The sequence below is a fragment of the Oreochromis aureus genome, linkage group 23, assembly GCF_013358895.1.
Source record: "Oreochromis aureus strain Israel breed Guangdong linkage group 23, ZZ_aureus, whole genome shotgun sequence".
Classification (NCBI taxonomy): Eukaryota; Metazoa; Chordata; class Actinopteri; order Cichliformes; family Cichlidae; genus Oreochromis; species Oreochromis aureus.
The window spans coordinates 17,733,464-17,804,832 of NC_052963.1; the positions used below are offsets into that span (position 1 = coordinate 17,733,464).

The 71,369-nt window shown below is 41.5% G+C and overlaps 3 protein-coding genes across 4 annotated transcripts in view; all 3 read right to left on the bottom strand.

The window, feature by feature from the left end:
• Positions 1–5,132: 5,132 nt before the first annotated feature.
• On the bottom strand, positions 5,133–31,745 carry LOC116312245 (sodium/potassium-transporting ATPase subunit alpha-1). Its single transcript, XM_031729616.2, has 23 exons — positions 31,494–31,745; positions 18,118–18,231; positions 17,396–17,455; positions 15,659–15,760; positions 15,434–15,535; positions 15,135–15,248; positions 14,710–14,844; positions 14,008–14,125; positions 13,665–13,933; positions 13,277–13,585; positions 11,208–11,342; positions 10,905–11,097; positions 10,646–10,821; positions 10,411–10,547; positions 9,784–9,934; positions 8,548–8,716; positions 8,298–8,452; positions 8,027–8,150; positions 7,034–7,179; positions 6,823–6,953; positions 6,029–6,130; positions 5,798–5,889; positions 5,133–5,523 (listed from the first exon to the last, which is right to left on the bottom strand). Exons 1-23 carry the CDS (start codon positions 31,503–31,505, stop codon positions 5,495–5,497), a joined length of 3,075 nt encoding a protein of 1,024 aa, XP_031585476.2. The 5' UTR covers positions 31,506–31,745; the 3' UTR covers positions 5,133–5,494.
• Positions 31,746–37,271: 5,526 nt separating this feature from the next.
• Positions 37,272–55,380, bottom strand: LOC116312264 (sodium/potassium-transporting ATPase subunit alpha-1). Its single transcript, XM_039607269.1, has 23 exons — positions 55,167–55,380; positions 54,735–54,845; positions 51,251–51,310; positions 49,914–50,015; positions 49,674–49,775; positions 49,478–49,591; positions 48,867–49,001; positions 48,319–48,436; positions 47,936–48,204; positions 47,535–47,843; positions 46,585–46,719; positions 44,237–44,429; positions 43,960–44,135; positions 43,739–43,875; positions 43,014–43,164; positions 42,762–42,930; positions 42,519–42,673; positions 42,301–42,424; positions 41,291–41,436; positions 41,067–41,197; positions 40,734–40,835; positions 39,519–39,610; positions 37,272–37,475 (listed from the first exon to the last, which is right to left on the bottom strand). The coding sequence occupies exons 1-23, from the start codon at positions 55,176–55,178 to the stop codon at positions 37,447–37,449; spliced, it is 3,072 nt and encodes a 1,023-aa protein (XP_039463203.1). The 5' UTR covers positions 55,179–55,380; the 3' UTR covers positions 37,272–37,446.
• Positions 55,381–56,815: 1,435 nt separating this feature from the next.
• LOC116312248 (sodium/potassium-transporting ATPase subunit alpha-1-like) overlaps positions 56,816–71,369 on the bottom strand; it is a 53,972-nt gene continuing 39,418 nt past the window's right edge. Inside the window, exons 1-23 of one of the 2 annotated variants that reach the window (XM_039607270.1) lie at positions 69,840–69,990; positions 69,209–69,319; positions 68,544–68,603; positions 66,552–66,653; positions 66,312–66,413; positions 66,105–66,218; positions 65,716–65,850; positions 65,361–65,478; positions 64,979–65,247; positions 64,579–64,887; positions 63,828–63,962; positions 62,926–63,118; positions 62,662–62,837; positions 62,439–62,575; positions 61,690–61,840; positions 61,438–61,606; positions 61,195–61,349; positions 60,969–61,092; positions 60,049–60,194; positions 59,785–59,915; positions 59,528–59,629; positions 58,432–58,523; positions 56,816–56,988 (exon numbers count right to left, since the gene is read on the bottom strand). In XM_039607270.1, coding sequence (XP_039463204.1) covers positions 56,960–56,988; positions 58,432–58,523; positions 59,528–59,629; positions 59,785–59,915; positions 60,049–60,194; positions 60,969–61,092; positions 61,195–61,349; positions 61,438–61,606; positions 61,690–61,840; positions 62,439–62,575; positions 62,662–62,837; positions 62,926–63,118; positions 63,828–63,962; positions 64,579–64,887; positions 64,979–65,247; positions 65,361–65,478; positions 65,716–65,850; positions 66,105–66,218; positions 66,312–66,413; positions 66,552–66,653; positions 68,544–68,603; positions 69,209–69,319; positions 69,840–69,851 — 3,072 coding nt within the window. In that variant the 5' untranslated portion in view covers positions 69,852–69,990 and the 3' untranslated portion in view covers positions 56,816–56,959. Of the gene's footprint in view, positions 56,989–58,431; positions 58,524–59,527; positions 59,630–59,784; positions 59,916–60,048; positions 60,195–60,968; positions 61,093–61,194; positions 61,350–61,437; positions 61,607–61,689; positions 61,841–62,438; positions 62,576–62,661; positions 62,838–62,925; positions 63,119–63,827; positions 63,963–64,578; positions 64,888–64,978; positions 65,248–65,360; positions 65,479–65,715; positions 65,851–66,104; positions 66,219–66,311; positions 66,414–66,551; positions 66,654–68,543; positions 68,604–69,208; positions 69,320–69,839; positions 69,991–71,369 lie in introns of those variants that run through there. The other variant, XM_039607271.1, reaches the window with a different exon arrangement.

A 71,369-nucleotide genomic window follows, 5' to 3' on the forward strand; every position in this document is an offset into this window, starting at 1 on the left:
TATTCTTTTCCCTGTATATGTAACTCTCTCACTCCTGCGACCTCGCCAGCTTATATGACATCTGTCACCACAAACTTGCCCTCTTTGAGCAAAGTGTATCCTCAGAGACAGAGTGGAGCGATGCGAGTTGAGTTAGCATTGTCAGCATGCAAGCACATGCTCTGTAGAGCACCGGGTTCATGCACACACACACACGCATACACTCTGGAGATCAGAGTGCCAGAGCTGTCACTGGGGTCAGTGGGGAGATGTGCGATATCTTGACAGAGCTGAAGTGCTCACTGACACACAAACACTGCAGAGCCTCACAGTCTGTCCTTGTCCCTTGGAGTGACCAAGAGAGTGTATGTGCGTATGGTGAGCATGTGTGTGTCCGCTGGCTGTTGTGTGCTTTTGGTATTAGCTTAAATTAGACTGATATTAACTCTTAGATGCACATACTGGGTTTTTTTCTGGCTATTTTTTTCCACAGAGAAATCTCGAGAGAAATCTCCTAAAATGTCATTTAGATTCAAAGACAATCTCTGAACAATCAGTGTAACATGTAAATATTCTGCATACTTTGGTTGTAACGAGTAGTAATTTGAGTTACTGTTGATTTCCTATCACTTTGAAGCAGTCTGGCCAATCTCTCTGCCCTGGATATTTTCTTTTTCAGACCATTGTTTATAAACCATAGAGATGGTTGTGTGGGAAAATCTCAGTCGGGCAGCAGTTTCTAAGATACTCAGACCATCTGGAACCATTAACCGTGCCGCATTCAAAGTCATTTATATGATCTTTCTTCAACATTCTGATGCTCAGTTTGAATTTCAGCAGACTGATTTGATCACGTAGAAATGATTAAATATGTGAGGTAACGAACTGTTAAACAACTGTACCTAATGAAGTGGTCAGTGAGTGATTTGGTTTCTCTGTCATCCAGCCATTACACTGGATGGAGACTGGAACAGCCAGAGACCAAACTACCAACCTTCCAGTTAGTACATGACCTGTTCTACCACCTGAGCTACAGCTACGGACAAGACAAAGATTGAGCTATTTAACCAGAATGACAAGACGTATGTTTTGAGTAGTAACGGTGAGGCCTTTTAAACTTAAGAGAACTACCTGCCACACTGGAAAAAGAACAGTTCAAAGAAATCATTAAAAGCCCAAAGATTACCCCGACATTCATGTTCATAATGAGTGGACGTAAACTTCTGATCAGTGCTGTAGCTACATTAGATGGACATTTGGCTATCCCATGCCAAACACAGTCATAAACAATCAATACATGTTCTACTCTTTAAGTAACCAGTGCATCTAAGAGTTCTCTTTCACACCAATCACTTTGATATGAAATAGCAGGTAAACACAGCTATTACTAATCACATTAATTAAGGCTTTTTAGCTTTAAAAACAACAACCTAACCCTTGATTAACGTCAACATCAACACCTGTGTCTGCTGTGAACAGGGTCTACAGAAACAAGCTAATTAGTTACACGTGTTTTTTCATTTATTTATTAGCAGTCTGTAAATATACTCAACAAGCAAATACTCACTTGTATTCTACTTGATTATATATATAGTATATATATTTATATTTAGCTAGCCCACTTAACGCTTACAGAACAATACTCACAATATGTACTTGTGACCTTATAAACAATAAAAATGTGAGAATATTTTTGAGTGTGCATGTTTTACCAGTAATTTTGACCAAATCTACACTTGCCACTTAGCAGTCTTCAAAGCTTGCTCACCTTTCGTTTTATTTGTTAGTAATCATCATATCCTCCTGCAAACATTAGCTTCCAACCTGTGCAGGTGCGGACTAAACCAGTGGCTCCAGGCTGAGGGGGTCCGGGACAAAACAATTAAGTCCCAGTAACCTAGTGAAAATGGAAGAGGTGCTTATTTCTTCTCTATTTAATTGGCTTACAGTAAATTAATTAATAAATTAATTACTTCACAGCAGTGGTGGTGTTGGCAGTAGCAGCTTTTCTTACAGTTATGTAACACAGAAGTCCTGACAATATGCCATAAAAAGCACGCAAAGTTGAAATGATGACTGTAAGCTGCTTTTGCTTCACCTGTTGGTAACCAGCTACATATCTGGGCAGGACCATTCAGGTCTCCTCTTACTTTTTATTGCCATCCATCAGAGAGCTGTAACTGTGCTTTTGGAGGATGCTGAGCTGCTGAGTTTGTGCTCTTTGCTTCTTAAAGTCTTAAAAAGTCTCCTTTTCTGTGTGGGGGGTTCTGTGTGTGTGTGTGTGTGTGTGTGTGTGTGTGTGTGTGTGTGTGTGTGTGTGTGTGTGTGTGCTTGTCAAGACTCAGCAAGCAGTGAGTGGGAGGACTGAGACCACATACAGTAGATGCCTGAAACATAATGGAAATCGGATTTGGCACGCCGGTCCATCTTGGTGAACTCAAACACCCACCATGGCCTTAAACAACTCAGAGACAGTGCTGCTGCTTTAAAGGTCACGCAAAGTTAGAAATCTCTTTATTTTAAACAAACTTCTGGCTCTTGAGCCAAAATGAAAGGGCTTCAGCGCAGAAGAAACACTTGCAGCTGCAAATGCATCTTTGAATGGTGTAAACTGTGTTTTGTTTTGTTTTGTTTTTTAAAAAGGGTAGCATCATCTGGAAGGTGGATGCATGCTGTGGTTAATTGTGAGATATTCTTGTTGGGGCTGTCTTGCAAAGATGGTTGGACCTCCTGGGTGATTTCTGAACAGCAAAAAGCAGATACAGTACACTCTGAAAGACTTTTGGGTAATCTCATTAAAGCATCAAAGTGGTCTGATGTGAGCATTCCTTGATTCACTCCTGAAAAGTGTTTCAGTAGCGCAGCAGTAAGCACACACTGCATGTAGACAGGGAATGAGATCAGTAACCAGCTGGGAGCAGCTGGTTGATAAGTCTTCCCCTTGGCTGCTCACTATTTGACCCACGGGTTAACACTGCCAAGATAGCAATAAGGTAATAAGGCAACAAAAAACGGAGGCTTTTAGGTTTTCAATTTATGAATGATTTGCTGCATATAAGAAGAGCAGGGATTTACACGGTAAGAAATCACTCTATCTACCATTAGCCTGCTAGGAAATAAGTTACTCTAATCCACTTCATCAAGGTCACTTCATTAAAGCCTGTTCAGATATTCTGTGACAAACCTTGAGTTTAAAAGCATAAAAGACATTATTTCAAGATTATATTTGCACAAACTCAAAAGATTTTTTATTAAAAAAATGAGGGCGTTACCAACAGCATTATTTACACACAATTCAGGTTTAGTGCATGCACTGTGATTGCAGTGGAGTTTCTCGTGGACATGTGTTGATGCTTTGCGGTGGCTGTGGGTGCAAGATGCCTTTGTATTTCTGTAGGATTGTTTTCATTAGGCCTGGATTTTACCTCTATATTTAACTCTAATTAAGGTCACCTGATGTGCAGGGAAGAAATGTGAGGAAAACAAACCATAGCAGCTATTTTGTGTTGAGCAAAAAAATAAATGAATAAAGTCGATGTTATTGTGTTTCTATCTATGTGATTTACATTTCAAAGAGAACAAGTAACAGAGTTCCCATCTAGCCATCTTTATGAGTGGGTAATCTCTTAAATGGTAACAGTACATCAGTGTGTGTGATGCTGTTTTGTTTTGTTTTTTTAAATATACACTCCTGCTTCTGAAAAAGATGGGATGCTGTGTAAAATTAAAACACAAAATTGCAGTGATTTGCAAATCTCAAAACACAAATTTTATTCACAACAGAACAAAGAAAACATACATTTTCACTGTTTAAACGAATAGTGTCATTTTGAATTTGATGGCAGCGACACATCTTAAAACAGTTGGGACAGGGCAACGTTTGCCACAGTGTAGCATCCTCTCTTACTTTAACAGTCTGTAATTGTTGTGGAGCTGAAGGAGAGCAGCTGCTGGACTGTTGGGAGGAAATTGGTGTCCCATTCACATCTTTTCCCACTCAAGATGCTCCAAATGATTTCAGTTGGTGAAGGTCAAGACTGCTGGCCAGTTCAGCATCAGGACTCTTTTACTGTGAAGCACTGTCTTGCTCAAACATGCAAGACCTGTTAAAGAGCTTTGTTGCTCTAAAACCTGTATTTACCTTTCAGCACTGATGGAGCCTTTCCAGATGTGCAAGCTGCCATTTCCATAGACACTGATACAGGCTTTTGAACAGAGCGCTGACAACAAGCCGGATAACCCCCCTCCTCGTCAGTCCAGAGGACATGACATCCATCTTTTCCAAAAAGAACTCCATCATTTGATTTCTGTGGCCACAGAACTGTTTCCCACTTTGCTTCAGTCCATTTTAAATGAGCTTTGGCTGGATCATGATCATGTTCACACATGGCTTCTTTGCATGATGGAGATTTCACCTGCATTTGTGGACGGCATACTTCCTGAGCTCATGCAATCTTTGAATCATGCCTGTTAATGATGAAGTGCCGCCTGAGGACCCGAAGTTCACATGCATTTTGTTTCCCCATCCTTGTCCCTTGCGCACAGAGATTTCTCCAGATACCCTGAATCATTTGATATTAAAACTGTAGACGAGTTTTCATAATTTCACATTCACGAACATTATTCTGAAACTGTTCAACAACTTATAGATGCCGTTTTTTTTGCAGATTGAACCTCTGCCTCTCCAAGATGCTCTTTTTATACCCAATCATGTTACTGACCTGTTGCCAATGAAACCAGTTAGTCGGAAAATCTTCCAGATGTTACCCTTTAGTATCACTTCTTCAGCCCTTTGTTACTCCAGCCCTGCCATCGAATTCCCCTTTAACAATTTCATTAAAAATTGTTTAAATACGAGTTTAAACATTTGATACATGTTCTATTAAGAATAAATAAAGGTTTACAAGATCATTCCATTTTTTTAACATTTACATTTTACACAACATTCCAACTTTTTTTTTTTTTTTTTAAGATTTACCGTTGCATTTCAAAAAAAAAAAAAAAAAGAAAAAAAAGAAAGAAAGAAAAAACAAACAAACAAACAAACAAGCAAAGAAGCAGCTCAGGCCATTTGCATTACATTTTCATGTATTCATTCAAAAAGGCTGGAGATTTCCCAGACAAGCACACACGATTAATGATGACAGGAAACATTTTTGGGACCTGACTCGAGCGCATTTTTATTTAACGTTCATAACTGTTAAAAACATGTATAAAATTGGTCCTGTTTCAGAAACAAGGCACGCATAGTCATGTCAATGTTCAGTGTTCATGTCATTATTAGCATTATCATTTATCAATATCATCATCAGCATCATCATCAGCATGTTCCATCTCAGTATTTGTCTAAGAGTAGTATCAAGCATTCCCTAATATAAAAACACGTTCCAATTTTTTATTTATTTTTTTTTCCACAGAGGTTAAAATTTTATTCCGAGCAGCAAGACAATATTCATGCAAAGACGGGAGTGGAGGAGAAGATGCGAGCTGACTGGACTGACAGGCTGACAGGTCTTTAGTAGTAGGTCTCCCGTTCCACCCAGCCTGGATACAAAAGGGAAGAGAAAAAACTCACTTGATTTAGAGGAAAACTCATTGGACACATTTCATTATACACTTTATTTTAAAGCACGGAAAGAGGCAGGAGGATGGCAGAAGATTTAAGAGATGCTAATTTTTCCATTTTAGCCACTAGCCTCAGGGAGCAAAGAAAGAAGAGAGGAATGGGTAGTAGAGAATGTAACACACACACACACACACACACACACACACACACACAGAATAAAAAGGATAATAAAGGCATGGATTCTGGACTCACCTCCTGGGCTGCGTCTGAGGATCAGCTTACGGATTTCATCATAGATAAAGATAAGCAGGGAATAGGGGAAGGCGCAGAACCACCAGTTGGGCCTGGAAACGCACACAAACACAAAAGAAGATGAGAAACTGATCCAGAGCCCCAGGTCTGGATGAACGACATGTGGTAGGTAAACCAGATTAGAGTCCGTAAAGTACTTATTGGTGGTTTCTGGGGGAGGGCTTTACTTACTTAAGAGGATACATTCTGAGGGCAACATCCATGCCTGGGCAGTAGGAGAGGAAGGCAGCCAGGGCGGTCTCCTCAAACAGTCCAAAGATCAGGATCTTGTTCCTGAAAGAGCAACAGAAATAAATCAGACTGAGTATTTCTAATTTTATATGGTTTTATTGTCTTTGTGCCGGGATGCTGCGGTGGATGCGCACATTAAATATGACCAGAGCTCCACAAGTTCTTAATATGGTTATGTCAGGCTCACAGACTTCAATTGTGACCATAGAACTGGTTTTAACTTTGTTTGTGGTGCAATCACAAGGAAGTTGACTGAAAAGTAAGGACTGCCTTTAAGACTGCTTGTTTTAGACAGTGGCTGACCTGAGACGCACCTTCATCCAGTCTATAATAATTTTTTTTTTTTTTTTTTTTTTAAAAAGGACTTTTGAACTGTGAAATGGGCTAAGCTACTCCAGTCAAGTCCATGAATAACAATGTGGCACTTGAAATGATGAGAATAGTTTCCCTTTAAACAACTGACACTGATCTGAGCGACCGATGCAAACCACAGCCCGAGTGCTTTTTAAATCAAGTATATCCTTCTTAGAGCCTAGAATATATGCAGAGGTTAGCTGGAGTTCTTCCCAGAGAAAGAGCACTGCTACTGCAATGTGGATAAATAAGCATGACATTAAAGGTGGCAGCTGTTTCAGGACCATTTCAGAATGAAATATCCATGGCTAAGTTCAAGCAGAGGTGACGGAGGACAGTGATGCACCTCCGCGTTCACAAACGGAGGGCGTTTTACTCACTTCATGCCCTGCTGGAAGACTGAGTTCCTCCTGGTCTTGCAGATGATCAGATCAGCCCACTGCACGATGACGATGCTGACAAAGAAGGCCGTGTGGCAGGTGAACTCCACGATCTTCCTCTGCTCGTAAGTCTGATGGAAAACACATCGTTTACATCAGCTGATGATGGAACAAACTTTTACTTGAGGTCTTCCTTACAAATGTTACTCACCCACTGCTGTCCGTAGCTGTCCTCCAGGTCATTGATGTACTTGTTATCCCAGGAAACTCTGATCCCCACCAGGGTGGCCGGCAGGAAGCCGTTTTCAGCCAAGATCACAAAGTAGGTGAAGAAGCCTGCCAGAGCCTGGATCATACCTGCAAGAGGGGATAATCATTATGTCAGACACTTCATAACATTCTGATGTTTTAATACTAAAATGATGAATACATGCAGTTAATTAGTGTGAAATTAAACTGGAGTCAATCATTTATTGATTAAACAGATCAGCTTTGTGCTCTTTCGGGAAAAACGAGACGAACAAGAACGTAGTCGTCTGAGTCGGTGAATATGATTATCCAGTCCTTTGGGTAATTTTCCGGCTCAAACCATTTGTCAATGGGTGAATAATTAAGTAAATAAATCTGATTAACCAGTCTTTGAGGCATTAACGACTTAGAATAAAAATTACAAGTCGACTAAATTTCATTTTAAAATCATTATCCATAAGATGAATAATCCATAAAAAGATGCTGTGATACTTTAGATGTCTGGCAAGATGCACTGATCATCATCAGATATTCAAAGCCTCCTTAATGCAAACCCCCCAAAACAGTTATATAATTTTTATTAAAACAGTAAGGAGGGTGAGAAAAAATGTGTCGCTTTGAGGAATTCGTTTGAGTCTGTCGTGCTCTTATAAGGAAGTTCAAAATGGTCAGAAGGGTCAGGTTTATTTCTGGCTTTATTACCGAAGAGGGAAACATCAAAAGCTCGAGGCAGTGCTCTGTCATCACTCAAACATACAACACGCGTACACTTCAACTCTCTATCACTGCAGGACTATTTATGGTGCATGCCTCTCTTCTTGTTATCTTGGACCACCCAGACACTGAGCTGCCCTCTTAGAAAGGAAAAAACATCTAGCAGAGATCCAGGTCTAGAAAATGTCATTTCAGTGGGCAATTTCCAAAATTCGCATTCAAGTTGAGGCTGTCTGTTTACCGATTTGTCCATAGGCTATGCTGATGAGCCTCTCGTTCACCAGCTTGTCTGTTTTGGGGTTTCTGGGCTGTCTCTTCATGATGTCGCTCTCAGCTGCTTCATAAGCCAGGGAGATGGCAGGGACCTGAGAGGCAGCACGCAGTACCAATCAACAAAACAAAAAGCACCAAAAAACATAAAAGTTCAAGTTCTTTGTTTTTCAAATAAGCTAAAAATCATACAACTGAGCAATGAATCCCTAACCGGCAGGAGAAAAGAAATAAAACACTACCATGTCAGTTCCCAGATCAATACAGAGGATGGTGACGGTTCCCAGGGGCAGAGGGATGTTGGCGATGATGAAGAGGAGGAAGGGGGTGATCTCGGGGATGTTGCTGGTCAGAGTGTAGGCAATGGACTTCTTCAAGTTGTCAAAGATCAGACGGCCTGATGAGACCAAGGCAAATTTGTTGTATTCATAGTTTAAATGCTCCTACTACTTACACACAAGTAAGCTAGTGTCAGTTTGTACAATCTGTTACCTTCTTCCACTCCAGTGACAATGGAGGCAAAGTTATCGTCCAGCAGGATCATGTCGGCGGCCTGCTTGGAGACGTCGGACCCGGCGATGCCCATGGCGACGCCAATGTCAGCTTTTTTCAGAGCTGGGGAGTCGTTCACACCATCACCTGTCACGGCCACAATGGCTCCCTGCACACAAGGTGGTGCCGAAGTCAAATTAAAAACAGAAGGGGAAAGGCAAAGCTCTTTCTTTTGAGTGACGTTACACCGTGTGACACAATAATCTCCTGCCTTGTGAAAGAAAAGCCTCAAAAGGTTTCAGGGAAACTCCTATTTTTGTATTTGACAGCTTTGACAGCTGTGATAAAAGTGAATAAGAGACATAAATGTGGGATCAGTGGAGGAAGAGTCCTATTCAGCGCTACAGTGTTACGTGTGACAAGGCTTTGGAAGTATTCAGTGGCTGTGCTGGATGCCAACAGAGGCAAAAAAAACAAACAAACAAAAGCCTGTGGGATTTCCTTCATTAAAAAAATAAATTAAAAAAGAAAAAAGGTGAGCGCTTCAATTATTTGTGACATTAGCTCCACACAGTGTTATTATTAGGCCTCCCACTCGAGCTAATGAACAGCGCACCAAGCATATTTTTGAGATTTATTAAATGGTGATGAAGAAAGAAGCCGACAGTTCAATTATTTATAGTCGAACGTGCATCAGTAAACTACCAGATCTACATTTCACTGCACCTGATGTGGCAAATACCGGCTGTTAAAGCGCGGAAATGAGAGACGTGTTTGAAATGTTACAGTCATAACAGTCTGCTAAACGCCGCCCTGCAAATAGCCGTGAAGAGTCTGTGACGCAGAGTTATTTACTGAAACCCTTGATCAGACATTATAAACAGGAATTATTTAAATAAATAACTCCACAGTCAGAATCCACGTAGACTTTGAGAGTTTTCCCCTGCTTACTGATGCGCTCATAGATATTCATGCGCACGGGTGAGCTCACAGCTTGACAGATGTTGGCGCTCGATTATTCAGCCAACTTGGTAAATCAGACCAAAGCAACAATCATAACCGAGCACTGGGAGAAATTCACAGATGCATTTACATGACAAAGCAAAGGCAGGTGCTGTGTTTGCCAAACTAAAAAACACGAGCACAAACGCTGCAGGTGTTTGTGCGAGCAGGACGGTCCGCTCCATAGCACAGGTGAAAGCACTGCGCCACATTTTCACATTTGTTTTGCTATACCTGTCTCTGGCAGCCCTCCACAATGATCAGCTTCTGTTGCGGCGAGGTTCTGGCGAAGACGATCTCCGTGTGGTACTTCAAGATGTCGTCGAGCTGCTCTGGGCTCAGATCCTTCAGGTCGCCACCGTGAACGACGCAGGCCTTGGCATCTCTGTGGGGAAAATGACATCCAGTAAGCAATCTGAACTCTTTCATACTTCATTTTCTGAGGGTGGAAATTATAATGCATAATGGATAATGGCCGAAACACCCGATGAATCCAAGGTCCACTACTGACGATGTGTCCCAAATCTTAACATGATAAGATGTGTCCCTGCAGGTTTTAGATGTGTCGTTGATCCGTCACAGCTGATTTAAATGGATAAATGACCTTCTCAACATGTCTTGAAGTTCTCCAGAGGCCTGGTAATGAACTAATCATGTGATTCAGGTGTGTTGACCCAGGGTGAGATCTAAAACCTGCAGGGACACCTGCCCTCGCAGACTGGGATTGGGGACCCCTGATTTAAAGCAATGCATTGTCAGGGACTACAACATCTAGTCCTTTTACTGAATGTAACAGCCACATTTAAAAAGAAAAAGGGACCAAGTATATGGCCATGAGGTAACTCCACAGAAAGTTGGTACCTTGGATTGACTTCGTTGATCGGGATGTTCAAACGTGCAGCAATGTCTTCAACAGTCTCGTTGCCCTCAGAGATGATACCCACACCTTTAGCGATGGCCTTGGCTGTGATTGGATGATCACCTGTTACCATAATCACCTAGAACGAGGGAAGTTTGTGCTGATAAGTATAATAAGTCAACACTCTCATTTATGAAGTCTAAATGTCTGTTTTGAATGTGATCTCCACATGCATACCTTGATTCCAGCACTCCTGCATTTACCCACGGCATCAGGCACAGCAGCACGAGGAGGGTCAATCATGGACATGAGGCCGATGAAGCACAAGTTCTCAGTGGGGAAGTTCACCTCGTCGGTATCAAAAGCAAAGTCCTCTGGGAACTGCTCATCAGGCAGGTGATAATGGCAGAAACCTAGATTGGACACGAGGTGGTCAGGTTTCAACTCAGTATTATGAATTCAGAAATTTAAACCCCCAGCAGCCACAGAGCCTCACCCAGCACTCTCTCTCCCAGACCTCCCAGCTCGAGGTACGCATTCTGGAAAGAGTCTTTCATCTCGTCATCCAGAGGCTGCTCTTTGCCCTGCATCATGATGGTGGAGCAGCGGTCCAGAATTCTCTCTGGAGCTCCTTTCATGACCAGCAGGTGCTTGGACTCTCCTTCGCTGGAATTCTTGTGGATGGAAAGCTATAAGCACAGAACAAAAAAAACAGGAACAAATTTTAAAAACTGTTGTTTTTATATTGTAGATTTCATGTAAATAACTATACATTATGCACTGCATACTTTTGCCATACCTGGTACTTGTTAGTGGAGTTGAAAGGGATCTCAGCAATTTTTGGGGTTTTCTCCCTCATTTCTTGGACTGAACCACAGCAGAGCTCAATGCACTTCAGCAGAGCTGACTCAGAGGCATCACCAGCCACATCTCTCTGGATGATGAAGATAAAATGGGGAAAACAATCTTAAGTAGATTATCCAACTATTCAACTGGGTTGCCAAATTACTGGACGGAGAGTTTGGAAAAATGTTCTCTGTTAAATTTACTTTGGAGAAAGGCATAGCACAAGAAACAAAATGCCCGTTATAATTTTTCTTCCCATTATAATGACAGGCCTTGATGAAAACCAACCCCATGTTTACCCTTGCCTCATTCTTGTAACAGTGACAGACAGGAAAATAATGAGCAGTGAAAGAACATGACTGATAATTATACAAGTGATACCAGCCAGATGCTTGCAGCTGATTAACACACACAGATACATGTGCACACTCAAGACACCCACACAGTAATGGGTTATGGACTCGCGGGGGAAAGTCTTGGAGCCAAGAGACCTACGTGCACCTGCGTGTGTGGGTGTGTGTGTGTGTGTGTTGTTGTGTGTTTTTGGGGAGGTGGGGTTCACAGTAATTATGTAGTTACGTGTGTGTGTGTGTGTTTATGTATATGTGAGCCACTCCAGTGGGAGTGATGTGAAGGAAAACAAGCCGGTCTGTCTAAGAGGAAAACATGTTAGCAGGGGTAAAACTAAATGAAAGCACAATAACAGAATTGGAAAATCATTCATAATACAGAATAATGTAGAGCTGGACAAGATATGATTTTTAAGACCGATAACTTGGTGATTTAAATGTTCAACATATCGGCCATTTTGTTTTTTGTTTTTTTCAACTTTGCCACACAACAAACAGATCTTCTCCAACTTTAGTTACGTTTACTTATATTGATGATAATGACAATGCAGTTCCATAATAATCTAGTTTTATTGTTACAACAAGGCAGTGATTATTTGTTCTTGCTCTGCTTGACTCTCCTCGGATCAGTTGGCAGATAAGCCAACGGGGAAGTTGCAGAGTCCCTTCTGGTAGACAAATGGCACCATATCAACACTGATAACGCCGTTTAAGGCCGTTTCTCCCTTCTCTTCTTGGAATTTTGATTTATTTGCCATTATAAACAGCAAATATCAGCCATCGACATACTGCCGCCAATATATCAGTTGGGCTTTAATTGCCATTGTGAGCATTGGGATAAAAGCATGATCATGACCGTCATGCTTTTGTAGCCATTGCCCAAATGGGCTGCCAGCTGTGTCTCATATCAGTCGGGCTCTACAAAAATAAAGGTTGTTTACCAGAGTAATCTGCAACCCCTCCCCCAACTGATGAATGCTGTTAAGTGTCATGTGGGCCTGTTTTTAAAAGGGGGCTTTTATCATAGGCTTTACAGGATTCTTTGGTCAGTAGCACGCCACAGAAATTATCAGTGGATCTCCCAGCTAAGTCAGCCCACTGGAAACGCCAACACAAAGTACTGAAGCTTTGACACTCTTGATAAATATGTCCTAAACTGCTTTATCATGAAATATACACAAAAGCTGGAGCATCATTACATTTCCTTTCATAGAACCGAGTTGGTCTCTTGTCCTTTGTTACAATATTTAGAGAGGCGTTCACGCAACCGAACAGGTGTTACAAACACTGGGAATGAAGTGAACAACATTAGAGGATAAAAACCAAACAATAGGGCTGAGGAACACTTGTGTTTTTCAAATTATTTGAAAAAAGGGCATATTCAAATTTAGATAATGAGTCAGCAGTACTGGAGTTTTAAATCCTGCCCACATAATGAGCACACAAACTAAAAGCCTACAACAACAGAAAAACGTTTCTTGCTGTTGAACAAAGGTTTTAAGAGCACACAGGCTTCTGTTTTTAGCTTTTAAAGCTAATAATTTCCTAAAATACACAAACACATACACAATTTATGCAGGGAAAAAAAATCCAGTGAATGATTCAATTTGATTTCAATTATCCAAATAAACAGAAGGACACAAACGGTTTCTGCAGCAGGTGAAAGGCCTACCTTTAGAATGGGAAGGTTGCTCTGCTCGGCCAGGAAGACGGCGCGGTTGCAGAGTCCAGCGATTCTAGCCAGAGAGGCCCAGGTGGCAGAGCTCCTGTCAAAAGAGGTACCGCTCTGGTTCTCAGTGGTGTCAGCCTCATGGATCTGGTTGTCAAACCACATGTGGGCCACGGTCATTCTGTTCTGGGTCAGGGTGCCGGTCTTGTCGGAGCAGATGGTGGAGGTGGAGCCCAGAGTCTCGACAGCTTCCAAGTTCTTTACCAGGCAGTTCTTCTTGGCCATACGCTTAGCAGTCAGGGTCAGACACACCTAGAGAGGAGAATGCTTGGGTCAGCCAAATGTTTGAGAACCATTGGATCTTTAAGACACATGAAACATCTGGACTCACAGTGACAGTAGCGAGGAGACCTTCTGGCACGTTGGCGACGATGATGCCAATGAGGAAGATGACGGCCTCGAGCCAGGTGTATCCAAGGATAAGGGAGAGGATGAAAAAGGACACGCCGAGGAAGACTGCCACGCCAGTGATGATGTGGATGAAGTGCTCAATCTCGATTGAGATCGGGGTGCGTCCAACTTCAAGTCCAGAAGCTAGCGTGGCGATACGACCCATGACGGTACGATCTCCGGTGCTGATCACGATACCACGGGCAGTTCCTATCGCAGAGATAAGATCATTAGATAAAAATCAATAAAACATTAGCTTCATTGTTCATCGTGTGTCATTATACCTTCAACACAGTTGGTCGAGAAGAAAGCGATGTTCCTCGTCTCCAGTGGGTTCTCGTTGGAGAAATCAGGAGTACGAGTCTGGGGCTCTGATTCACCAGTCAGAGATGAATTGTCCACCTGAGTGGAAACAACACAACAAACATATGGTAACATCTGCCTTTGGTTAAAATAAAATCACTGAAAGGTTCCTTGTGGCTCATGAAGAAGCTCTGCCTTAATTGAAGCATTTCTCTTGGGTCTTGACTTCAGGTTTGGGACCCAAAACGGGTCAGCGATTTGCTTTTTTGTTTTCCATAACAAAATCAGTGCCTGTTAATAAATGAGGCACAAGTCAAGTAACTAAAATAGTGACTTCAAAGGAAGAGTCAGAGAGGGTAATTAGGTTCTTCATGCTCCACTTCACAATCACATGGCAGCCTGATAATGAAGTGTTAAAAATACGAACAAAGAGTGCATGACATTGTTTGAAATCCACAATAAAAACAGAATTAATTGGTCACAGCGAGCCTGGATTTTATGAAAGGAAGCACTATTTTTAGAGAGACACTTCAGGAGCTTCGAATCACTAACAAGCACTGAACTGAAGGATTAAAAGGTTTGCCCTGGATGATACTGATGAGAAATTGTTTGCAGGCATAAAATCTAAAAAAATTAAAAATGAAATAGAGGCAAATATAAATAACTTATTTTGGAGCGCCCACCTTGCAGCCGTGGGCGGAGATGATTCTCAGGTCGGCAGGGATCCTGTCACCACCTTTCACCTCCACTAAATCACCAACCACCACCTCCTCAGCGTTGATGCTCTTCTTCTCACCGCCACGAACAACCAGGGCTTGCTATGAGAGAAGAGAAGCGAGAGAAACAGATGCTGATGTGAGACAAAACGAGTCGGGGGGAACGTCCGAGTCCGTCTCAGCTGATTTCAGAAAGCACTGTGTGATTTAACAGGCATGAGACTGAGACAACAAGAGCAATTAATTGTTAATTCCCTCTCTGCTGCTCAAAAATAATAAACACAATAATAATCACTGTCACAACACTGCTTTCAGTGTAATGTAATCAGCCAGCAGGGGTCTCATTAGAATAGCAAGAAAAAAAAAAAAAAAGACTCAAATGTAACAGGCACCTGTGGGACCAGGTTCTTGAAGGAGTCCATGATCTTGGAGCTCTTGGCTTCTTGGTAGTAGGAGAAGCAACCAGTGATGATGACGACAGCAGAAAGCACAACACCCAGGTATAACTGAATGGCAAAAACAGCAAGTTCAGACTTTTTCCCAGCAGTTCCTTTCTTATCCAACTTAGCTGCCTTTATTCTGTTAAGCTTCTGAAGGTAAAACCTATTAGGAACAAGTGTCTAGCATTGCCTGCTTTATGATGTCAAACTGGCTGAAATCATTTTCCACACAGTTAAGGATTATATCTTACATTATCATTCGCAGGTTCCTCCTCCATTGCAGCCTGGATACTATAGGCCAGGAAACAGAGGATGGCACCAGTCCACAGAAGCATGGAGAAACCACCAAACATCTGAAGGAAAAACGAGAACAGGACTTGCCTGTTAACTCACGAACTTTATGAAACTCGTGTCACAACTTAACTTCGACGTCGAACCCCCCGACAACCTCCAAACGAGGAAGATTTTGAAGTTACCTGTTTGCAGAATTTGACCCACTCTGGGGTGGTTGGAGGGGGAGTGAGGGCGTTGGGTCCATCACGGGCCAGGATCTCAGCAGCCTTCTCACTGGTCAACCCCTGACATGAGAAAATACAGAAACAGGATGTTATAAAAGTGCACCAAGCTGACACGCAAGAGAACTTGGACAACAATGTCTGCCTTGCAATGTCTTCATCACCATCTCCCAACCAGGGATGCATACACACACTGCCGTGTGTATGGGGGGGGCAGTAGGTGCTACTAGTTGCCTGGAAACACATCATCAACAGGAAAAAAATAACAACAGGAGTGCCATCTACTTCATCAGCAGGTAGGAGGAAGATGAAGAAGTGAAGATGAGAGAGGAGAGAAACATGAGGCAAATGGGATCATATGAAATCAGGGCAGAGGGGCGTCTGTGGCTAATAAATTATTCACGGCTGCTTTAGACGCATGCATGCGCACGCATGCATAGCTCGGAGACCCCACTTAGAGGGACTGATTAACTATTCTCCTTGATCCCTCCTGCATGACCAGGAGCACATTTGCATGAGGAGACGGGGGCTGTTTGGAGCGTGCGACTGAGATGGCAGTGGCTGGAGACTGGGGAAGTGTCTTTAAGACAGGAGTGTGCATTATAGTTCATGCATTAAAGCCAGTGTATGAATTATACAATACAGTCGTCTTGCCACTGGGCTAATACCAAGAAAGTTAAGTGCATTTCCTTTTACACAGTGGCATGTGAGGTTCTGCTCTGCAGGGTCTGTCACAATAAAAACAACTTACTGCATGTATAAAAACTTAGACTTACAGTTATAACAAGCTAGGAACATACCTGAACTCTGCTTCCTCCAAATGATCGACAGCAAAGATTTTAAATTTGATTCAACTCTCTGTGCCTCCTCTCTTTGTCTCATTTCCATTTCTACTCCTCTTTGTCCCACTGTTTCTCAGTTAAAAGGTTTTAGCTTAACGCACTCGTCTTAAAAGTGAGGTCTAGGAAGCCGAGGGCCGCAAAATATTTTCTCTAAAAATCATAATATTCTGTTCTAAAGAGTCCTCTTTATAGATGGGGGTCATTTATACCAGTAAAACAAGCATATTGCGACCATCACTGCCTCCCACGTTATTTTTGGACCTGCATAATCTTCATCAATCTGTCATGAACAGCAAACTATCCCTGCTACTGCATAGCTTGGCTAATCCAGCTAGCCAGCTGGCGAGCACAGGCAAATATTTTAGCCAGTCCACAGCATGAAGTGACACAGCTAAAAACTGGTGTTAGGATTATGAGGGGGGGGGGGGCTCTCTCCCCTGGAAGTGTTCCCTGGGCCCCCAGAAGTCTGAAGGTGCAGTAGCAGCCTCGACAACCCTTCGTCACGCGAGCACAGATCGCTCCCCTCTTTAAACAAAGTCTCGTGTTTAATTCATCCGAGCACCATTAATCATTCATGTGCCGAATGTCAGCTGTCAGACCAAAGAGGAAAAAAAAAAAAGAAAAAAAAAAGGGAGTTAAAGGCAAACAGCAGCCAGTTTGCAGCTGGTATTGCAGCTTGTTTTATCTAATCTCCGTGATAGATGGAGACACTTTGATGGAAATACTCTCCCCCAAAAAATTACATTACGATGCCAGAGTCTGGAGACGAGGACAGCGGCTGGCAAAAGTTAGACTGTTTAAGGTTTTTAAAGCAGACAGAGAGCCAGAGGGCAGCACATTTTCAGCTTTCACTCACATTGGTGAGGTCCGTTCCGTATTTGCGGTTGAGCTCATCCAGGGTTAGCTTGTGATCATCCTGCAGGGACACAGAGACAAAGTGGCATCAGACCAGAGTTCATGTAATCCAAGTGTGTGTGGGCTCGATGTGCTGAAAACCAGTGATATTTACTTTCATTTTACAATGACTTCCTCATATAAGATGAATAAATGAATGGAAACATAATGAGCCAACAGAAGACAGAGAGAGGAGGCGGTGAAAGAAGAGGTGAAAAATGAGAAGGGGAAAGATAAATGTAAAGTAAGTAGGAGGATGAACTGAAGGAAGGCAGCAAGCAAAACAGGAGCATGAAATGAGGAAGCAGGAAAAAAAAATGGAGAAAAACAACAATTAGGCAGTGGCAGGATGAAAAATTATGTTTTTTTATTCGGAATTTAATGAGAAATTAACATGTGATTGGTAAAATAAGGTATGATAGATAAATGAAACTTTTTTACTTTGACAGCTTTGTGAATATATTGACATCAGACACCAATTTGATGCTCTTTAGTACTGGCTGCATTTTGGTATTCCTTGTGGAGAGGTATATATGAAGGAAGCAGCGGTAGAAGATGAACACAATAGAGAGGACAGAGTGTTCAAATGAAAGGTGGGGGACTGGACAATCACAGGAAAAGGTCCTGAGGTGAACAAACGTAGCAAAAAAAACAAAAAACAAAAGTGACCATTGACACACTCACCATGTCCACTTCCTTCTTTAGTTCATCCATATCCTTTTCTTTCTTCTTACCCTTGCCCTTCTTCTTGCCGCCCTGCTCCGAGGTCGCAGCGAGCTCATACTGCTCTCGTCCTTCCTGGAAACACAAGGCAGATGGGGGTTAAAAAAAAAAAACCCAAAAACTCCAAAAAGCTAAAAAAAACTGAAAATGAGATACTGTTTAGTTACAGAAATAACTTTAGAAGCTCTGGTTGATTCGTGAATGATACCAATAATGCATAAGTTGACAGTCAAAAAGGTACAAAGTATAGTGTTAATAATGAGACACCACTGAAACGGTTTTGCTTTAATGACGAAACAACCTTAAGCTTATTGTTCTCTCGAGTCACAGAACTTTGGGTTCAGATGTCCCAAACTTGGCAGACGAAGAAAAAGCAGAAATTATAATATTCTATAAAAGTAAATTGACTGGTAGTTATATAGTACTTTTCTACTGCAAGCTAATTGAGTGCTTTCTTACTACAAGCCATATTCACCCAGTCTCACACACACATTCATACAAGTGTTTTTGTCTATACCTAAATGCTTTCAACCTAACAGTCACACTGAGATGGATGCATCGGGGGTGCAGTATCTGGCCTGAGAATACTTTGACATCCACACTGGAAGAGCAAGGGATCTAAACCTTATAACTCAATTTCCCAAAGCAATTTACATTTTTCCAGTATTTTTTTTCTCTTTTTACACATCCCCCATAATTTTTTTTGATGCGAGTGCATCTTCCTTTTTGCTGCTCATACCGAGGCTGCTCGCGGCGGCTCAGAATTCCGGATAGATAGAGGTGGTTTTCCTATGTTAGCTTCTTTAAAACGTGCATGTTCAGCTGGGTGAGGGTGATTAAAGTGCCACCCCCCACCCCGACTCACATTTAAGAACTCGCCGACGACCGCGGTCACTTTGCTAACAATGCATGCGAACTGCCGCTTTGCTAAATGACCTATGTATGAACGATTCGTCAACCAAAAATTTTGATGATGACTAATAATGATTTTCCTCATAAAGCCATTGTCAACTTTTGTTATGGATGAGTTTTATTGGTTTCCTAATGAGATCTGACATTAAATCAAGACATTAAACCAACCGTTCAGTCTCGGAGTATAAACACAAAGGACATTTTTTTTTAAAAAAACAAAAAGATTTCCAAGTGTCCAAAAACCTTACTGACCTTCATATGGCCGTTTTTTGATGTGCCACCACTGGATAACATACCAGCACAGATAAAAAGAAACCGATACATGTGAGGCATTTAATTCTGAGGGATTGGACAATTCTGAATTCATTCTGGGTTTATATCCACATGCCTATAATACAATTTCTACCATGTAGTTATAAAGCCATATAAGATCAAATCTTCGAGCCTAACAGTGAGTAGGTTCCCTCCTGTGATGCCAAACCAGCTTTGACCCTTTGGGGCAAGGACATAAAACCTCTGGGAGTATCCTGTGGTTTCTAACACTGAGACTTTGACCCCGGATTCTTTGGGTCATATGGGTCATGTGGGTTTGCGGTATGGGGCGCATTCTAGAGAGGCCAGAGGAATGCTTGTTTCAATCTATTTGGTAAATGTAGTCCTTTAATAGCAGTTTTTTGCTGCATGGCATGGTGCATTTCCTTGCTGGGGGAAGACTGTTGCCATTGGTAACTGCCATGGCCCTTACAGTGGGGTGCCTTTTCTGCATTGGTATTTGGGTGGATGGTTTGATCAAAGTGACATCCACATGACATTCAGAACCCAAGTTTTGTTTTTTAGCACAACATAGCAACAACATGATGGATGTTATTCATTCCACCTGTCAGTGGTTTAAATGTTGGGGCCAGTGAATATTAATCACTGCATGACACTTTAAGTGGAGGTGCGTGCCACTGATTTAAATGGACTGCAACCACTTGATGGCACACATATGCTAAATAATAATATGTTACAACTTGAAGGTGAAACTTCATGTTCCAAACCTTTTCTGTGCAGAAACAGACAAAATCATGCATAAGTAACACGATGACTACTGCCGAGGTGCATCTGATGTCTCATGACTCAAAATGCCAGAAGACATTTTGCCATACTGCGTCTCTTTAAGCCTCCATGTGGGTCAGTGCACTTAAAACCAGATACAAAAATAACAAACATGGCCTTGTCTAAACCTCAGAAAACTTTGACCTAAATTGGTGAGACAAACTGCCACAAACTTCAGCCGACAGTCCAAAGAAAGAATCGTCACCTCTTAACTTGTCACATACATGTGGACGCCAGCTGTCACTGCAAACAGCTTTTTTTTTTGCAGTAAACTTCTAAAAGCCTCTTCTTTTTTAAAAATAATAATCCATCTGTAAAATTGAGTTTCAGCAACTGACAATTTTGAAAATGTAAGTCAATTAAGCTTTCAAAGGATCAGTCGAGCTCTAGAGGCACATCTTTATCTGCCAGCATCAATAGTCTCACTTCGGGGAGGAGCAAGCGTTCCCGGTCAGTTGCGAGATAAGACTTTCTCTGTGGTGAGCCAGATTACGGTGCTGGGTGAAACCAGTTTCATTTGTTGAAAACACCCACGTTTGCAGAAAAAGGTGTCACTGTTGCAAGCAAACGCATGCACACACAAAGCACTTTATTCACTCGCCAGTTTTCTAAACGCAACGTGAACAGTTATGCACCTCAGCCAAACGCCAGAGTGGAACAATAAACCACACTAGTCATTTACTGGTAGTCACACTTATATATATCACACTATTTGTTGATTTTAAACTCCAACTGGGACACAAATTATCTTGCTGTAGGCAAGTAAACAGAATATCTCCAAATCTGGATCTTGCAGTGTCCACATAGAATCACTCATAGTAGTGAAAGCAGGTTTAAATGTTATCAAGTAAGGAAACGCCTCTGATTTTACATTTCACGACAGAGCAACAGACGGCTGCACAAAGACTGCGCAAAGACCGTCTTCTAAATGGCCAAGCTAGAGAGACGGTGAGACAGAGTGGGAAAGTGGAAGAAAGAAAGTCACAGGAAACAGCTAGGGGTAGAAGCTGCGTTATTTTTAAAGCCCAAAACGCACAGCTCTGAAGCAGCACTTATGAACTCCTTTCTTCAACAGTGAGAAACATCGCAAGGCAACTCCATGCGCTGCTGAACACCTTTATCCTGTCCAGGGTTTTAAATGAGGTGAATAATGAGCCTACAGTTTATTGACACCATAACCAGATGGCCAACATAACCACTCCTTATATATGAGGACATGAACATCCTGCTTTCAGACTGTCCAAACTCCCAGTGGTTATTATGATACTCCTAAAAGACTAAAGTTATAGCCTCTATATAAAGACTTGGTGATATGATGAAACAATCTGGCAATAATAGGAAATTATACAATTTTACTTTCATTCAGATTTGCAGGGTGTCTGAATCAATGCAACTGATGTGCTTTTTAAAGCTTTTTACCACCGATCAATTATTATTTAGTCACATTTACAATGTTGAATTCTCAAAGGAAGATAACCAAAATTCTCAAATTGATATTTTATTCCAACTGTCCAATTTAACAGATCAGCCAAAAGCTGATATCCACTTAAGCCCAAAATGAAATATTTCAACAATTATTTTGTACATGGCCACTTGACTAAGTGCAGACATTAAAATTCCTGTTCTTCGTCGAGGCCCACCATGAGACTGAACGCTTCAGCTGCCTTTAGCCTTAATGTGGCACATTAACAGGCTACATAAAGACTCTGACTGTGATTAGGAATACTGATAAACATCACCATATTTTCTACAGTCGATACTGATATTTGGAGAATTGAAAAATCCTACATATCGGCCGTTTGCTTTTTTTCCCCTTCTGAAACAAACACATTTGTAACATGGAGGGATTTATGAATCCTCACTAGTTTAAAAATGATTGTTTTATTGCAGACTGATCTCAGTCAACCAACCAACTCTGATCAAGTCAGCTGGTTGTTATTTGTTCCAATTCAAATACAGGGGAGTTCCCTCTGGTAGTCAGCCTATGCAGCAGCAACACTCATACCATGTTCAAGTGTCTTTTTCCCATTAATTCATTTATTGGTTGTTATCAATGACACTACCAATATACCGGCAAATACCCAATAGTTCAGCTCATATATCACAGATATATCAAGCAGGCTGTAATTGTCTCATAGTAACGGGATGTAGGTTTTTATATACTCAAGTAAGATCATGTTGATATAACCTGGACAATTAGATAACTCTGGTTTTAGTAGCTAGTGCCCAAATGGGCCATTAGCTGTGTGTCTTAACAGGTTAAACACATGTTTGATTCTCAGGGTTTGTGCTACGAGGGAGAGAAAGCTAAGCTAGTGTGTGCTTCACGTATGTAACAGAAGACAGCAACTCTAGAAGCAGACATCGATCAGTGGTTAAGTCCCATCAATAATTCAGCGCTGTACAAGGTACAGCACTTTAAAGGTGTTAACATGTTAGCAGAGAAGGAGGCTGTCCAACACCAAGTGACTACCAATTTGCCTCATTCTTTAGGTGGTGATATTTTGGACCCAGAATGACTATAAATGGACATCCTGACGACAGTCCCAGTCATGGAAACATGCTAACTAATATTGTTTTTCTACCACATTAGCCCTTAAAGTTTCCCAGAGAGCCACCAGAGCACTGTGTGATCCCAAGCACATGTTGTTATTGTTGCTTGAGCCCCCTGGCCAGCTAAGCTGGGAAAACACCAAGCCTGGTTCTCGCTCTTAGCCTCTGGAGCCTCAGGGGGCCCTCAGGGGCCATCTGGCTTTAGTGAGAACACTCATGAAGAGAGGACCAGATCCCAAAGTTGGACACACATTTGTTTCCAACAGAGATGACACCAATTTGAAGAGTCTGTAAAGCCCAGTACTCCATGTATAAAAGTTCACATCCTGAACAATGTTTTATTGATAAAAATTCATTCACCTCTAGCATTTTGGATATGAAGAATACCAGGCTTGTGTATACCATCCCTTCTAATCAATAAATCATGCATTTGTCTTTGATAGCTTGTGATTATGATTTGATCATTTATCATCCACGACTGGATGCACTTCTCAGCTGAATGGCCTCAGGAACGTATCACCTAACTGACGCATGTCAAATATATCATTAGACTGTGTGCAAACATTAATCGTCCTCAGAAAAAGAAGTTGAACTGCAACCATTTTAATTTTGACTGTCCAACTTAAATAATTAAATATCCATTAGCTTAAATAATTACAGTTTTGGTTCTTTAATTACTGAATAGTAGTAGTTACATTAATTATCCTATTTAAGGTCAGACTGACACAGGATTTTTAAGATGAATACTCATGTTCAGTGATTGAAAAATCTTATATATTAGCTGATCTTTTCAGGCACACAAACCAGTTTTTTCATACATTTGTTATGTGTAGCTACTAATTAGGTTTTAGGATAATGACAATTTTATATACATATTTGTATTGTTGACACTTGTTTGTCTGTCTGTGTTTGTCTGTATTTGCCACTGACATAGTGGCAAATACCCAGCATTAGTCAACTGTAATGGTTGGGCTCTAGTCCTAATAGGAAAGATAAGTTTATAATTGAAGTATCCAGAAATGACATTAATAAGTCATTAGTATTTTATGTCACAGCAACAGTGTATTTATGAATATGAATGATACATAAAAGATGCCAAAACAATGCAGAGAAACCCCAACTTGGACTGGTGATCTGTGAGATTTTAAACACCTGCTATTTCAAGTCTTTCACTTCAAGTAAATGATCAGAGTCTGAGAAGATGCCAGAATAGAAACACTAACCCGCTACAGAGCACAAAGTCCCTGATGGCAGACTCAAAAAAGAAAGCAGCTGACAAGCAACAGTCAAGCCGGAGCTGCTGCAACGCTCCCCTAAGTCTGCTCTTGACATTTCTTTTAAAAGACCGAGTAGATTGAAAAGTAAAGTTCTCTGTGTCTCGCACCTCAGTCAGTTGATTTGTCATTGTGCGCCTCAGCCAAAACACTTTTTTTTTTTAAAAGCACTATCTACTCCCTCCCAGCCTTGAACTGGAACCTAAGTTTATTCTTAATCAAGTGACACTCAGATTATTTGTAATCACACAGCATTTCATTCAACTCATTGCTACTGATAGCATTCAGCCTCTAAAGGCATTTGCCTTGACTATAAAGACAAAACAGTGTTAACGATCCCTCTGTAGCTCACTGCCAACACGTGGCCTTAAAGTCAGCCACACTTGTGTGCCATTTCTTTGTTCGGTCTTTGATGCATTACCATCGAAGCACCTGCCTCTGTGTGGGGAAAGCCCCATTTCATCAGTTTTAAACCCAGTGAACCTACTCTGGTCCTGTCAGATAAGGGTGACACATAACTAAGTCCCATCAGGGATTTTACCCACCCTCCCCCAGTCTTACTTGCACTGTACAGAAATGACTGCATCCCCCGTGACGGCGCTGCACCTGTCACTTTACTAACTGCTACTCAGACATCATAAATTAACACGCAGAGGTGCTGCACCTGCACTTACTCCACAGTCACATGTTGACAGCTCATCTTCCTGGTCTCAGAAGAGGCAACAGAGAGTCAGGTGACTCTGAAGCTTTCGCGGTCTTTTTTCGCTCGCAAGACGACAAATCAAAGCACAGAGTCAGAGAGATCAACTAGATTAAGGATATCGCACAAGACATCGCTGTCTGCATATTTCCTGATGCTGATTTAGCTCGAAGCACAGCTGCAAACAAATACTACTACTTTGAGGATTCTGGGGTCCAGTGCACTTAGACTGAGAGGCTTCTCATAACCTTGAAGAGCAGCATTCAAGGTCAGGGAACTCCTTACAGCAGCAAGGTGGTTAAGATTAGAAAGAAAATGCAAAGATGAAAGTGGGGAAGGAGGTGGTATAAAGAGAATACACCGACAGATGATGAGCAAGGGAAAAAAATGAGAGGGAAGGATCTGCTCTGAAAAAGCAAACGTCATAATAAACTGGTATGAATTCTCCCTGAACAATGGCCTTTCGTACTACCCTCACAAAATCTGCATCAAACACACAAACAGCAGCCTCACAGAATCGTTTCATGTGCTTGGTAAGACCACAGGCATGTGGGCCATGTTATCCGTTATGATGCTGACTAGTGCTCATTGTTTTTTCTTGCAGCCTTTTTTTTGGGAGATTTTTGGGAATTTCAAAACAGGCTGGAACCATGCTCTATTTTGTTTGTCTGCAAAAAGGCTACACAGTCCAGGAACTGTCAGAAAGATTTCACAACATTACAGACGGATATCAGTGACATTTTTATTAGCGATTGAATCCCGTGAGAACTAACCGGTAAGAAGAAGGCTTGAGATTGAAAAAGAAGCATGACAAAATTGGGGAAAACAGCGAAGGTTTGCATCTCTGAGCAGGAGCAACTTCGCTGACCCCACTCCCTACTCCCAGCCTCCCGACTTTTGCTCCTCAAATGGGAGAACAACATCCTCGGGGCTCAAGTGGACATCAGAAGAAAGCGGTCGAGCAGCCACATATTTTAAAGTGTTCGAAAATGTTTTACAGGCAGAATTCCTGTGAGCGAGTCCACCCTGGTGCCAGGGTCTCTTGCCAGATACAAAAGCTGCTCATTCAACTGTGCCCCCACAAACACACACACAAACACACAGACTGTCCTGGGACTTTGCCCGGTTGCCACCAGCGACTGTTGCCACACCTCTGGAGATATGTGAATGGACAAAGTCACGTGTCACAGCCCCTCCTCCTCCTCCCCCTTTCTTCCCATGCCCCCTCCTCCTCCTCCTTTATCCTTTCATTTCCTCCAACTACCCTTTTTTTCTGTTTAAACACTGAAAAGAAAGTGTGTTAATTTACATGGGGGCATCGTGTTTAAAACTCCCTCCACGTCCCTGTGACTCTCAGCTTTTCTTTTTTTTCCCCCCACAAAAAAAAGAACAAAAGTGAGTGAATGAATGAATGAATGTCCGGCTTTGCTGGAAACTCAGTGTTTCCTGAAGAATTCAAACTGCAATCTTATGTCATAATCGCACGAGCCAACAGCTCAGTGATTCAGCCTGCAGATCCTGGATCTGGATTTTAACATGGCGTGGAAAATTCCCATATTTCCTCATGCAGGAAGGGAGCACAAAAGACAGCCACCCATGTGTTCTCTGCAGGTTTTTGGTTTTTATGTCCATGTTCCACATTTACTCAGCTACAGGCTCGCAGGGAAAGTTCAAAGAGCTGCCACGGAAAACAAATCACACGGCTCAAGCTTCTTAGCAAAACAGAGGGGAAGGCTCAGGGAGGGATGGCATGTGGAAGAATTGAAGGGAGGGAATTAAAAATAAAAACGAGGAAAGCCAGAAAGAATGGCAAAGCAGGAAAGAAAGAGAGGAGCTAAAGACGGGAAACAGATTGATGGAATGTAGCAAACACAACGGGTAAAGATTGACTGAGCGTAGGAAAAAGAAGCAGAGAGGAGGGGGTACGCGGTGTTCGGAAACAGACAAGGGGTACTGTGTGACAAAAGTCCCAGTTAATACACAGTGACTGCCAAGCGGAAAGAATGTTAAATCCCCAGTAAAGAGAGGGAGCAGGACAGGAGCAGAAGGAAAACAGGTACAAACAGAGAACAAGGGGGAAACGAACTGTAAGGAATGGATGTGAAGGTGTAGATTAAAAGTGGGCGGGGACTAGCATGCCAAGTCAGCTTATGGTGGGAAGATGAGGGAGAAAAGTCTTTGATCTGAGTGATGGGAGTGCCATCCAGAAACAGCAATATTAGCCTCCTTTCATTGCTTATAGCATGTACACTTCAATATTTTAACTACACTCGCATAGTCATATTTTCCATGTAAAACTGCAAGCTCAAGATCAGAAAATCCTCAGCTGTGTCCTTAACCAGTACTTCCACAGAGCCAATCTGCCTGTCCATAGATTTCAGATAAGACAAATTCAAGGAAAAACTTAACATCGGGTGTTTCAGTAAAGTACCGCAGCTACACGTTCCTCTACACCTACTTTGGTCATCCTTTGTATTAATTTGCCAAGTTTCTAGAACTTCATTAGGGTCCTCATTTGGCATTCCTAAGGACGGTGGTGGAACTCCCCAACATGTCCGTCCTAAAACTTTCTACTAGGACTGACTGCACCCTCTTCAAATAGTTATCATTAGTGACTGTATTGCCTCCTCTACTAGCACCTACTCCCTACTCATTTGACTGAACTCAGTTTTTAAGATTTCCCATTAGGTGGTAGTGCCTGGTCTACTGGGCTGGGGTCAACAGACTTCATGCCACTGATTGGCTAGGGAGTGCTGTCATCTTCACAAAAATCTAACCCCTCCATTTTTTAAACATGGAGATGAGGGAAGTGGATGCACACAAACCAAGACCGTAGTCCAAAGACTAGGTGCAGACATTTACCATCAGCTTAGCAGCAGGTATACCGTTGCCTCTCTGTTTTCCATTGCTGTGTTGCGTTTATGTCACATGCAAATGTTGTCACAGGATCTTTGGGCCACATTGCTATAAGGACCCCACCCACAGTGAGTGGTAATTGAAAGGGGAAAAGGCTGAAACTGAGCCAAGTCGAATCCAGTACAGTTGAGTTGGTGCTAGTGGAAAAGAGGCATGTGTGTCCTACAAAGAGGGCATTATCATTCTGAAGAAGCTTACTCCCACCAGAATGAAAATGACCAGCAGTCACATTGTAACAATATGACGTAAGCTTTGGTTGAAAGGTCAAAACTCAACCCTCATAAACCCAAGTCAAATTTTGCCATATTTAGCACTAAAGAAAAGAAAACCCCAGAAGGGTGGGAGCCAAAACACTGAGGCTTTCCAATGCAGAGTCTAGAAACTGATGGGAGATGTCACAGAGGCTATGGCAGCTATGGACATTTCCACCAGTTAGAAAGACCCCTTGTTGCATTTGAGTGATGCACTTTCAGCTTGTTGGAAGGCTGATTTTGAATCCCCCCAAAAAACGGAGTTCAGGAGGCAGAGAGCCACCTGAACAAAAACCAACACAAAACCAGTGGACCTAGGGCTGTGCGATATGACCAAAATCTCATATCCCGATATTAAGACATCTATTGTCCGATAACGATATAAATCACGAAAATGTAACATTTTCTGTAAATTCTGTGAACCTCGGGCAGCTCGACTTGCGTGAAGTGTTTCCAGCTGGGCGTCGCGTACCTGGAGTCGAGTGTTTTAACTGATGCATGAAACGATACATTTTTAGACATAGGTTGTAACGGCCGCCGTTTTCTTTGTGAGTATTTATTACACAGCGTGCTGCGGGGAAAAGCCTGTTCTAACGTTTGAGTCTAAGGTTTATTTTTTAGCACCTGACGGCTCTTTTTTGCTTCTCATCCGTAAATACTCTGCATCTTTCACGTGATTCAGTTTATTTTGAAAAGTCTCAACAGGATCTTGAGCTTTATTGTGAAAGGTTTATGTGGAAAATAAACAAGCGGACACGAGGTGGTTTTACCGTCGTTGTTGCTAACGACAACGCATACAAACAAGCACTTGTCCATCTGTAGTGTGGTTGTATTAAATATAAGAGAAAGAGAGAACTTTAGGAAATTAATATAGCCACTACAGTGACCATCAAAATAATGAAAAAATATTGCCGTAAACAGTTTATTTTGCGACACCACGAAACAAACGATAGCGTAAAATGAAACGATAGACGTTTTTCTATCGTCATCCGATATATATCGTTATATCGAACAGCCCTAAGTGGACCCAAACCATGCCAGCTCAAAGCCACCGGATCCCCCTACCACACAGGTCAAAATATTCCTCTTCAATGTGTCATCCATCCAAGTATGATTAAGACAACTGGGCAGTTTAACTCCCTATGAGTGCAGAACGTATGCTGCACGAAAACAAACAAATTCAACTTGATAACCCAATATTCATGCAACTGTGACCACTTCACCCTAACCACCCATTTAAAAGAACAGGATAATTGTTGTTTGGTGAAAGGAAACCGCTATAGCTAAACTAAAGCGTTTGAATTGGTGGTAAAAAGGGATGATTTTAAGGACCTGAAACTTCTTAATAATTCAGCCAACTGAGGAGAAAAAGATCTTAAAGGTTGAGTTAGGTAAGATTATGAAATATTTAGTCTGCTTCGCCCCCATTACTCCCCTGAAAGCTTTGACAGCTGTCTCTGCGTTCAGATCCCCCACTCCGCAGTGCTCGCCTAGTTAAAGTGCAGAAGCTGCAGTTTAAACAGGTGAGGTAACCCTTCTTCTTCTGCACTTCAAATTTAAACAAAAGCAAAAACAAGTAAATATAGATAAGCTTCAGCTACCTGCTCCTCTTTACTAAAGAGCTTTTAATCCATGAATGGATCATTCAGGTTAAGAGAGTGCACTGCACAGAAATGTCCGCACCTCCTCCATTATGTCTGGAAGTTGTTCGGCAGTGGCAATGCGGCAACTGGTGCCTCTTGGCTCCCCCCCTGATGTGCCCCCACCTCCCTCTTTTCAAGCAATCAATCCACCCTCTAGCTAGCTCACTTTGCTTTTGTCTCTTTATTGCACTGTGCTGTTGATGTGGTGAGGAAAAAATTAAAAAAGGGCGAAAGAGTAATGTCATCCTCATATTATGAGAGGAGCGAGTGGGAGGCACACTTCCCCCCCAAAAAATAATCTTCCCGTACCTGTGCTCACTCTCTGCCCCACTTCTTCTCCATTGCAACTTAACCCCCCCTCTCTCCCACCCTCTCCAGGAAGGCTCTATGGTGGCCATCATCTCTTCCAAGTCTAGCTATTTGTCCGTGCCAGCACTGAATGTATTTGAGAAGAGGAGAGAAGAGGAGAGGGGATGGGGGGAAGGAAAGAAGGGGGAGACACTGTGGGGGAAGCGGAGGCTCGAATGGGGGCAGGGCATGGCTTTCATCACATATGGGAAGGAGAAAAAAGAAGCGGTGGCCAAGAAGCTGAGAGAGGGTGAGGAGAAAAAAAAAGATTTTCAGAGTGATAAATGAACTCTGCGGAGACAGAAGGAGGAAAAAAATGAAAGAGGAACAGACTGAATGAGGCGTTCTGCTTCACATCTCCCGCCAGATCTCTCTCGGCCCATCTTCCCTCTCCCCTTCATCCCACCTCTCCATCCCTTGCAGGCTGAATCTGTAATGAGTGCTTCCCCTGCGCAGAATGGCAGGGTGTGGCGACTGCTGACATTACATGCAACTGGCTTCAGTTTCATCCCCTACAATTCAAGCCGGGGAGGGGGGAGATGATATCAGCCATACCAAGAAGCAACAGAAGAACAATAACAGACTGAATCTTTCGCTGTAAAAAACCTTGACACTAATATATAATGAAAAAGACAAGGAGGCGTGGGAATTTTAAATCACATCAGAAAAAGGGCTTAAACTGTCCTCTCTTTTTTTTTTCCTCTTAACAATGCTTGCAAGCAGCTTATAGCAATTTTAATCTATCAGTGATGGATTGCTGCCACCATGGTGCACAATTACCCTTTCTTCCATTATATTCCTGCAGTTAAAGTTACAATAGCGAACCCGCATGACACAAAACTACCCAGCAAGCAGTCGAAGAAATTCTCCCTAAAAGGAGGTACGGCTGACTTCAGATAAGTTTAAGATAGCTGCTCGCAGTTGCAGGCAGAGAAAAATGGGTCGGGCTGCTAACATATCCCTCCCACTGCCAGGCTGTTATTCCCAGAATAAAAACGCCTGGTGCTAAAATAAAATAAATAAATAAATAAAAGTAGCGAGAAAGAAAAGCCACAGTTCTTCTCTAAAGGCGTACATTTCCGTGCTATGTGCTGCTCACGAAGAGCTTTCCCACTCGAATTGAAGCTTAAAGTGGCTCTGAAGTCAGTAAAGTAAGCACACCGTTACTTTCTCGAGCGGGTTTATTTCCACAGCTGCACCGTCGCAGCTGGAAAACTGGAAAACTTTTGACAGCTCAGGCGGTTCAGAACATCTCGTTACGTAACGGGACGCCGCTCAAAAGCATCTCTGTGAGCGATGGAAACTTACTTCACAGCGGTCTTTATCCTTGACGGGCTCAAGTCAATGACAAAATACATAAATAACAGAAGAAGAAGAACAAGAAAAGGGGGGAGTCTCTACTCTCTGAGGGTTCGAAACACGGAAGTACCCCTCAAGAGGCGTTTGAGGAGAAGGCATTTTGAAGCGTTTTGAGCAAATCGTAACACATGGTATAGCATCAGCGTCGACTAAATCGAACCACTTGTTTGAATGGCGAACTTTCAAATATCTCCTTTTGCCCACCGCTTATTCTCAGCGGGAGCAAATAAGAGCATTTGTGGAGTCGAACAAAGAGGTAAAATAAACATTTTTTTATACTCACTCCTCGTCCCATGGTTGCCCAAATGCGGGGTTAATTCTTCCCAGTTCAAGTAAAAAAAAAAAGAGCAACGAAACTCCACCTTAAATTTATATACAGTTAAAAAAAACTAAACAAAAAACAAAGATAAAAAAATAAAGCTCCTGGATGTGCCTGTTATTATATATATATATATTTATTTATTTTTATTTATTTTTTGTAGTCAGCACGTGTCACTCCTCCGCAGCATACATCCGAGCTCGCGAGCCGTCGCGGCAGACCCTCCAATACTTATAGACGGCGTTTCTTCCATAGTGACGTCGACGCCATTTGCCATGGTAACCCCACGGATGGAGGCGGGGCATCCTCCATTATTGGGCGTTTTTTTTCTTTTTTCTTTTCTTTTTTTCTTTTTAAGCGCCACACACGAACACACACAATTCAACACTGATGGGCGCTAATCTACACCGAAAGTAGTCCAAAATAATAATAATAATAGTGATAATAATAATAATAATAATAATGATAATAACGATAATAATAATAATAATGATTAAAATATCACTGCAGCTGTTAATTTTCTATGTTAAATGTTATATATCTTTGCTCATTCACTGAATGAACTATTTGTTTTTGAGAAACATTGCTAGCTTACAAGGTCTATGACCCTGACCCCTTCCTTATTTCCTAGTCTTCTGCATATTTGTGACACTTACATGTTTTAGAAATTTTAATGTTAGACATAATTTGAATTAGAAATACAATTTTCTGTTTTTTAAATGATTATCCTTTCCTTTATTAATGGAATAAAAGCAATCCAAACATACCCTGTGCCCTGTGTGAAAAAGCAATTGCCCCTTAAAACCGCATACCCAATGGAACTGATTTGCAGCAACGTGGTGACCAGAGAATGTAGAAAGTGCATGATTTTTGGCGACTTCAAGCAACTACGGAAGTTAACTTTGGATGGAAAGTGTGATGATGAGAGTGAAGAATAATGTTGATTGACATGTGACCAACTGATAACTACATTAGCGGGTCATCTTGGGAACCCGAGCCTGTAATATCCAAAAGCAACCAGCTGGTGGCTTCAGAGCGATGCATGATGAGAATTCACTTCCACTGTGTGCAAAGCCTAAACCCTAATAACTGGTTGTGCCACTCTAGTCAGCAATAACTGCAGTCAAGTGTTTGTGATAACAGCGAATCAGTCTTTCACATCACTGTGGAAGAATTTTGTCCCAGAATTTTATTTCAGGCACATTGACACAATGTCCTCTGACGCAACATTTAAAGTTCTGTCAGAGCATCTCAATCTGATGTAAGTCCAGACTTTGACTGGGGCACTCCAAAATATTCATTTTATTTTTTTTAACCAGTCTGAGGTTGACTTACTGGTGTGTTTCGCATCATCGTCCTGCTGCATAACGCAAGTGCTCGAGAGCTTCACGGCATTAAGTAATGGTTTTTCTGGTAGAGAACACAATTCATGGTTCCATCAATCACAGCAAGTTGTACTGAAGCAGCAGAGCAGCCCCAGACCATCACACTACCACCACAATGTTTGAATGTTAGTATTTTGATCCTTTTATGAAATTCTGTTTGATGTCTGATGTAACGAGACTCAAACTTTATAAAAGTTCCACATTTGTCACGTGAGTCCAGCGAATATTTTCCCAAAAGTCTCAGGTATCATCAAGATGTTTTTTTGGTCAGCAGTGGTTTTCTCCTTGGAAATGGATGCCATTTTTGTCCAGTCTCTTTCTTATTGTTGGATCATGAACTTAGACCTTAACTGAGGCAAGTGAGGCCTGCAGTTCGTTGGGTGTTTTTCTGGGTTCTTTTGTGATGTCCTGGATGAGTCGACGATGCACTCTTAGAGTACCTTTGGTATGTCGGCCACTCCTGAAGGTTCGTCGCTGTTCCATGTTTTTTCCACTTGTGGATAATGGCACTCACCGTGGTTCACTGGAGTCCCAAAGCCTTAGAAATGGTTGTGATAGGTGTCGTTGACTTTGATGCATTCATTTTTGAGAATCTGTAGCCTACTTCATTACCAGGTCTTATGTGAAATACTAACACTGGCACAGGCCCAGATAGGTGGATAACTTATTTTCCCTTAATAAATGAAATCAGCATTTAAAAACTGCATTTTGTGTTTACTCAGGTTATCTTGTAAATGTAACAAATATCCAAAAGAATAGGAAATCAATAAGAGGACAAATATGTTTTCAAGGTCCTATCTATTTGTAAATTAAATCGAAATGTGGTTAGCCTCTGTGACCAGCAATATCGGCACCTTCAAACCCTTTTATAGAAGAAACACTTAAAAATAAAGGCAACTGTCTAGATGAACTATACTCATATCATTTCTATACTTTTTAAATCCTCATTAAAGGACAGCTTAATGTGAGCTTAGAATCAAAGTACCAACCAAGAAAGACTGTTCACCAGAAATGTTGAACTATTGCTTTAAACTTCAGCTCTGCACAAAAGAGGCCCACCACTAACACCCCGCTGCTAGCAAACTACTACACACATGTGCACACACACTCCTGATTCATCTACACCTCTCCCGGCTTAACAGCTGGGTTCGCAGACACCTCCCTTCCCCTGCTGCTTTGACAAGGTTGTTGCGTGCTGATAGCGGGCAGCCAACTTTTGAAGCCCCTGCTTCTGAATCTCTAGCTGCAGAAAAAAGGCACACTCATGCTCGCAGTATCGTCTGACCAGGCTTGTCATGGGTTTTGAGGGTATAAGCAGACAAAAGCTTATAGAAGCTTATCTGTTTTGTTGGTTTATCATGTCAAAATTCATTAGCATGCCAGGCCTCCATTCTGCCCTAGGGCGCCTTGACACTTTTCTCTTCTTTCCCTCTGACCAGCCAGCCTATTGTTTCCTTTTTCTCCCCTGGTACTAGGCCACATATACTTTGAACATATACCAGCTCCAGAACACCGCCCAACCTCTGACCACCTCCTGCGGAGATTGGAAGGTAGAAGGAGAGGGATCTGTGCCGAGAGCCCACTGACTATCACACTGCAGCAAGATTTTGCCGTACACTACCCCAGCACCAGCAGCAGCAGCAGCACTCTTATGGCCATTTGCATCTGTTCCATGAGCTTTTAAACCCTTTCATCCCACAACACAAATGAGAGATTTAGTTTTTCATCCCTGCATCTAAGCTTGAAACCAGAAACAGTCAGCCACTTGCTGTCGTATATATATGGCCAGAGGGAAAAAAAGGAAAGTTACAGCCTTATGTTCATGAGCCAAAGCTCCACCAAGGGGTTCAGATTCTGTAAATCTCGAGGGCAAACCCACATTTATAATTCCCCCCTCATTGCTCTCCTGTCTCCTGTTGGCAGCTCGAACCAGTCGTATCAGAAGGCTGTGACAGATTACGCTTTGAGAGCGACCTTCTCAAGAATGAAGTAGACCGGGGCAGGGCAATATGAGCCTGCAGTTACGGAGTGCTATTGTGTCCCGATAGGTAAACGGTGTCACTCGCTGTCTGGATCCCTGTGTATTCTGACAGATTTTATCAGCTGGCCTGGAGAGCACTCTGCGGCAAGTGTCAAGATAAAGCTGAGATAGATCAAACAGGCGACGGGAAGATTTCAATGGCGGGCTTCAGCAAGGAGTTCAACAGACACACACACATTAACTCCACGGTTGCTTATCAGACCAGCTCTGCTCTGAAATATGATGCAAAGAGAAAAAAATACCCCAAAGCAGGGGTAAACAAACAAAACCCACAGGTGGACTTAATTCACAGATGGACGCACAGCAGCAAGCCTTGGCATAGAGGATGCGGGTGTTCACACAAGCCTATACGTCCTCGTGTGTATTACTGCACATGTGCAGTTGCCTGTTTACTGCATTTTTGTTTTGCATTCCCATTTGTGCGTGCACGATTAAATGTGGCTTGCATGTTGCTAGTGTTGTGCTATAAATAGCCTAGATTTTATTTAGATGTTAGAGAAAGAGAGAGAGCGAGTGAGAGAGAGAGGGCTCGCAAATGAGTTGCCATAGCAACAGGCACGTTCAGGGGCCCTGCTTGTGAAGGAGGGCAGGACTGGGGGTGGGGGAGTGGAGGGGGGGATGAAGACATGATAATGTTAGTCTGTCTGCAACCTCGTTTTCTCTCAAAGCAGTGAGCAGAAACCCGTAAACTAAGCTTCATAATGTCTGCCCCTAAAAACACAAATTAATGCATGCCTTTGTGTCTCATGCCCCAACTCTTTCCCTTCCTCGTCGTCACCCTGACTCACTTTTGTCGACCCCATTCTTTGTCCCTCTTTCCTCTACATCCCTCCATCCTTTTGTCTGCAGACTCTTGATGTGTGTCTTGCAGCAGCACCCTCTGCTGTGGAAGAAATCACCTGAAAGATTACTCTTTCGACTCAAGCGCTTTTCCCCAAGTGTGTGTGTGTGTGTGTGAAGCTGGCCATCTGTGACCAGGTTGGCATGATGATTAGATACTCACACACACACACACACACAGACACACACACACACACACAAGACAGGTTGAGGGGCGATCATAATGACCAGTGTAAACACAAAGTAGATAGCACTAGAGTGGTTTCAGTTCATTTTCACCGAGGCCCTCTTTGCATTAGCGGTCAACAGACCAATCCATTGCAAACACTGCTGTGACAGACGTGGCTCTTGAGATAATAGAGACACTTTTAAGCACGCGTGCACACACACACACACACACACACACACTGTTTCAGTGTGCTTGTTCCTCATTTCTGGTGTGCAACAAAATCCTGAGAAAACAATGATAAAAATAAGTGCAGTAGCTGAAATCTACGGAGGATCATACGTGCCAAATTTAAACAATTAAATAAATAACTCCAGAAATAAATAAGTGCCATTATTTGCACCAAGACATCAAAGTAAGATAACCGTTAATTGTATTTTTAAAATTTTTAAACTGCTTTAGTAATAACATTTGCATTTATTAACCTTCTCTCATTTTTTTCTGTTTGACCTATTATTGGCTAAATGTTATTGTTTTTATTAATGTATTGTACTGATCATCCTGTTTTCCCCACAAATGAACTATCTTTATGCATTTTCATTTTTTATGCATTTCTTCTTCCTCATGCAAATGAAGGGGCTCTCATTCAGTATTGTTCATGAGGTCTACTTTTCACATCTTTACTGAGTATGAAAGTATGAAAAGTGTGTATATCAATATAGAGTCCTGTGCAAAAGTCAGAGCCACCCCATTTTTGCGAGGAAAATACAGCTGTTTACTGAACATAAGTGCAAATACAGTATATGAGGCAAAAACAGAGTTTGTACAATTACTGAATTTGAAAGTCAATATTTGTTCTGACCATCGTTATTCTTCAATACTTCAATACAGTCTCAACTCTCCTAGTCTCCCTAATCAAAATAATATCCAAACTTCCCTCAGTTTTCAGTTGATTTTCAGATTTTTACAGTAGGATTTTGAAATTTCTTAGGATGTCACAAGCCAGCTGCTGGTTACTAATTACTACTAAGTTACTAATTGATGGTAAATGATGATCATGCTTTCCTGTGAAAATGACCTAAAATATCTCTCCTTCCCTGAGACATCTCGCTTGTTCCCTATTAAGCTCTTCATATTCAATTCCAGCAGTGAAGTTAAGGGACTGTTGAGGTGGATAATCCCACTGCACGGGTCAGTGCGCCTGACTCACAGGTACGTATCTGCTGAACCTCGGAACATCCTGAATCGAGTTCCTGAAACACGGTTTCCAGTCCAAAGGCATCAGAGAAACAAGCAATCATGCAAGCAGCCTCAGTGAACAGTGGAAATGTTTTATTGGGAAAGAAACACACATCAATATAATGTTAATCTATCCATGCTTTGTGGTGTTATTAATGGGGGGGGTCTAATATCTCAAACAAATATGTAACATGGCATTAAATAGTGATGAAGCACACGCTCCCTCCGTGTCTGTGTGGCGTTGGCTCAGTAGTATGTCTCTTTCTCCACCCAACCTAGAAAGCAAAGGAGACACAATTAGGGAGGTGTTTTTTTTTTTAAATCTTTCTCACAGTTTAGGGGTCAAATTTGTCTCGTTGTCTTTTACAGAGAATAACAAAGATGGAATACAACACGACAGCCACATCTAAAACGGCTTTGGCCTCAAACCTCGCGCTCAGAAAGATTTCACCCCTCATGCTGGCTGACAGTGATTCGAAGAAATAAGACTTGACTGGGCTTGGGCCGTGTGCGAGAGACTGCATGCTAAATTTAGGGAAAATGCGGCCATTAGAAGATGTACCCTGAAGGGACGGGAGAGGCTGTGTCATTTTTGTTTCATGGTTGCTTATGAGGTTACATCATCAGTGAGGCCATGAATAATCACCCTGGGATGAAATGACTAAAAGAATCACATGACATGACCCTGTAGCTCAAAAGCTAGATGTTTGGGTTTTATATCGTTAGATAGACATAAAATCCAGTAAAAATGAATGGCGAGAGTGGTCCCAATACTAAAATTGGAGGTGTCAAACATAAGGTGCCAGGACCAAAATCGGCCTGCCAAAGACTCCAATCCGGCCCGCTGAACATCTTTGGACAATGTGAAGGAGGGCATAAATCTTGGATTTTTAACTGTATTTTCATAAATCTTTCAGTTTTACCTACTGATAAAGACCACCCACTGCATATAGGTCCTAATCATACTACAGTGATAAAGTAAATAATAAAGTCATGTCATAGATGACCATCTACTATAGAAATGCCTCTGTTTTGGTTATTATTTCACTTCTTTTTCTTATATTATAGACATCACAGGGATTAAATCTGCACTTAAACTTTGGTACAACGACAGAAAGGGCCCAATTAAGGTCAAATTGGGCTGTATGTGGCCCATGATGTAAAATGAGCTTGACATCCCTGCTCTAAATGCTTGAATTATACCATTTAGCATGTTGGGTTTCTTTTGGGAAAAACTGTGAGTTAAAAAAGTAGTTTTAAAAAAGTTAAAAATAATCTAAGGGCAGTTAACTTTGGTCTATTTATGGAGTGGAAAAAGTATTTATTTGCTAGCACTTTCAAAAAAAAGAAAGAAAAGGAAAAAAAGCCAAAGTTGCTAGAAACCATGTCAGCTCAACTTGTTTTTTTCCTGTCTGAATGTAACACATTATTCACCATGGATGGGCAGTGGGATGTTCACTGATCTGTGCCGTGGGGCTCAGATGTAGCGCACACGCACTCTCACACAGCTGCATCAGAGCCAGCCCTGCATACAGGTTCTGTTCAGCTTTGTGGGTGGAATGATGCATTAACTACACCAGGGTTGGGGGTTCAAATCCCACCGGGCTCTGCCATCTGCCTCAGCTCACTGGTCAGTGTAGGGACGCAGTTGTGGCAGCGATACTGGGCACGAGAATCCACGAAAAATAGACTCGTGAGAGGCATACGCCACTTTTGCTGAGCGCGCGCACACACACACACACACACACACACCTGTGTCTCATTTTCACACAGTACAGTGGGCACCTTCACAAAGGTGCTCTGTGATGTCAGCCTCAATGAATCAATGAGACTGACATCAGCCGCTGGAGGGAGATTGTTTGTTTTTGTGTTTTTTTTAGAAGTTTCAACACCTTTTAAAGCCATCAATATTTCACTACTTTGCAGTCGTGTTTTCAATCCCGTGTGTTTGTCCAAATAGCTAAAAAGAAGGTCTCGCGTTCAGATGGGTTTTGTTTACACGGTTTAATTATGTTAAAGGGACACATTTTTCCTCTGCCTTCAGTGCTTTTCATGCATTGAGATTATTGCAATGTGTGGGGCGAATTTTGGAGAAAATCACCTCCAAAATATGCAAAAATACGATCCTCTTCTTTCCAAATGTCCAGAGAGCACATATTTTAAGCAACACAGCACATTTTTCTGCATCTGACTTTTTGTCAAGTAAAAATTCCCTCTGCGCCCCACTACCTTCAGATTACAATACTGAGAATACAGGCAAAAATGTGTCCTAGGTGCCTCAGATAGTTATATATGTCAAGAGTTAGTGAAGCTCTTACCTCCTGGGTTGCGTCTGAGAATATATCTTCTGGCTTCATCATAAAGGAAGATGAGGAGGGAGTAGGGGAAGGCACAGAACCACCACAATGGCCTAAAGGTAAGGATGGACAGACAGGTTGAATTATTAATGGGAACGTGACAAAAAAACCCAACACAAGCACACTCTTCTCTTTTGAACAGAAAAGCTTTGGGGGTGAGCATTAGGCTGTGGAGAACCGGCTATTAGAATGAATTCAGAAGCCGTTGAAACAAAATGAGGCAGAGAAATCTGACAACTGGGTTGAGGACATCTCCTGTTCATCTCTTTGAGAGTGCTCTCTGGCGACGCTAACAAGGCTGCTAAAAGCCCACTAATGCAAAGCCCTGAAAACAAATCCACAAAACTTCTAGAGGAGGTTTGTGTGATTCTATAAGTGTCCAAGAACTAGAGCAGGGGCCTACACCCCTGTCTTTACCCAATAAAATACCCAAAAGGGCATAGTGTCAGACAGATATGCTCAGCACCTTAAATCTGCATAAGATATTTACAGAGGTAAAGAGAGAAATAAATTAGAAAGAGCAAAACAGAAGCTAGAGTCTGGGACACACATGTAAGCACAGAGAATAAAAAGCTGGGGTTATTTAAACACCAGAAGATACCCAAAGAAACAGGTGAACGAAGAAGGTGAGAAAGGAGAGACAGAAGCATTGGAAACTGATGAATAAAGGTGACAAAGGAAAGTGGCGTGTGAATTCTTGAGCTAATGAGCCTCAGTGCTTTCTATTTTTCTCTTTTGGGCAAAGAAACTCATTAGTATAGCAGCTCTTGTGCTTCGCTCTGCCTCTGAAGTGGAAATTACCAGCGACACTAGATAATAGCCGTCTTATTTTCAACGAGATGATAAAGCTAAAGCATCACCAAACTGAAAACATCACGCTCTCAAAGGGCTGTCTGCACTGAGTGATGTACGAGAAACCTCCGGAAGGATCCAACAACCAGGGATGTCTGCAAATTTGCAGAAAGAAGGCTTTTCACACTTTAACAAGAGTTGCCTTGTGCTCAGCGAGGTCCTCGCATAAACTGGACAGACACGCAAAGTGGGATATCGACAAAAGCCAACAGTGAAAAAGGAAAATGAAACGTTCTGCATGATAATTGGAGCCTAAGAAATTATCTTGCAAGCTAATTTTAAAGTATGAGTCACAGAATGGTTGTGTCTGTGCACTTGACTCACTTCATAGGGTACATTCTGAGGGCAACGTCCATGCCCGGGCAGTATGAAAGGAAGGCAGCCAGAGCCGTCTCCTCAAAGAGCCCAAAGATGAGGATGCGGTTCCTGTGGGGATGAAAAAAAAAAAGGTACGGGTCAATAAAACAAAAGCTCCTACTCTTAAAATTACCTAACATATTGATGTTCTTGTCATAGGACAGCATGCAACACAGTAGCAAACTGTCATTGTGGCTTGAAGCCATCTCATCAGTAATGGCTTTGATTTTATTTACAATTACTCAAATATAAAGACCCAGTTGTCATTTGGAGATCTCAATCATATCTACGTGTACGTACGTCATTCCTTGCTGCACAATGGAGTTCCTCCTGGTCTTACAGATGATCAGATCGGCCCACTGCACGATCACAATACTGGCGAAGAAGGCTGTGTGGCAGCTGTACTCTACAATCTTTCTGCGCTCATATGTCTGGAACAGAATAAAATAAAAAGGAAAAGATCAGAGTGTTTTCCTTTTCCTGGACTGAAACTCCAATTAAATTTAAGCATAAGTGTGACTGACCCACTGCTGTCCATAGCTGTCTTCCAGGTCATTTACATATTTGTCATCCCACAGCACTCTCACTCCTATCAGGTCCATGGGGAGGAAACCATTTTCAGCCAGGATGACAAAATATGTGAAGAAGCCAGCTGTGGCCTGCATCATACCTAACAGGAGAAAAACATCAGGAAACTTCAGGAAATGCAAATCAGAAGCAGAGTTACAGTTTCTCTAGCTTTCATTAACAACTTTCATACTTGTCTCTGGTAATCAAGATGGAGATAAGACAACCAAATATAACATGTAAGTGGCATTCCCTGCAAAGCTAAGCCCCTGGAAAGACATAAAAGTAAGTAAATCAAGTAACATTTTATTTGTGTAAAAACTATATGCTTGAAATTGTGATGATATCCTTTAATTTGGTTTTCTTCTTTATGATGATTTTTAAAAACATGACTTTAAATGGATTTAGTCTCTAAAATGTGCTGAATTAAAGCTGGAAGTCTGTGCCACAATCTCATCTTGATCAGTTGATTTAAAATCCAATGTGATTTTGGTGCACAGAGACATTTCAAGCTTTAATTAGTGTAGTTAATTAATGGAAACATTGACTTTGTCACTGTAATAAGCATCATACAGATTGCTTCATAAGGTGAAATATAAAAAAGGAGAGATATGGGGGACAAAAAAGACTGACTTTGGAAACCGATTGTGTTGTATTTGATGCAGACTTTACCATGAAGTCAGGTATAAAAACATCAAAATCATCTGAAACAAAGCAATGATATTCACACCAGAAATGTATTGTAATAAGCAAAGATTTCCCCAGCAAAAAATAGCAACTCGCCACAACAAGGCAGCCATTTTGGATATGGGATTCAAAGTACAGTATGCAGACTGTCCACCAGGGGGCAGTAGAGAGCACACACTTCAGTTTGTGTTTTGTTTTGAGTTGGTAGGAGGAGCATCCACTAGTCACAAGTCATGTATTGATTATAAAAACTGAGATTTATGAATAAATAATGTGTTACCAATTTGTCCGTAGGCTATACTGATGAGCCTTTCATTCACTAGCTTGTCTGTTTTGGGGTTTCTGGGCTGTCTCTTCATGATGTCGCTCTCAGCTTTCTCATAAGCCAGGGAGATGGCAGGGACCTGCAAAACCATGAACAAATACATGAAATTTCCACCCATATTTGTGTTCATTTGAACCTCTCTATAGACCAGGATGAAGAGCCAAACAACTCACCATGTCAGTTCCCAGATCAATACAGAGGATGGTGACGGTTCCCAGGGGCAGAGGGATGTTGGCGATGATGAAGAGGAGGAAGGGTGAGATCTCGGGGATGTTGCTGGTCAGAGTGTAGGCGATGGACTTCTTCAAGTTGTCAAAGATCAGACGGCCTGAACAAAGTTATTTAGCAGATTCAGTCATGCTTCGTATTTTGTATTTCCAGATTTCTGCAGGTGTAGGTCTTGATGTAGATCTTACCTTCTTCCACTCCAGTGACAATGGAGGCAAAGTTATCGTCCAGCAGGATCATGTCAGCAGCCTGCTTGGAGACGTCAGATCCAGCGATACCCATGGCGACACCAATGTCAGCTTTCTTCAGAGCTGGAGAGTCGTTCACACCATCACCTGTCACGGCCACAATGGCTCCCTGGACAAGGAAGAACATGTTTTTACAAGTTCCAAACAAAACATTTGTCAAACTGTGTCTGTGAGAATCCCTTCGGTGTTCACCTGTCTCTGGCATCCTTCCACAATGATCAGTTTCTGTTGAGGGGAGGTCCTGGCAAATACAATTTCAGTGTGGTGCTTCAGCAAATCATCAAGCTCCTCCGAGGTCATGTCTTTAAGCTCGCTACCATGGACAACACAGGCCTTAGCATCCCTGAAGAAATTAAAAAAGCATTAGTACAACAGTAGGGTATCATCAGGAGATTAGAAGGAAAAAAATAAATAAAGATAATTTGACCAAAACAAAGACAGCATCACCCTTAGGAAAAACTAGGACTCCCAATTATAGACAATGAGCTCTAGCTCCTCAGCCACACCTACACTACAGTAACTGCTTTGTTCTAAGGTGGCTGTGGCTGAGGTAGAGCAGGTTGTCTACTAATTGGGAGTCCTCCATCTGCATCCAAGTATCCTTGGGCCAGTTACTGAACCCCGAGTTGCCACAAATCCAAAGTAAATGTAAGGTTAAAAATTAAAATGGAAAGGTTAAAATGGAGTAGAGGTAAGGTTAAAAACACCTTTGGCATAGAAAAGGGTGCTTGTGTGGCTGTGTGTTGAAGAGGTAATGAAGCTTGTAGTAAGAAAGTGCTTTAAGTGCTATGGTAGAGTACAAAAGCACTATTTAAGAACCAGTCCATTCACCAGCTAATGGCCACAGAACGATTTTTACCTGCTGCTCCTTACGCTTGAGAGATACTAGCACAGTGAATCTTTGAAAGAGAACTAACCTAGGGTTGACCTCTGAAACTGGAACATTCAGGCGGGCAGCAATGTCTTCAACAGTCTCATTGCCTTCGGAGATGATACCCACACCTTTAGCAATAGCTTTGGCTGTAATTGGATGGTCACCTGTGACCATGATGACCTGAGAGAGAAGAGATGAGAAAAAATTGAAGTACTTTGTGCAAACAAAAAACTAAATATCTGGTCATCCAAAAAGTTAGCATACCTTGATTCCAGCACTCCTGCATTTACCAACAGCATCAGGCACAGCAGCACGAGGAGGGTCAATCATGGCCATGAGTCCGACGAAGCACAGGTTCTCAGTGGGGAAGTTCACTTCATCAGTATCAAAAGCAAATCCCTCTGGGAACTCGTCATCAGGCAGGTGATAGTGGCAGAAACCTGAATAAGACACAAAGAAAATGCTTGTGAGGACTTTGCAGAACTTTGCCTTTCTTCCACTACGTAATAAAGGATGTAGCTATAGAAGGAATGTGCTGTACCCAAAACTCTCTCTCCAAGACCTCCCAACTCAACATAGGCATTCTGGAAAGCATCTTTCATCTCATCATCCAGAGCCTGCACTTTGCCCTGAAGCACAATGGAGGAACAGCGGTCCAAAATCCTCTCTGGAGCTCCTTTCATTACCAACAGATGCTTGGTTTCCCCAGGGGTGGTGTTTTTATGGATAGAGAGCTGTGGGAGAGCAGAAACGCCGGATTTAAATTCAGGTTTTATCTATACTATCAGCGGTTTATGAAATGAAAAACACTGGTTTACTCTAGACAGCTTTAATTAGAACTTTAGCCACAAACAGCTTATGATTAACCCAACCACTAGAGGGCACAAATCAGCATTTACTACTAAATACAGTGGCTTGTGAAAGTATTTGGCCCCCTTGAACTTTTCCACATTTTGTCAATAATAATAAAAATAACTGAAAAGTGGGGTGTGTGTAATTATTCAGCCCCCTGAGTCAATACTTTGTAGAACCACCTTTTGCTGCAATTACAGCTGCCAGTCTTTTAGGGTATGTCTCTACCAGCTTTGCACATCTAGAGACTGAAATCCTTGCCCATTCTTCTTTGAAAAACAGCTCCAGCTCAGTCAGATTAGATGGACAGCGTTTGTGAACAGCAGTTTTCAGATCTTGCCACAGATTCACTTTGCAGTTATTTATTTGTAAAAAATGTTTGGAATCATGTATGATTTTCGTTCCACTTCTCACATGTACACCACTTTGTATTGGTCTTTCACGTGGAATTCCAATAAAATTGATTCATGTTTGTGGCTGTAATGTGACAAAATGTGGAAAAGTTCAAGGGGGCCAAATACTTTTGCAAGCCACTGTATGATGTGCACCGAGACTATACATAACACCAATGTTCCCTCTAATTTTTCATGTGTCTGAGCGAACACACAAACTCCCTGAGCGATCCCTTGGACAACTGTGAGCAACAGCAGACGTGTGCACTGTGGTCACGCCAGCATCGAATCCATCCAAGTTACATGGTTTATTAAAATAATCAAATTACAGCATTTACAGTTATACAGGTATAGTTACTTCTTCAAAAAAGTAACTGAGTTTTGCAAACAACAATGTTTTTTGCAGCTGTTTACCTAAAAATGCAGCCAAGGCGTTTTTTTAAATAAACATTTCAAACTATTTACAGAACAATCAGCTGTTCTGTATCAAATTTGATGCCACACAAAAGCATAATTTCTGTCCACTATGAGATAAAGGAGAACAACAGCCTGATACCTGCAGGCCTGACAACAGGAGATGTATCACTCCTGTAACACCTGTAACATTCAGTAGTCGCCTCATTGTTCTGACACACACAGCAAAACTACTGACTACATTACACACTAACTACACAAGATTTGCGCTAAACGTTGCAAATCTCTCACATCTTAAAACACCGCCATCACTCCTAAAACTTCCCCCTTCCTAAACAACTAAATGCCATGTTGCCATATAACTTTTTGATTGGTCGACATGGTACATTTTTCCACCAATAGGAAAGGGTGGGGGTGTTTTTGCTCACAGGTGGAGAGTGCTTTCGAGCGTTTTCCTTATAAAACGCAGTTTTTACCGTTTCTTTCCTCATAGCCTGTCAACTATTAGCTGCATATATACGAATGTGAATCGCATTATTGGCTGGACTATGGGATAAGGTGGCATCGTTCTAATCCCATAGTCCAGCCAGTCACTTACTGACTAACACTGCAAAACAGAATTGTTAAAGTATTAATATTAATTTCAATTCAGGTTAGATTTTTTTTTCTGTGCGCAACGCAGATTTTCTGTGCGCAGAGACCGTGCCAGCAGTGCGCAATTGCGCAACCGCGCAGCTTAGAGGGAACATTGCATAACACACCAAGATAACCAAAGATTTAATTAAAAAGGGCATTCCAGAATGGCCTAAAACCTGCATGCTTTCTAATGTCCAGCAGGTCTGTTTGGATAAAGCAGTCTGTTTGTATTGATGACTGTATGATATCAAACCTGAGTAAATACTTTACTGATTAGTTTATTGTCTAAGTCTGTTCAATTTGCAGATGCTCAACTGGCAAACCACAGCGCAATTTATCTAAAATATATGATAAAGCAGGGTAGGGTTTAGGGGATCGCCAGTCTGTGATTGTCAAGCTGCCTTTGTATTTGGTTGTTGTGCTGTTTGTTTCACAGTCAGAGCCACAAGCCTTCTTGTTCAGGTTAAAAAAGAAGCAAGATGGAAACAGCCTAATGCTCAAATCAGTGATTTAAAACAACACTTGAGTGGCTAAACAATCTGTGAATCAGTTTTCTTTCATTTTTGAGCTTCATCACACTATCTGAATGGTTTACCTGGTATTTGTTTGTGGAATTGAAAGGGATCTCAGCAATTTTGGGGTATTTTTCTCTCATTTCATTGACAGATCCACAGCACAACTCAATACACTTCAGCAAGGCAGCTTCTGAGGCATCACCAGCGACATCTCTCTGTGGATTTTAGAAAAAGACAGTCATTAAAATTGGATCAACAATCACATCCTATGCCTTCTTTATTACAATATGTTGCAAATGTAGAGTGATGTATACAGAACTATATATAGATAATTTGTTGTTGAATTACATAAAATATACAGCACCTGGGTCTTAATGAATACCACTGCCTAAACTGGGTAGATGATTTTGAGGACTAGGATTCAGTTTTAATTTTATTCCACAATACAATATCACTTGTATCAAATGTTGATTCACTCTTACACTCTTATATAAGCTTATATAAACTCTAAAATAATTTGCCTACTATGCATTGCCTACATTTGATTCCCTCCATAATGAGCATTAGTAGCACACTTGCCAGGATTCAATATATATATTAACTTATGTTCTTTTTTTTGGCCCGCCATTGCTAAAGCACCAGCTGTATATTTAAAACAGCCTTTAATTATCTTGAGTGCTTTTCTAAAGATTTCTAGTGCTGATTTGCTGCATTTGTATTTGCTTGTATCCCAAAAGTTCAAAGCCAAGTCATAACACTGCAGCGCTTCACACATAGTCACTGCATCCCATGTCCACTGGGTATACTATCAAATTCCTTAAAATATTTAAAGGAAATAGGTCAATACACCACGAGGTAATAAGCTCTGTGCTTGTTTACAACCAGAGCTGTGAGGATTTGCTCCACTGAAACAAAGGTTCTTACAGTGGGGAATTATTTGGAGTGTTTCGTGATAGTCACGATGGATGAACTAGAGTACAATAGGCAGTGCTTAGGAAGCTGAGTAGTTTTACAGATGAAGATTTCTCACCTTCAGAATGGGAATGTTGCTCTGGTCAGCCAGGAAGACGGCACGGTTGCAGAGTCCAGCGATTCTGGACAGATTAGCCCAGGTGGCAGAGCTCCTGTCAAAAGAGGTACCGCTCTGGTTCTCAGTGGTGTCAGCCTCATGGATCTGGTTGTCAAACCACATGTGAGCCACAGTCATTCTGTTCTGGGTCAGGGTGCCGGTCTTGTCAGAACAGATGGTGGAGGTGGAGCCCAGAGTCTCGACAGCTTCCAAATTCTTCACCAGGCAGTTCTTCTTGGCCATACGCTTAGCAGTCAGGGTCAGACACACCTACAGACAATTTAGGTTTTTAGAACCACAGTCTTTTTGTATCAATAAATATAAGGTATTTAAAAGGAATGCCATTAGACACCAAAACTCACAGTGACAGTAGCCAAGAGACCTTCTGGCACGTTGGCGACAATGATACCAATGAGGAAGATGACAGCCTCCAGCCAGTTATATCCAAGGATGAGAGAGAGGATGAAGAAAGAAACACCCAGGAAGACGGCCACTCCAGTGATGATGTGGATAAAATGCTCGATCTCAATGGCAATGGGAGTTTTTCCGCCCTCTAGACTGGAAGCCAGGGTGGCGATACGGCCCATGACAGTACGGTCTCCAGTGTTGATGACGATTCCTCTGGCTGTGCCTGAAAAGAGAAGACAGACTGAGTCCATGGAAGCTTGGTGATGATTCATGATCTAATTCCTAATTAAAACCCTATATACATTTCTATGTCAACCACTAATTGTCCATGCTGTACCTTCAATACAGTTGGTGGAGAAGAAAGAAATATTCCTGGTTTCCAGTGGGTTTTCATTGGAGAAGTCTGGAGAACGAGTCTGGGGCTCTGATTCACCAGTCAGGGAGGAGTTGTCCACCTGAGAAATGAAAGCACAGAAGCAGGAATCAGTGACAAAAGACATCACGCTGATCAAGCCAGAAAAAGGATATATTGAGAAGCTGAGAAGTTGCCAAACAGCTTGCAGGTGAGCAACAAATGTATGTTGGGTAAAGAAACTCAAACACAGTCTAGATAAGATTCCTCATTAGGAAACATAGAAAGGTTTCTGATAAGCAATCATCCGATGCTGAGATGTTGTGATGATGTGAGCTTGCCTTTAATGCTTTCGTGGACTAACATTCCGCCCAATTACTCACAACCATACAACACATGAATCAGAAACATTATCCCAGGGCAGCTTGAGTGTAAAGAAGTAAATTGAACAGTGTAAAAATATATATTAGCTATCAAACCCACGCTCTACAAAAGTATTTGTTGGGATTAACACAAGTAGTTGAGATACAGACCTTGCAGCCGTGAGCAGAGATGATTCTCAGATCAGCAGGGATCCTGTCTCCTCCTTTCACCTCCACTAAATCTCCAAGCACCACTTCCTCAGCATTGATGTTCTTCTTCTCTCCATCACGGATAACCAGGGCTTGCTATAAAACCAAAGAGTTTAGTTAAACATTATAAAACAATAACTACATTATAAAAAATGTCAAAAAGACATGATGAATATTTCTTGTTTTTATTCCCAGATGATTCAGATGAGTGATGGTAAAAATGTATCATCAGTGTTGTAATACCGATGAAGAAACACTAGTCCTTAGAGTTGTGCAACTAGTATTGTTGCTTGTTACCAAAGACTTTAGTTAAACATTATAAAACAATAACTACATTGTAAAACATGTCAAAAAGACATGATGAATATTTCTTGTTTTTATTCCCAGATTATTCAGATGAGTGATGGTAAAAATGTATCATCAGTCTTGTAATACCGATGAAGAAACACTAGTCCTTAGAGTTGTGCAACTAGTACTGTTGCTTGTTACCACTGGGAGGCTACAAAGCAATCTGAGACAAAAACAGTGTGTATAAATGAGCTGTTACATTAGCTTTTCTTTTTGTGTCTCACCTGTGGGACCAGGTTCTTGAAGGACTCCATGATCTTGGAGCTCTTGGCCTCTTGGTAGTAGGAGAAGCAACCGGTGATGATGACGACAGCAGACAGCACAATACCTAGGTACAACTACATGAAGAGAGACATAACTATTGTAACTATTAATTCTTTAATTAATATGTCACAATCTGTATAAAGAAACTATCATTACGTTATCATTTGCAGGTTCATCTTCTGAGGCAGCCTGGATACCGTAAGCCAAGAAGCAGAGGATGGCACCAATCCACAGCAGCATGGAGAAACCACCAAACAGCTGGAAACAAGAGGAAATAACCATCAGTCTTTGCTGGTTGTACTGGTTTACAGTGACACAGACTTAATTTGCATTTCTACTATTTGAATATTCAAACACAGGTTTGTGGTTTGCAAGGGGAGGATGTTTGACTCCTACCTGTTTGCAGAACTTGACCCATTCAGGTGTCGTGGGGGGAGGTGTGAGGGCGTTGGGGCCATCTCGGGCCAGGATCTCTTTTGCTCTGGAGGAGGAGAGACCCTAGAAAGAAACACAAAGATAAGAAGAAGCTGTGCAAACTATAATATAAAAAAAATATTCATCTGTTCTCTAAATCTGTCTAAATCTTCATTTACTGGGTGAGAACCATAATAAAGGACAAGAACAAGAATGGTTTTATTTGTTAAACAGGTTCACTCTATTCCACAAAGACATGGTGGATTAAGGTCTGGTTGACACAAAACAAAAGAAAACCCAAACGCAGGAAGAAAATGATCTCCCTAATCTTAAAATGACAGCTTCCTTTGTTTTATGTGTGACTTGCAGTAAATGAAAACTCAACACACCAGTAGTAATAAAACCAAGACAGAGAAATATACCAGATGATCAAGTTGTATTTCTGTTATTTCATGTGTGACTGAAAGTCTCTTTAAACAAATACCAGGATTAAGAAGGAGCTTTTTTCCTTCCTTGTTGGCAGGATCAATAAGTCTGGTGTTCTGGTGTGAATGAAGCCTTTGTTTTAGGGCAAACGCAGAAAGATCAGATTTCAGGAGATAACCAGCGTCACTCAAGCATTTGGTCATGGTGGAATTGTATTGGCTAGTGCAATTGGATTCTGCGTGTATGTAACCTTAGCTTGATGAGGAAAACATGAAGAACAACTATTGTGTAGGAGCTAGCTTTGCTTTCTTTGTACAGTTTGGCGTGCACTGATACCTTAAAGGGCTACTCTCTTTCCTCTTCCTAGAAATTTCTCATGTCTTCTCTTAATTGTGGGAACATGTAGCATCATTGTAACAGTGCAACAGCCCGACTACTTTCTACCAAAGTAGTCTTTGACCTGCTTGCAAATCATACTCATAGCCAAGACCATTACAGTACTTTTAAATCACAGGGGCACTTTTTATTTCTTTCCAGTGTTTTGAAAAGTCACTTTTCACCTGCCTTTCATTGGGGGGAAGCAAGGAATGAGGCCAACACCTGTAAAACTAGGCAAAAAACCAAGAAATTAATTTCTTTGCTGCATGACTTTACTGAAACAATCAAAGTTTTGCACTCTGGGAAACTATCTGTGCCTCCACTTCTTTGCTCTTGGACAGCACACTACACTGCTGGATAAATACAAGAAAAAAGTGAAACTGTAAAATGTGTCCATGTCTTTAGTCCGCTGTTTGACCTCAGCTTGGATTGTGAAATCTTCCCTTACCTCTGTTTTTATCAGCTGAAAGACTCGCAAAAACAAAGACACACATGCAAACATCTGGAGTGCTCACCCTGGTTAGGTCAGTTCCATATTTTCTGTGAAGTTCATCCAAGGTTAACTTGTGATCATCCTATGGAGAGAGAAGGAAAGAGACGGAGAGACATTGCATAAGTGAGACATGAAGGCTGCCGTGAGCTCAGTGACGTTCGGATTGGCTCAAGCAATCAGTTTGCTGCGAGCAAACACTCCGTCAATCGATGTCACCCAACTGATAGACTGATGTTTGCTCTCAAAAGTTTGTGCTCATTTGTTTGACATTTCAGCAAAGCTCCCCAAGAACTCTATCTGACTCACAGGCAAACTCACGTCATTATCAGTGTCATCAAAGTGAATTTGGTGCAAGATTTTCATAGTGATTTCTTGTAGTGTTTAACCATGAGTGTTTGTAAGCCACCAAAAGTTTTAATCCAGGAATAACTCAGTTAATTCCAAATGCGACAGCGGCAGAAACTAAAGTAGCTCTCCAAATGAACCACCGGAGAGGCATGTGTTAATCGATGCCTACAGTGAGATTATCTCGTGTCATTTGGATGAGCTGCAGCGATATCTAACTCCCACCTTTCATTGATTGGAAACTGAGAGACAACAAAGTCATGCGATCAAGAGTGCACTAAAGCAATTTAATTTCCATTTTCAGACAAAATCCAAAAAAAAAAAAAAAATTATTTACATAAATAAAGCAAGGATGTTGTTTTATAGCCAGGAATTTATATGTTAATGGTTTAAAAGCTAGCAGCAGATAATCTTCTGGGACTGCTGTGTCACATATCATGAGGTGACGTTGCCTAGCAACCACCTATCAATGGGCTAAGATGACCCATTTCTTTCTTTTTGGTTTTTTTTTTTTTTGGTGTTTATGCACCTACAGCAAACCAGCTCCAGCATCACTATCACTTTGATTTCACAACAATACCATCTGATTTGTATCCACAAAACCTGGATGGTGTATTACGTGGTTTGTGACGTCATCACGTTGCCTAGCAACCGCCTACCAACAGACTAAAATCATAGCACGTGTACTGTGGCGTGGGCATGTGCTGGTGATACGAAAGTACAGGATCACTTTGATTGTCGTTTACTGCCTGCACTGTGAAAAGCGTGTCAGAGTTGTAGTTGCAGGTAAATGATTGTCACTCGGCTTTCTGCTTTAATAGACTGCAGTATGTTTTTTGGGTAAGCCTTATTTAACAGAAAGAGTGCAGGTCAAGTTTCACTTACTGTGTGCTGGGTTGATCTGACTAGCTAAGTTTTTAATTAAAAAAGTTAATTAAACCACGTGCTGCCAGGTGGCATAATAAAATTAAGATGTTATTTAACTTGCACTTCTCTTTCTTCACTGTGCTTGATGACATTTCTCTGCACGCTTTACTGTCACATGGGGCAAAAAATCGGGGCAACCGCATGGTTCAATCAGCACAGCCACCTTTTTGCATTACAATAAGCATGCAAAGTGTTCCAAACCAAATGTTCCACAAATAATGAGCTTACATTACATTCTACAGGCTAGCTTTCATATTCTGGCTCATAAAGACCTACACCTTGGCCATCCACGAACTGCTGGACCAACTGAAGAAACAAACCCTATAACTCAGTAAGATCTATATTTAGGACTTTCTGTTAGACTTTGTCACATTTTATCAAATCACTAGCTGCGTTGTGTTATTGTGGGCCTTGTTCCCTTTCTCTTTAGCTGGACTTTGATGCTTTGGTTAATTGCATGATGATGCAATAATCATTAACAGATTGCCAGATCCATGGGTTTCATAGAGAGTCCCCTACAGTTTTACTACTGAGCTGATACATGAATCCAATATGTTATTAATATTTAACTAAAGTTCAAATCTGGGGATTATCAATCTGAGCTGCCTTTTGACAGTAAATCTTATTTTGAAATGCACATTCAATGGTGGCCTGACACATGAAAGACAGTGCCTGCTTTTAATTGCAGGGCATGGGAGGTCATGGCACTTTGGTGATAGGGTTGCCATGGCATTGAGATGTCCTTCAGTGACAGCAGGACTTTGAGATGTAGTTAAGATGTACAGGGGACAGTAATCACTAATGTGTGTGGAAGATGGGGCTTTTATTACCTAATAACCTGCAGCATTCTGTGACCTGCAGGATGACATTGGGAAGAAGGGACTGTCGCTTGTTTCAAGACAAAATCACTATAGAAGTGACAAAGACCGCTAATGGCATGTTCTGTCAAAAATGTTGTTTTTAACAAGTTACTTTGGAGCCATGTTGGATATCTGGATATTACCTTACAATATCTACATGTTTCCTTTGTGACCTTGTGAAAGTCATTGACCAGCGACATTTAAAAAACACCATTCTGCCAAATAATTGATGGTTCCTCATGACAGAAATGACATTTCAACACAGATCGCTCGTTAATACTTGACTGGTGCTTGGAGATGTTGGTAAACTTGCCTCTGTGTCAACTGACCTTGTCAAGGACAAGGACAAGGCTACAATATTTTCTAGAGTATACATCTTAAATACACGTGAATATGTACATATATACAAATAAACGAGTAACCAGTTACTTTACGTGGCATTTTTAAAAACACACTAGTTTTACCCGCTTCATCTGTTTTTGACTGATAACCAACAAAACTATGTTAATCTGAATGGATGGAAAATTTGCCTGGAATTGAAATGCATAATATTAAGTGTCTAAGATAAATGTCGCGCTGAGTTGTATCCAGTGCAGACATGAGAAGAGAGGTGTCGGATAAAAACCGAAACACTTAAAACTTTTAATAAAAGCATCCCTGGCTTCTAAAATACCAAAACGACTGTTTTAACTGGACATAGGTGCTCTACAGTTGACTTTGTCGTGAACTCACACCAAGTTTCTCGCTGACCTTGGGAAATGACCTAAGCAAGCTGCAGAATGTGACTGAGAAAAAGCTGACACCAGTGGAAAACATCTCAGTGTTCTGCTTTTTTTCCCCTCCCTCTCTCTCATCTGTCTACGCCAGGATGTTTCAAAACCTGTCTAAACTTTTAAGTGTGAAACTTCACAACTCCGCCAGTCTCTACGCCATCAGAGTCCAGTAGGGAGAAATGAAAATTGTTGAGTGTTTGTGGAAGTTTATGCATTTGAAACATCCTGGCACTCCCACCCGGCGCTTCGGCACTGACGTGTTTGGTTGAGATCAGTCTTGATAGACATGGCTTGCAATTTAATTTTAGCTGTGAGCTACACTATGCAAGCAGTCCTAATAATGTGTGACTGTACATGCAGCAGTGTAAGCACAGAGCTACGTCTCATGTGACAAGCCGTGAGGCCAAAGCACAGGTTTGTATCGCTGGCAGTGACTGAGTGTTAACATGAACTGAGTGAATTTTATAAAATGATTTGACTTTAACTAGTTTAGATGTCATTTTGTAGCCGTTAGTATCACGGTTTCATTCTTAAATCACATCAACCGAGCGCTCAAGTGGCAACTAATTACAGACTGGCTTCGCTCAAGCTCTGTACTCACAAGGTCGACTTCTTTTTTCAGATCATCCATATCCTTCTTGGCCTTGGCCTTCTTGTCTTTCTTGCCCCCATCTTCCGAGGTTGCCGCCAGTTTGTATTCATCTTTCCCTTTCTAGTGAAGGAAATGGAAACAAAGTCAGCCTCTGACAAAAAAAAAAAAAAAAAAAAAAAAAAAAAAAAACTGAAACAGGGAAGAAAGCCCTGGAGCTTCCGATTTAAAGAAGCGGGAAGCTATGTCAACTGTCCTGTTCAAACATATTGTGAAACTCCTGTAAATTATTATTAACACAAGTGAGATCTTTGAGTTCTGGAGTTCATAAACTTCCTAAAGCTGTAAAGAAAGACGTAGTCTAAGTCAATGCAGGAGAATTTGGCACTCACATGCAAAGTTAAGCAACCTTAAGCAAACTTGTGACAAAGTTCCAACACTTACCCCAAGCCCCATGACTGCAGCACGAGTCAGAGAGTGGTCAATCCAATTGCTTTTTAAAACTGAAACTTCCCACTCCGCCTCTGCCTCTCTCTCTCACTCTCTTCCTCTTTTCAGTCCTGCGTCTTCCAGTCTCCCCAGAGCAGAGAAGGTAGAGGCGGTTGCAGAAATATACCTTTATACCTGGAGGAATAGGAGGAGGGGCTTTGGGTGGGGGAAGGGAGAAAGGAGCTAAAACTGAACAGGTAGCTTAGTTGGGGAAGTTTACTTGCAGTGGGAGGAGGCGTGTCCGAGAAAGGGTGGGCTAAATCTTACTCAACTTCTCATTTTTGTTCCCACTGTAGCTCGTCTTCTCCTTCCCTCTCCCTTCCAACTGTCCTAAAACCGTTTTTCGGCTTCTGTTTTTGATTAATTTCATCTGCAGCGTTATTCGTGCGAGCGGGCACTGTCTCAGGTTGTGTGTGCTTACCTCACACAGTGAAAGGCAAGATAGTGAGAGACACAGAGATAAAGCAACAGCTCCAAAGGTCAAAGTACAGCTCTGAAGGTGACTGATTGCCCAAAGCTTGAATAACAAAGACTGAAAGTAAAGTACCAAAAAAAGAAAAAAATTGAGAAGCTGATTAAAACTGACTGACTTTTATCCTGCGAGGGCGCGGGAGATAGAGGGAGAACAAAACCGCTACTCAAAGCAATGATAACATGTGGAATGCAAAGGGAGTAATCCACTGAGCCTGAAGCTCAAAACAACCCCCCCTTTGAAAACGAAAAAAAAATCTAATTTGAAAGTGTTTTGAGATTAAAATTTTTAGCTATCTCTTGCAAACTTGGCCAAAGTTGAATGGAAAAGTGAATTTAATTGGTGAGGTCGATACGCTTAACAGCAACCAAAAGGTTTGCAGCTGCCACTGGAATCCCCACCTCAGCATTCCTGAGGTTAGCAAAGTCTAAAGTAAAGCCATAAAGTTTTAACTGACAGGGTTTCAATGAATGATTAAGCAACATAATGTGCCTGCAATACTCCGTGCCCTTGAACAGAGCGATCACTGGCTGCTGACTTCTTAACTGAATGACAGTCCCTGTGAAGCAAATGCACTGCCCAAAGGTTTTCAGCACTAGTGCTCACAGAGCCACGGTGGAACTGAAGGACACCCGTGACCCCCGATGTCCCTTATGGAACCGACACGTGCCGTTAACGTAACTGAAACTTTAGCTGTGAGGATTAAGGGCTGTCCTTGATGGCTGGCTGGTGGGGGTTGTTGGATGTGTTTGTAGTAAACTTACGACTGTTTATAGTCACTCAACTATTGCAGGGTGGGGGTGGGGGGTTAGCAACGGAGGGGGTGGGATCTTGCACAACACTAGGGGGGCGTGGGGGCGGGTGGGGGACACATGGAAAATCTCAGAAATGAACATAAGGGCTTGTAATGAATGATTAGGCAACATGGTGGCCAAGAAATACTCTGTGCCCTTGAGCAGATAAAGTGATCTCTTGACTTGTTGTCAGACTGTTAGAAACAACAGAAAAAAGGCTGAAATGTCACTCTCTGTTTGAGGCGTCCTTCTATTAAACTCCTGTCCCTAAATGATGAGATAACACCACATTTACCAACGAGGAAAGCCTGGACAAAAGTAACCACCATGCAAGCAGCATCAGTGCACAGTATTTATGTTTTATTGAAAGCGCCACACAAACATCAACATAATCTGACTATGATTTGTTGTGTTAGCGGTCTAACATCTCAAACATAGGTGTAGCATATGAAACACTCCTGTGTCCCATGTATGGCGCTGGCTCAGTAGTATGTCTCTAGCTCCACCCAACCTAGAAACCAAAGGAGACGCAATTAGGAACGTCGCTTTGGTCACATCTCGCCTCACATGCACCAGGGTTGACAGACTGGTGCACTGAAAAAACAAAAGCCGTGGTTTCAACAAGCTCGCACTCGATCCGTTAGTTTTGTTGGCAGCGATCAAAAGAAAAGAGACTCGACTTGGAGGGGTGAAGATATATGTTGAATTTTGGCCAAATGCGGCCACGGCTTTGGTGACAATGCTATTAGAAGATGTACCCTGCAGGGGCGGGAGGGGCTGTGTCACTTTGGTCTCACAGATGCTGATGAGATGACATCATCAGTGAGGCCATAAATAATCAGCCTGGGATGAAATGACTAAAAGGATCACAAGACACTGCCGTGACCCTGTAGCTCAGAAGCTATGAGTGGAGTTTCATGTAAATGTAATCCGGTAACACTGACCTAACATGTCTCATGTGTTAGTCTAAATGTTAACTAGACGGACATCCTAAAAAATATCCAAATACTTCTGGTGGAAAGGCCAGGAATGTAGTGTGTTTGGTGACGACTGTATGGGATTTGGGATATAATAAATAATAACGAGTAAATAAAATTAAATAAAAAACTTGAAAATTAAACACACATATTTTAATGCACTGTTGTCCCACTTATCCACCCGTGTTGCTTTGGTGTGAACGGCCACTTTTAGAGACATCAGCTTCACAGATGTGTACCTTGCTTAAATATAATGTAACTATTACCTGTTATTAATTCCACCAACTTTGTTCTGGTCAGAGTATCATAATAAAAATCCTTAAAAATCCTTGATGTGGGCAGTTTAATGCAGGAACAATTCCCATCAACTGTATGACTGTGCAGGAGAAAGAGTACATCTACTGATCACGGAGGGGCTTTTAACTGCAGCAGCTTGAGAGGACGTAAACATAAATGGTTCCCACCCCCTCCCACCCCACCAACAGCTGAGCTTTAATGGCAGCCAGCTGATGGACTCCTTTGTTTCAGTGGATGTGGTTCAGTAGTATGAAAATAGTTCCCACATGAAACTGAACAAAACAAGGTTTGTAGAGTTTTTGAGCAACCAGGTCCTGATTACAGGAAGGATACATCTGTGCCACTGGCACAACAAGGAAAATGCTGTTTAGCTTCATGACATTTAAGAGAATGGAGACATTTCCACAGCCTATACTGTATCACCAAATCTGAGCACTACAGGCCCAAGTTAGAGTTTGCAGTGAACTATTCCTTTAAGTAGCAGGCTCGTCAAAGCGCTTGATCATTTCTCTTCAAATTTGGATGTACAATGGATTTTAATGCAAAACAGCACATTTTGTGCTTCTGATTTCTCATCTGGGTAAAAATGAGTTACACGCCACTGCATTCAGATTAAAATGCAGAGACAAAACGGGGGTCCTGGGTGTTAAAAAACGTAGCAGAGTTAGTGAAGCTCTTACCTCCTGGGTTTCGTCTGAGGATATATCTTCTGGCTTCATCATAAAGGAAGATGAGGAGGGAGTAGGGGAAGGCACAGAACCACCACAATGGCCTAAAGGTAAGGATGGACAGTCAGGTTGAGTTACATGGCAAAAAAAGCAAAACAAAACATAAGCACACTCCTCTCTTTTCTGTCAGGTTCTCTAAAAGCACATGAAAAGCTTTGGGGGTGAGCATTAGGCTGCGGAGAACCGGCTATTAGACTGAATTCAGAAGCCGTTAAAGCAAAACGAGGCAGAGAAATCTGAGGACTCTGGGTTGAGGACATATCCTGTTGATGCGTTCATCTCTTTGAGAGTGCTCTCTGGCGACGCTAACCAGGCTGCTGAAAGCCCACTAATGCAAAGGCCTGAAAACAAATCCACAAAACTTCTCTGGGATCTTTTTGTTATGGTTTTGTGCTTATTTCAGTGTCCTAAAACTAGAGCAGCTATCGACATCTATATATATACAGAGGTAAAGAAAGAAATAAAAAAAAGAGTAAAACAATCAGAAATAGGGACTGCAGACAGAGAATAAGAAACACAGATTATTTAAACACCAGAAGACACCCAAAGAAACAGGTGAGTGGGTAAGTTAGGGAAGAAAAAGGGACAGAAGTACAAGAAAAAGATGAATAATGAATAGATGGCAAAGGAAAGTAGCGTGTGAACTCTTGAGCTAATGAGCCTAACGTGTCCTCACCGCTTTCTTTTGTTCTCTTTTGGGCAAAGAAACTCTTTAGTAATAGCAGCTCTTGTGCTTCGCTCTGCCTCTGAAGTGGAAATTACAAGTGAGACTAGATAATAGCCGTCTTATTTTCAACGAGAAGATAAAGCAAGATGACACCACTGAATTAAACACAACAAGATCAACACTTTACCAGTGGATTGTCTTGTGTTCATGAGTGTCTTTGCATAAATGAAGATGGCAAAGAAAACAGCTACAAGATTAACAGCGGAAGAGCAAAAGAGTGAGCTTTATGAAAAATTATTGAATTCTAAGGGTGTTTTCCTGCATTCCTGATATTACTGGATGAAAAAGAAGAGCACAAGCTTGTCTGTGCGCTTGACTCACTTCATAGGGTACATTCTTAGGGCAACATCCATGCCCGGGCAGTATGACAGGAAGGCAGCCAGAGCCGTCTCCTCAAAGAGCCCAAAGATGAGGATGTGGTTCCTGTGGGGAAAAAAAATGTCAGGATTACCAAAACACTGGTGAATATTCTTAAATGTTTTAAAATCAAGCATGATATTTGGGAGGTCATTAAACTTTGACTTTAACGGCGCTGTAAGTCCCTCCCCGAGAGTTTTTGTGTCTCGACATATACGTACGTCATTCCTTGCTTCCAAATGGAGTTCCTCCTGGTCTTACAGATGATCAGATCGGCCCACTGGACGATCACAATGCTTGTGAAGAAAGCTGTGTGGCAGGTGAACTCTACAATCTTTCTGCGCTCATATGTCTAGTGCACAAAAAACAAAGTGATAAGCTTAGAAAGTTGGCCTTTTCGAGCACTGAAACTTAAGTGAACTACACAATAAAGCTGAATAATTCTCACAGTTCAGAGTACATGTAGTATTATTACTGTGACTGACCCATTCCTGTCCATAGCTGTCTTCCAGGTCATTTACATATTTGTCATCCCACAGCACTCTCAGTCCTATCAGGTCCATGGGGAGGAAACCATTTTCAGCCAGGATGACAAAATATGTGAAGAAGCCAGCTGTGGCCTGCATCATACCTAACAGGAGAAAAACATCAGGAAACTTCAGGAAATGCAGATTGTATTGATTTTTCTTTTCACATTCTGGAACCTTTGGCGTCTAAATGGTTGCCCAGAGCTCGATGGTCCACGACTACTTTTGAACACAAGGTGATTGCACAGGTCAGCTGATAGGAGGCAACCTTTCTGCAAACAGTCGTTCAGTCCGACTTGGACTAACTGCGGTCACTCTCAGAGGGATTGTTGAAGGTTTGCAAATAACTGCTGCAAGAGATATGTATTTTTCAGTGATTTATCACGGTTACAGTTTTGATGTAACTGCCAACTTGTCCCCATTCAATCTCAGACTGATTGCACATTGAATCTGTTTTATGGTTACACTTGTGGCAGGTTTTAGTGACAGTGTTATGTTTGACAGTCTCATTTTTTCTGTTGTTTACTGTGTTGTGCAATTTACTGGTTAAAAAGGGTGATCACAATACTTAGCATACTGCAATATGTAAAAAAAAAAACACACACACACACAATAATGTTGTATTGTGAGTGAAGTACTGTGATAATATCATAACCTGGGGTGTGTGGCAATTCCCATGTCTATCAATAGCTCGCTCTTCACTACACAATTGCATTTTGGATAGAGCATTCAAATGCATTTTAAGTATATAGAAAATGCCCAAATAGGCAGAAGAGTTTTTGAAAAATTATGTCATGTTGAATGTACAGAATTCTCAAGTCCTGCCACACAAATATGGATACAATGTAGTTAAAGATAATAAATAAATCATGTCTTACCAATCTGTCCGTAGGATATACTGATGAGCCTTTCATTCACTAGCTTGTCTGTTTTGGGGTTTCTGGGCTGTCTCTTCATGATGTCGCTCTCAGCTTTCTCATAAGCCAGGGAGATGGCAGGGACCTGCAAAACCACAAGTCAATAAATAAATCCATGAACTTTCCACCCATATTTGTGTTCATTTGAACCTCTCTATAGACCAGGATGAAGAGCCAAACAACTCACCATGTCAGTTCCCAGATCAATACAGAGGATGGTGACGGTTCCCAGGGGCAGAGGGATGTTGGCGATGATGAAGAGGAGGAAGGGTGAGATCTCGGGGATGTTGCTGGTCAGAGTGTAGGCGATGGACTTCTTCAAGTTGTCAAAGATCAGACGGCCTGAACAAAGTTATTTAGCAGATTCAGTCATGCTTCGTATTTTGTATTTCCAGATTTCTGCAGGTGTAGGTCTTGATATAGATCTTACCTTCTTCCACTCCAGTGACAATGGAGGCAAAGTTATCGTCCAGCAGGATCATGTCAGCAGCCTGCTTGGAGACGTCAGATCCAGCGATACCCATGGCGACACCAATGTCAGCTTTCTTCAGAGCTGGAGAGTCGTTCACACCATCACCTGTCACGGCCACAATGGCTCCCTGGACAAGGAAGAACATGTTTCTACAAGTTCCAAACAAACTATTTGTCAAACTGTGTCTGTGAGAATCCCTTCGGTGCTCACCTGTCTCTGGCATCCTTCCACAATGATCAGTTTCTGTTGAGGGGAGGTCCTAGCAAATACAATTTCTGTGTGGTGCTTCAGCACATCGTCAATCTGCTCTGTGGTCATGTCTTTTAGCTCACCACCGTGGATGACGCAGGCCTTAGCATCCCTGAAGAAGAAATTACAACAGCATTAGTACAACAGTAGGGTATCATCAGGAGATTAGATCAAGACATTCGAAAAAGTAAATCATGTAAAAACAATGGTACTGTCAGCAAAAAAAAGTGTTCTATAACTTTGTTACCTAATAAAATGTTGGATCCTCACTGCAGATAGTGAATCACAACTTTTTTTTCAGTATTTATTTAATCCGACAGAATGTTATGTCATATTTTGTCAACAAAGGTTTTATGAGTTTAAAAGACAACCCTAACCCTGCAATAGCACTAAGGACGATAGTAATTTTAGCGTGCTTTAACGTGAACACACACACACACACACACTATAACTTGTTGATGAAGAAAAGGCAAAGCCACCAGCTAAGCATCACACCAAGATTTAATAGATGCGAATTAATGGTAAAAGCCTTTTTGGCTGTGGAGCAAGCAGGACCTCTGATAAACAGAGTTAATTTAATTTAGCACTTTTTGCAATTTCAAGCAAACTTTAAAGCTGTACCATTAAAGAGAGAAACATTTTGAACAGTTCTCACTTGTGCTCAAGAAATTGTCAAAGCTACTTCAATAAATCTTTGAAAGAGAACTAACCTAGGGTTGACCTCTGAAACTGGAATATTTAAGCGGGCAGCAATGTCTTCAACAGTCTCATTGCCTTCTGAGATGATACCCACACCTTTAGCAATAGCCTTGGCTGTAATTGGATGGTCACCTGTGACCATGATGACCTGAGAAACAAGAGATGAGAATAAATTTTAGTATTTTGTGGAAAAAAAATAAAATAAACATCTGGTTGTCCAAAAAGTTAGCATACCTTGATTCCAGCACTCCTGCATTTACCAACAGCATCAGGCACAGCAGCACGAGGAGGGTCAATCATGGCCATGAGTCCGACGAAGCACAGGTTCTCAGTGGGGAAGTTCACTTCATCAGTATCAAAAGCAAATCCCTCTGGGAACTGGTCATCAGGCAGGTGATACTGGCAGAAACCTGAACAAGACACAAAGAAAAAACTTGAAAGATTCCCCTATGCTAGCTAAAATTTAAATATACAGATAGTGAAGTAGGCTAGCTGTACCCAGTACTCTCTCTCCAAGGCCTCCCAACTCAACATAGGCATTATTGAAAGAGTCTTTCATCTCATCATCCAGAGCCTGCTCTTTGCCCTGAAGCATGATGGTGGAGCAGCGATCCAAAATCCTCTCTGGAGCTCCTTTCATCACCAGCAGATGCTTGGTTTCCCCAGGTGTACTGTTCTTATGGATGGAGAGCTGTGGGACAGCAGAGAGGCTGGATTTAAATGCAGATTTAAGTGATTTATGCAAAATTAAAATACAGTATTACTCCGAACCGTTTGATAACTGTTTTTTACTAAATTAGACAAAAACATTTTAATTATATCCCCAACTACTAGAGTCGGGTAAGTCAAGTGTTACTGCTAAAAATACTGTTGTTAAAATTAGACTGGAATAAAATATATATATGAAATATAGGCATGGCTTAGTGCCCTGAAAAGTAAGTCCATGCAATGTACTCTGGTCAGCAGGGGGTGACTCCCCTGGCTGAAAGAAGTAGTATGATGGTATAAATGTATGAGGATGTTACAGTAATTTTCTTCTGATTTATGACTTCAGTGACTACTGAATAGTTTATCATCTAAATCTGTAGTTTAGGTTTTATTTAATTCAATGTGATATTCCTTTTGTAAATCAAAGCCACATTTATACTGAAATAGAAAATAAAGCATAAAGGGTAGCTAGCCTGAGCTAGGGGGGATGTGCAGCATCCCCCCCATCACGTCCAGTTTAAGGAAAATCAAGATCGGGATAGTCTTAATTCTAAAGTTAAGACTGTGAAATAAGACTTAACAAACCAAAGGACAATTCTTTCTGCAACTTTATAGTAGTGTGTTGTCTACAGACAACACACTTTTTTGATATAAACATTTAACGGCTTTAACACACTGTGTGGATGGTTTACCTGATATTTGTTTGTGGAATTGAAAGGGATTTCAGCAATTTTGGGGTATTTGTCTCTCATTCCACTGACAGATCCGCAGCACAACTCAATACACTTCAGCAAGGCGGCTTCTGAGGCATCACCAGCGACATTTCTCTGTAAATTTAAGGTCAAGACAGAGTTAGTAAAATAGGTTCATCATCACATCGCATGCCTTCTTTATAACAATATATTGAAAATGAGAACCGATGTGTACACAACTGTATTTAGGTAATCTGTTGGTGAGTTACATAAGATATATGGCAATCTCATGCTTGTGGATGTCATTTACCAAACTGGATAGATGATTATGAAGACTGTGACTCAGACTAAGACTATTTTATAGCTGTATACTTAAAACAGCCTTTAATTATCTTGAGTGGTTTCATAAAGATTTGTAGTGCTGTTTGGCTGCATTTGTATCTGGTTGAATCCCAAAAATCCCAAGCCAAGTGATAATACTGCAGGACTTTCCACATAGTCACTGATTCCCAGTATTCAATGAGTATACTATCAAACTCAGCAAAAAGGGGTAATAAGCTTTGTCCTTGTGTACAACCAAGAGTATGAGGACTTGTTACATGGAAAACAAATGTTTCAGATTTTTTCCTTCAGATGGATTATTTGTGTGGGAAATTATCTGGAGTGTTTCTTGATGTTCACGATGGATGAACCAGAGCACAATAGGTTTTGCTTGGTAACCAGAACAGTTTTAAAGATGAAGATTTCTCACCTTCAGAATGGGAATGTTGCTCTGGTCAGCCAGGAAGACGGCACGGTTGCAGAGTCCGGCAATTCTGGACAGAGCAGCCCAGGTGGCAGAGCTCCTGTCAAAAGAGGTACCGCTCTGGTTCTCAGTGGTGTCGGCCTCATGGATCTGGTTGTCAAACCACATGTGAGCCACAGTCATTCTGTTCTGGGTCAGGGTGCCGGTCTTGTCAGAACAGATGGTGGAGGTGGAGCCCAGAGTCTCGACAGCTTCCAAATTCTTCACCAGGCAGTTCTTCTTGGCCATACGCTTAGCAGTCAGGGTCAGACACACCTACAGACAATTTAGGTTTTTAGAACCACAGTCTTTTTGTATCAATAAATATAAGGTATTTCAAGAGAATGCCATAGACACAAGAACTCACAGTGACAGTAGCCAAGAGACCTTCTGGCACGTTGGCGACAATGATACCAATGAGGAAGATGACAGCCTCCAGCCAGCCATATCCAAGGATGAGAGAGAGGATGAAGAAAGTTACTCCCAGGAAGACGGCCACTCCAGTGATGATGTGGATAAAATGCTCGATCTCAATGGCAATGGGAGTTTTTCCGCCCTCTAGACTGGAAGCCAGGGTGGCGATACGGCCCATGACGGTATTATCACCAATGTTGATGACGACTCCTCTGGCTGTGCCTGGAAAGAGAAGACAGACTGAGTCCACTGACATTTCATTTGGTTTTGACGTGAGATCATCAAGCTTATGTTTCATTTAATTAGACAGATACATCAATTCTTTGTGTCTGTACCTTCAACACAGTTGGTGGAGAAGAAAGCAATATTCCTGGTTTCCAGTGGGTTTTCATTGGAGAACTCTGGAGATCGAGTCTGGGGCTCTGATTCACCAGTCAGGGAGGAGTTGTCCACCTGAGGAATGAAAAAAACAAATGAAACAAACATACATAACAGGTTCAGCAATCAGCTGTCATTAGGTGATGCACAAGGATGGAGGGCTGAGCTTGATTCTGCCCCACTTCAACAATGTCCAATTACTCAAAAACTATTATACATACAATAAGATTTATAAAAATAAAACACTAGCTGTCAAACCCACGCTCTACAAAAATGTATGGTGTGATTAACACAAGTATTTGAGGTAAAGACCTTGCAGCCTTGAGCAGAGACGACTCTCAGATCAGCAGGAATTCGATCTCCTCCTTTCACCTCCACTAAATCTCCGAGCACCACCTCTTCAGCGTTGATGCTCTTCTTCTCGCCATCACGGATAACCAGGGCTTGCTATGAAATCAAAGATATTTTAGGGAATACATCAAATATACCCAGATATGTCAAAAGACACATGAGTATATATTTTTATTCCCATCAACAAAAAGTCAGATGAGTGATGGTAAAAATGTATCATCAGTGTTGTAATGCTGATGAAGAAACACTACTCCTTAGAATTGTGCAACTAGTACCGCTGGTTGAAAAAAATTATAGAAAAAACAGTGTGTATAAATGAGCTGTTACATTAGCTTTTTTGTGTGTCTCACCTGTGGGACCATGTTCTTGAAGGACTCCATGATCTTGGAGCTCTTGGCCTCTTGATAGTAGGAGAAGCAACCGGTGATGATGACGACAGCAGAAAGCACAATACCTAGGTACAACTACATGAAGAGAGAAGACACAGTTAGGTCGTCTTTTGTGTTATACATTATTTATTTAACATACAGCAATCTAGTTGAAGACTTTATTGTTACGTTATCATTTGCAGGTTCATCTTCTGAGGCAGCCTGGATACTGTAAGCCAAAAAGCAGAGGATGGCACCAATCCACAGCAGCATGGAGAAACCACCAAACAGCTGGAAACAAGAGGAAATAACCATCAGTCTTTGCTGGTTTTACTAGTTGACAGTGACTCAAACTAATTTTGCATTTCTACTATTTGGATAGTCCACCACAGGTTTGTGGTTTGCAAGGGGAGGATGTTTGACTCCTACCTGTTTGCAGAACTTGACCCATTCAGGCGTCGTAGGAGGAGGTGTGAGGGCGTTGGGGCCATCTCGGGCCAGGATCTCTTTTGCTCTGGATGAGGAGAGACCCTAAAAAGAACCATAAAGGTAAGAGGAAAGGTTAGGCTGTGTAAAACATGATATGAAAATATGTGATTCCAGTTTTTTCCCTGTTCCTAAATAGGTTTTAATCTTTGTTGACTTAAGGACAAACATAATAAAGAACAAGAACATTTCAGTTTAATACGTACAGCGTTTAAACCCAAAGACATGGTGGATTAGGGCCTCATGGAAAACCAAGAAGAAAAAAAACCAAGCACGGGACGAAATACCTCAGTAATCTTAAAATTACACCTTCCTCTCCGTAGGAAGAGACAACAAGAGAAATGCTTGCTTATGGGAAACCAAGTCTTGTAATTAACAGTGAGACTGAAGAATACCAAGTGATCAGGTTTTAGCTTTTTCTATGAAATCCTCTGAAGAAATACTGGGAATTTTTTCATTACTATTTTCTTTGCTGGCAGTGTCAATAAACCTGGTTTCCCTGTATGAGTTAAACTGTTCAGACAGGTCAGATTCCAGGACATAATCAGCCTCAAGCAGTGGTTCGGTGGGTCTGTATTGGTGTGTGAAAGTGGATTCTGTGTTTTTATCTGTAGCTTGATGAAGATCACATGCAGCTACATTGAATAGTATCCAAGTCTGCCTTTTGTAGTGTGGTATGTATTGATACTTTAAAGGTCCAGTCCACCATCTGTCTAACCTGTTAATGTAACTGCCTGTAACTTCACTTGAGTTGTTTAAAAAAATAAAATAAAAAAAAATTTCTTCTTCATTTCCACAACTAATCTGGGACTATAAAGACAACGTATTTTGTTTGTGCCACTTGTGGCATTAAAAAGAGTCCAGAAGCAAAGCCTGGGATAGGCTCCACCCTCCTGACGACTGGTTAGACAGAAAAGAATGGATGGATGTTACTTTACAGAGAAAATATTCCTCAACCAGCTTTTATTGGAATGAATGAAGGCATAAAGCTAATTACACCTAGGCTAAAGAAACAAATAGCTGCCACACGGCCCATGACTCAAACTCAGGCTCCTTCTGTCCATGTGTCAAAGCATCCTTGGGCAAGAAACTGAATCCCAAATTTCCCCCCGATGCAGCTATCTGAGTATGAACATGTTGACATGTTAGATAAAAGTGCTTAGTATAGATATAAACAATGTATTAATGTGTGTGTGTGATTGGGTGAAAGCAGTTTGAGTGCCCCTATTAAGTAGAAAGGTGCTATATAACAGTGTTTCCCAACCAATGTGCCGTGAGAAATTATCAGGTGTGCCGTGGACGATTACCTGGTTCCACCTGATTAGTACTCTAAGCGTCCGGTGTGCGTAACGGGCAGAACAATTACATTCTCTCCCACTAGAGGGCAGTACACCTACCTGCTCTAATTAAATGAGTTGCCAACTGCCAGTAAAACACAAGAAGACGAAGAAGAAATTACATAATACTCATGCTATGATTGAGACGACGCAGCACGTAGTAGCAATAGATAAATATTTGAAAAGAAAAAGTAGTCAATCTGAACTGGGTCCTGGAGTACATTCCGACCCAGATGAAGGTCCTAGCATGAGTAGTGTTCAGAACAAAGCAAAAAAAGTATACTGGGGACAAACCGAACCGATTCCGCTATGTCTGGTGAAAAATGATCAATATGCTTTTTGTGACAATTTTTTTGGGTGGTGTGCCGTGTGAGTTGTCTAATGTGAAATATGTGCTGCGGTTCCAAAAGGTTAAGAAACACTGCTACATAAGTACCAGTCCATTTACCAAAGCACACTAAACTGTTGCCTGTCCTTAGCCATGTGCTTATAACCTCATGTTGGACTGTGAAATCCTCCTTGACCCGTGGGATTATCTTCTAAAAAAAAACACACTTCTAAAAAACTAGACACCCACGCGCCCGTCTGGAGTGCTCACCCTGGTTAGGTCAGTTCCATATTTCCTGATTAGTTCTTCCAAGGTTAACCTGTGATCATCCTATTGAGAGAGCAGGAGAGGAAAAACAAAGAGATTGAAAAACATTGAGTAAAACAAGCCAAAATCCCACAGGCAGGCATGCATTTTATTATATGTGTTTTATTATGTGAATGTAGCAGCAGAATAATGCTGTCCATGTATATACTGTTTGCGCATGAAGGATGAGTTGATTAGATCTAAGAAACCACAGAACACAACAACAACAGAGCCTCTCACTCACTCAGCATTAAAAACCAATCTAGATAAACATGACTTAGAAGGTAATTATAGCTGACAGCATCTTAATAACATGGGAGTGTACGTTCACCAGTGTAAGCAGCAATCTTCATGAAATATAGCTCAGACACCTACATCTCATGTGACCAGCAATGAGGCCAAAGCAGAGGTTTGCCTCAGCCATGACTGCATCATTGCTGTGGCCACTGGCAATGACTGAGTGTCATTAAAGTTCATGAAAATCTATTCAATGCCTTTTTCTTTCTGTGACACATAAAACTATTTAGCAATAGTTTTGCACGCTTAAAATTCTAATTGTTCTTACACGATATCAAGCCAGTCAAGTTACAGATGATTACAGAGTGGCTACACGTGAGCTGAGTACTCACCAGGTCCACTTCTTTCTTCAGCTCATCCATGTCCTTCTTCTTTCTAGCCTTCTTGCTTTTCTTTCCTCCATTTTCTGACGTTGCTGCCAGTTTGTAGTTATCCTTTCCTCTCTGGGGAGAAGAAAGTGGCACAAAATGGGGCATTAATAAGACTGAACATATGTGGAGGGAAATTGCCCCGAAGCTTCCACTTCTGTTGTGCAAAAGTAAGAGCAGAAAGTCAGGTCAGCCATCCTGTTCAAACATGCTCTGACACCGGTGTTAAAAGCTGTTAGAAGAGCGAAATTCTTTAATCTGGATGTCTGGATCCGGATAATCTCGGGTTTATAATGCTGCCAAAGCTGTAAAAGTACATTTAAGTTAGAAAAAGAAGAATTCACATTAACACGCAACGACAAATTGAACCCTGTGAGATCTAGGTTGTCACTGATGTTGACTCCAAACCTAGCCCCAAGCATAACCTCATGATTTGGAAAAGACAAGAAGTATTTTTTGTTTTTTCTTAAAAGAAATTCTATTTCTTAACCAAAATCCCAAAAGTTAGACTGATTTCAAACTTGAAAAGAAATGCAGAACCTAATCTTAAGCTAAGTTTAAAGGCCAAAATGTCTGACAAAATTTCAGTACTCACTCCAAACCCCATGATTGTAGTTCAAGTCCAACAGCAGTCAATCTTACTGCCTTACAAGTTAAACTTCCCTCCTCCACTTCTCTCTTCCACACCTGCACTGCCTCTTTCACTCCTGTATCTTCCACGCTCTCCGGAGCAGAGACGATAGGTAGCATCAGTTTGGCACACCTTTATACCTGACGTGGTGGAGCTGTAGCTGGGCAGGGCAAGACCAGGTGGGGGCTAAAGGTTACTCAACCCCTATGCGTTGCTCTAACTGCCTCCTGTCTTCCGCTTGACTTTCACCCCTCATTCTGCCATTATGAAAAAACCATTTACATTTTCTTGCTCATTAATTTTACCTGAAGCGTTTATGTGTTTATGATATCTCCACCCGCTCGAGGTTGAGAAACTTGAGTGAATCCAGCTATGAAGGTGACTTATTTCCTCAAATCTTCATTAACAATGGCTGAAAATAGGGACTAGATAATTAAAATGGACTTTTATCTTGTGAGGGTGCAGGTTACCTGGTGCACATAGTATCTTTGCTATGTGCACCAGGTAAACTGGTGCACATAGCAAAGATACAATTTGGAATGCAATGGAAGTAATCCAATGAGCCTGAAGCTTTCTGAACTTCCCTTATGAAAAAAAAGATCTTGCAATTCATTTCCAAGTTATATTACTTTAAGTAATTACCGCTCTGGAATGCCCTTTACTATGCTAAACCACTGTGTTTAACATAACATGCTAAAAACAAATTCCTTGGTTTGCTGCCTGCTGCTCCCTTACATTAACTAAAGCCAAAAAACCATTTGAGACTTTTTCTTTTTTCCCACACTGTTGCATATCAACTCATAATAGCTGTAGTTCACCGCAGTACAACCAAACCCGGGAAAGGATATTGGTTTGTGGTGTAGTGATCTGAAAGTCATCAGGATGCTAATTAACAAAATGTGCCCGTCATGTCAACACCCAGAGATATACCTTTGTCTTAACGACATATGATCACACCTTCTATCCAAACACACGAGCACACACATTTGAAATTTGTGTTTAGACTTTCATTTACAGAGTTTGTACATGTGGATGCTTGAGTCTTTGGGATGTTCACCTCCCACACAGAAATTATGCAATTCTTGCATCAATAAAACCAAAACAGCGAACCATGATTGAGCCTAAGTGGCTCCCTCAGAGAGTTTATGGAGATAATGTAGGTCTTAGTTCTGTAATTAAGGCATTATAGGCTCTTGTATAACCCTAAACAATGCTCTGTCATACACAAACAACGTGGGAGCTGAAAACGTAAAACATGGCCTTTAGACCGTTACTGTCCTACCAACTACATGAGAGTTAGTATGAATAGTATTAAAGGAAACACCAGCAGCAGGGGCACAGGGTCCAAGCAATCTAAAAGACACTGAAGAGCTAGATTTTTTTTTTTAAAAGACAGGAATGTGAGCAGCCGTACTTATGCTTAAGAAAAGTGATTATAATGGAAGCCAACTTTGCAAAATATACAGTACTATGTAAAAGAGAGTGGGTATAAAG

Bases quoted from the DNA above. Each gene is read 5' to 3' on its own strand.
- LOC116312264 (XM_039607269.1), bottom strand. The intron at 44,136-44,236 runs GTACAGCACATT...TGTCTTATTCAG, and splicing joins TCTTGGAGAGAGAGTTTTGG to GTTTCTGCCACTATCACCTG. The intron at 40,836-41,066 runs GTACGTACACGT...TCATCCCCACAG, and splicing joins ATTGTGCAGCAAGGAATGAC to GAACCGCATCCTCATCTTTG.
- LOC116312245 (XM_031729616.2), bottom strand. The intron at 6,954-7,033 runs GTGAGTAACATT...GTTTTCCATCAG, and splicing joins ACAGCTACGGACAGCAGTGG to ACTTACGAGCAGAGGAAGAT. The intron at 6,131-6,822 runs GTGAGTAAAACG...TTGCTCTTTCAG, and splicing joins GTCTTCCAGCAGGGCATGAA to GAACAAGATCCTGATCTTTG.